Source organism: Takifugu flavidus, chromosome 17 (genome assembly GCF_003711565.1).
Source record: "Takifugu flavidus isolate HTHZ2018 chromosome 17, ASM371156v2, whole genome shotgun sequence".
Classification (NCBI taxonomy): domain Eukaryota; kingdom Metazoa; phylum Chordata; class Actinopteri; order Tetraodontiformes; family Tetraodontidae; genus Takifugu; species Takifugu flavidus.
In genome coordinates this window covers 4,977,711-5,049,594 of record NC_079536.1, presented here as the reverse complement: position 1 = coordinate 5,049,594, position 71,884 = coordinate 4,977,711, and the positions used below count along the sequence as shown (strand labels likewise).

The window sequence follows — 71,884 nt, the reverse complement described above, 5'->3', positions numbered from 1 at the left end:
ACATCATATCCTTCCTTGACAACCGCATCCTCCATCACCATCAAGCGCATCTGCAGAGCACAGATCAATTACAAGCTAGCCTGCCAAGTGATCAGGACTGTAATAACACGCTCTCTCCATCTTGTTCCGCAGCAGTGAATTACCTGGGCTGCAGGACCAGGCTCATCTTCCCCTCCCTCAGCCCAAGAGGGATCTTTATTAATTCCCGGGCTTTACATCAAATACAGTCAGGTGGCCTAGTAATGAGTTCACACACAAGTCGGACCTGATTTAAATGCTAAGTACAGGTCAAAGCCAGTCGGTGACCTAAACACAGCCCAGTGGGAAGCTGTAGGGAAGAGGGGGAATACGTGGAGAGCAAAGGAGCGATGGGCCATCAAAGACAAGCAGAGAACAGGGGGTGACGACATGGAGAAGGAGCAGAACTGCATTTTGGGTTGATTTCCGGGTGGAAGCCGTTAGGGATGCAGTAATACCCTCAGGAGGCTTCTGCTGCAGCGGTTTTTCCTTCCCTGGTCAAAAAGTGAGTCGTCTCTTTGGAGTGAGAAGAAGCAGCAACAGATGAATCAAAATAAGCAACTTGTGGTAATTAAACATCAGGGCTCCGGAGACAGGAAGAGCTAATCCGCCCGACTCGGCTGATTCCAGTGTTCCAAAAGCGTTTACACTTTCATTAAAGCGTGCAGCCGAGCAGAACAAAATCATTTAGAAGGTCCGGCATAAACAGAAAAAAATGAACCTGTGGCGGTTGGCTCGGCGCCGCTCAAATACAGTAATTAGGACTGGCGGTGGTCAGAGTATTACACTCACAGAGGGAGATTTCAGTGGGAGAGAAAAGCGTGGCGGAATAATGTTTTCAGAGAGTGGAAAAAACCACCAAATGGCACGAATGTTGCCGGCTAATTTCAGCTACCGCAAATGCAACTTTCACTCAGACGTGGCTCAAACGCTTCAGCTCTGCTACTGTAAGACCGCCCCAAACACAATGGTCTATTACTGATCTATTACCCTGTAATACACAACAACGGGGCTTAAAATATTTATCCCAACAACCAAGTGGACAATGCGCTTTTATATGAAGACCTATGTACTGCAATAAGTCAAAGATTTGTGATTTATAAACGCCGGTTATCATTTTACAGGGAGATCCTGACATTATATAGTCTTGAATTAAAACTTAACAGTGTTATAACCGCCATTTTACAGCGCCAAACAAACACATGGGCGCCTTTAGCGTGGATTTCAAGGACCTTTTGAGGCCAGAAATTAAAAATATGCTGTCCTATTTGCCATTTCCAGAGTTAATAGCCTGTTGAGAATAACATAATTAAGCTTGATTCGGTTTGTCGTAGGTGCTTGTAAGCGTCTCGGTAAAGTTTGAAGGAGCGACGGCAGACGACCGCCGCCGGCCCTGTTCCGAGGAAGCCCTGCCATCCATTAATGTAATCATAAAAGTGTTCAATTATAGATACAATAGCGAGTCACTGGAGCCCGCCACACAGGATGGGCGCGCCATCAGATAAGGGGAATTATTCCTTCTTCTCGGCACACCTCATTAGCTTTCAAAATAGGAAAATCAATTCTTGGAATCCATAAAGTCAGTAGTGGTTTTAAGTAAACGCGCCCGGTCGGTGGGAAGGAGTGAGTCAGTCTGAGTCAGATTGAGCGCTCGCTCTGCTCACACTTCCACCTACATCACTTTTATTGGCATCGTGTATTTATTTTGAAATGATTGTGTTCTTCCAGGATTTGAGAGATTAATTCCAGCCATGCGTGTGAGCTGTGGTGGAGGAGAAGAGGAAGATAAGGAGAAGCTTTAATGGCTGCAGAGGTAGCGGGGGTGAGCTCGCAACAGCGGCTCCCGCCATCACAGTTAAAACCGCCTTTGACGGAGCGGCAAAAATCGTTTGCTCAGACCTGTGGGGCCAAAATCCAGGCGCCGCATATAGTGCTACATTTCTCTTCAGCGTTGCCTCCTGTGCTGGAAAATGATGGCGGAGGGTCATTCGGAGCGTACCTGCGAATTGATCACTGCAAATAGACTTCTGACAGCAAATCTCTTTCAGACACATGTGGGTTATCACACAGGTGGAGATCCCGTCTGATTCCAATCTAAAATGGCCCGATGTGAGCCGCCGCCGGCGCTGATGGTGGAGAGCCTGGACAGAGGTCGACATCAAGGTAAAAAAAAATAAAGATTCTGATTTTTACTATTTCTACACTGCATGTTGAATTGAATCAGGTGTGTTTTGCCAAGAGTCTCCTCTTGTTCTGCTAGTCTTTAGTATTCCAGTACTCCAAGTTAAGATCAACTCCTACCAGCTCTCCAAATTCTGGCAGCTAATGCTAATTGAGTCAAACACAAAAGTTGGAAAGTGATTAACTTGTTTCAGTTTAAAGCTAATCAATTGGCATGTTTCAGGTTTACGTGTATCAACACGTGGCTTTCTGAACATCCGAGCCAGTCATTAAGTGCAGCCAATATCACCTGATAAAACACTGTATAACACAAGCACAGAAGTGACAATTCTTTTCAATTCATTTCCTCCATGTTTAAACGTGGCCTTTGCTTCCAGCCGCTAATTATCCTCGCGGTTGAACGGTCGCTCCCTTATCCTCAGTGTGCAGGTACACAAGCAAATCAATGCTTGCTGAGTGCCTGCATGCTTTTTAATTAGCCCTGCTTACTGCATTTGTGTGTACAACATCTAGCATACTGCTGAATTACACCCAATTCTTGTGGTACAGCGCGTAAACGGCGGCATCACTGAGTGCAAAAGGCCTCCTATCCATGGTTATCCAAGAGGAAACCTGTCTTCTGCCAGTGTTTAAGATCATAAACAATGCTAAGCTAAATGGATGTACAAGCTGTTGAGTCCTGATGACTACCCCTCAACACGAAAGCTGGTATACCAGCAGTGTAGCGATTGCTGCGCTAATAAAGTGGTCCGATTTGATTGGACCCGGCTCTCGGGGATTAGCAATTAGCGGAACTTCAATCATGTGGTCAATGCGTGTTGAGCACCAATATTCAATAACATGAAGACTGAACACTTTTTTCAATGCGCGTTTCTGGCTGATTAATTTGACGTAGGTTGTGCAACGCTGCACGGACGGAATCATTTCCTCGCCACACAGCGAGCAGGATGCAAAAAAAAACATCCCAAAGGCCAAATTCATGCATATCAGAATGCACGTAGGCGGTGTCACACTAGGTGACTTCATCTGTGCGTCATGAGATTAGTGCAAAGGTGGGCAAACATGGGTACCCCGACCCAACCGCCCCAATAAAAATGTAGCTACAGGTCGGAGGACGGGCATTTGATTCTTTTGACTGTTATTAGCGCTAATGGTTGTAGTTGCAGACACAAGAACGAACCTGAAACACGAACAGTCAGAGCCGTGCATCGGTACCCGAGTCCGTGCATGTACAGAGGTAAATGAGAGAGCATGTTCGGGGATGATGAAGCTCTCCAGATGGCGATCCTGCTGTGCTTTGGCAGGCTGGGAGAGGTCAGGTTTTTTTCTTTTGTTCAGCCAACAGGAGACAGGAGGACCACCAGCCTGATGAGCACAGGAGCGACAGTGCGTGGTCGCTTACAGCTGTGCCCCCGCTCTGCGGTGCTTCGTCATTTCCCGGTCCGAGGGGCTTCATTCCATCCTTCAGGTGGTCTTTCATCCACCGATGGGTTTCATTCTCTGCAATTCTGCTGGAAGCTTTAACCAACTCTTCGCTTCTCTACTTCAGTCCACGCCGGAGGACCCCCACCAGTCAGCACTCTCGCGCCGGCCGTGTGCCGGATTAGGATCACCCTCAGGCGTCGGAAGGAGCCAAGGGAAATCCTGTCGCGACCATTGACGTGAGAGGGCTCGATGCAGAGCTGCGTTGGTGGAGGTATGCAACCCGGAGGAGGGACGGAACAAGCAACGAACACGTCATCCCCGCCAAAAAAAAGGCCGCCAGCGTTCGTTTGTGCACCCTCGTCCGAGTGCTCCGTCCTTTGCCACCCCCGTGCCTTTTTTTCTTTTATTTTAAATTCATGATACAGAGTTTGATGCAGCGTGAAGAGAAACTGACAGAGGGAAAAGCAGGCAAACGCGGTTCATTCAGCACGAACGAACGCCTGAACCGGGGAACTAGTCTGGGTCGCTTCATCTGATGTTGAAGCACATCATCTTCCAGGTGCGTTTCCCTGCAGGTTGAACTCGCCGTTAGAGGAGCGGCGGCCTTGGCCCGGTCTGCTTCCACTTCACGCTCTTTCATTCAAGGTCCGTCGGCTTCCTGGACCCCCCCTCAGGCCGCGTCTGGACAAGGTGTAATCTCGCGTGTATGACACGGTCTGACAGAGTCCCGCCGAGCGGGAGAACGAATAAAAAGACCCATCAGAAACTGAAAAAAGGTGGCAATGGTGTCACCATTCCCGTTACAACGCCGGGGAAATTCAATTAAACTTTATTCACAGAGCAACGGTGACAATCGAGATTGACGCTTTAACAGGAAGACACCTTGAGCGGGCCCAGGCCAGGTAAAGAGAAGGGCGAAAGAGGAGCAGACACATTTATCTCCTTAATACAAGTTCCTTCCAGATGAGCTGGCAAGGATTCATTATTTTCCCATTTTATCGGCGTTGGCAAACGAAAAAGCGGCAGATAGCATCGCGGCTGCGCTCATCGCGAAATCGAGGAAAAAGTGCATTAAAGGGGTGAAGCAATCTAGCATTTTTGTTTTCTAGGTTATTAGTCCCATTAATCGGCCACGATCAACATCTTGACCCTGGTGAGGATTTCATCTCGGAGTGTTTTGTGAACATTTTTAATCCTTTTGAATGTGTTTTCAGTATTAGATTAGTTTAGCAGATGCAGCCGTCAATGAGCTTCTGTCTGTCAGGGAGCCACCATGCAAGGAAGTATTAGGGAAAAAGAAATGTCGTTCCGATTTCCGCGAAACTTCGGGATTATGCAGATGCCGGAGTCAGTCAGTGCAGCCATTATATTGTTAACAAGCACAATTTTGCCATTTGCTCTCCGCTCCCGTTATGAACTGGCCTTTTTCTCCGCCTGGAGGTGCCTCGGGCCTATCAGACTCACGCTGCCGCAGCCTTAAGAGGGGAGCAAATTTTTTTGCACATTCCAAAAGCATCATTTCCCATCGAAATATCCTTCCGAGTGTGTGACAAGACCGATGCTTTGCGGTGTGGAGGCTACTCGTGTCGCTGTCGACATGAGTGACCGTTGTGGCTCATTTAATCGTTGCTGGGTGACCCGGCTGGAGGGTCGAGGCCCCCAATGAAATGCGACATTAGCATCCCGTTGACCTGGGGCCATGAAGTATTTACTGAGCGCTCCCCTCTCCTGCTGCTCGCTCACACGGTCCAGGTGTGAACGACCCCAACGGGTCTCGTTTCTGAACGTCGCTCTCAATTTTTAATAACCACAGCCGCCGACTCGAGATCCCAGAGGCCCACTGGAGGAATGCGTGTCGTGTTTACATCCTGCTACTTTAATCCCGGGGGCCCTCACCTGACCCGCGGGGAACCAAAGGCCTCAATGAGGCTGACGTGTGTTTGAGGGGAAGCAATAAGGCTGAGAGTTCCCTGATTGGTAGCAGAGGGAGGGAACGCTGTTTGCCAAAGTTAACGAGAACTTTGGTCGAAAAACGGCGCCTTGACCCCGCGGGTTGACCTCAATCACTCGGTCCGGCGGCGTCTCGCCGTCCCTTTGACAGTTTCCATCGGTTACCACAGCGATGGCCTCATTTGGAGGAGGCTCTGGGAGTAGGGAGCACAGTCTCTTATTGCAGGAGCAGACCTGGGATTTCAGGACACGGCTCCGTGACCCCCCCAGAGTTCATGCGTTTGTTGGATTGCGGCGAGCAAACGACTAAATTGGTTCTTTTGTTTGGGCTCTGTATTCCCGGAAGTGCTGAAGAGGCCGGAACGCAAGTGATGCCATTTGTCCCGTCCCTTTGTTTCATGTCTCCGCCCGAGTCAGTACAACTGTGATGGTTTTCTCTTGAGCGTGCCGCAGTTTCGGACCGTCGCAGTGGGAGTCGAGCCGTTACCGTGGGAACAAAAGCATGACTTTTGCTAAATTAATTGGGTATTTTCTGCACGTATAACTTCTGTCTGTTTTTTTTCCTCCATTTATTGCTTAAAACCTATTGGACCCCTTCAAAGAAGCAGAAATGGCACAAGTTCTCGTCCGTAAAGACAGACCATCATTAGGAGATGGATGAAGGACAATAAGCCAAAGTTCAGAACAGTCCGGCCTCTTAGCAGTTTGAATATTCCAGTTTGTTTTTCACATTCTCTGAAAGCAAAGGTTTTCAGGAACATTTTGCCATCTGCCCTCACTTTTTAAGAAATGCCTCATGAATCAAACTATTCGCCTACTATAAATCACAGACGTATCGATATCACCCTTAAAACCAAACTATAAATCACCCCCCGGTAAAGGAAAAGCCTGAGTTCAGTTCACTGAGAACAACATTAAGCGAGAACGCTCAGTGGAAACTAAAACCAACTCGATGGTTGATTCAGAGTCATACTGAAAAAAAGATGGAATAATCAGTGGATTTTGAAAAGTCAGGGCAACGTGCACGCACCCAGCATGCTGGAGGTCGTTCTGAAGGACTTGTTGTGAGAGAGAGAGAAGGGCGGACGCGCTCATTCCGTGCGTTTCCTTCCCAGCCTCCGCTCCGGGCTCCCTGTCTGACGTTGAAACCTTTGTCCAGCCGCGGGGAACAATGATTTACAAAAGACTGCTGTCAACAAGACGATAAACAACATTTATTTATGGCACACGGAGCACTTAAAAGCTTTAATGGTGGAATTATTGTGATTAAAGTGCAGCAGTAATTCTCTACTTTGGTGAATAGCGGGATTATTTTGAGATGACTAAATGAGCAGCTTTACCCTCAGTCTTTATGGAAGACGTGGAAGCTTTCGCGTCCCCAGCCTCCGTCCACCCATGACGTCCCGCGCGTCCAACGCCGAGAAAGCTGTTTCCAATGATGTCACGTTTAAAATGGCCATTTTAAATTTCTTACTCGGTTATTTGAATATTTTAAAGAGCTGTGACATTTGAAACATGTTCCCGTTTTAAAAAAAATGCCTTTGGAGAAGGTCACCGATAACAAATTAAAAAGGAGTGGGAAATTAAATGAAAACTTTGACCTTTGCCCTTCAAATAGACTTATAAACCCTCAAGCTCCAGGAAAATACAACCCTTTGCAAAATATTTGACAAACTCATTAAATATCATTAAAAAAAGATATCTATCACATTTCATTCCGCAGCGCGACATAAAGAGTTTATTCGAGTAAATCTGAGGCTGAACTTGGCACGACGCTCTTGTTTGCTCTTATCCCTCAGATGTTTGATTAAGAATTTATGAATGAATATAAAGAAATGAGTCCTGAAATGGAACATTACTGGCCCATTTCTGGAGATTTGTTTCATCTACTGACCATAAGTTGAAATGAATGGTAATGAGGGATCCACAGTAAGTCACTGTCAACCATGTGAGTTATTACAGACATTAATATCTGTAGTTTTGATGTTTTTTTCAACCCCAGATCCATTAAATATACATTAATTCCTGTGGCTGGTTCCATCCAGAGTGGGGGCAATCCATAGACTATTTCACACTAAGCTACAGCTCAATCAGAATTATTTACAAAATCTGATTAATGGGGTTTCAAAATGTCCTCTGTTCTTTGATCAATTGTATACAGGATGCACCAGAACTTGAGGCCCTGACCACAACGTGCTTAGCAAGGAGATGCTATTACAAACTTGGGGTCCTTCCGTGAGGAGCAGCACCACAGCACCGATAAAGCCAATAGGAAATACTCCAGCACCGCTGAACTCTTCAGATGCCACTGAAAATATTGATACAGTAAATGTGACAGGTGGTAACCCTTTAAACAACATCATACTTGGAGCACTCACAAAAAGTTGAACAAACATTTGTGACGGGCAGTTAGGTGGCTAAAGATAAGCTAACCTTTATCATAGCATGTGTATCATGCAAGTTTTATTAATTTGGATGAGCATGAGTTCTTAATGTCTTCACAGTTGAGTTTTTACTGACGTGAAGTCTCGAGACGGTGGGAGATAAAGGGATGTATTTGATACATACATATTATTGTACCACTGTTGCACAATTGTTACAGCAAAGCCAGTTTGATATTCCAAACGAGGAAGTGCCTAAAATTCCAAAACACATTTCAAAGATCTTCGTGGAAACAGCAGAAATGGCAGCAGAACAACAGATATGGGGGACTTAACAATGTGACACAGACCAAAGGGGGGGCACTCCTTATATAGACATGGGAGGGGCCTAATCAGGCACAGGTGGGAGGGATTAGGCCAATCAGGCAGGTGAGGAGGAACAAAACAGAAGCTTGTTGAAGGAAATAGAGATGAACTCAACCTGATGATCAACAATACATAAAATCATTGTGAATCAACACAGAACTAACCAATTTAAAGGCAGCAACATACAAGGAACCACAGGAGATCAGGCCAGAAGAGGGAGGCGTCACCTGAAGGGCTGCGTCATTTAAACAATTAAAACCGAGACTAAAATCTAATTGCGTTAGAGCGCCCATCTGTCATATTGTGATTCGTTTGGAGTGAGACCTCCCCAAACACACAGCTGTTGCTGCTCTCTGTCTCCTTGTCTACATCTGCTATCGGTGGCAGAGCCTCTGTTAGGAACATGGCTTTCTTTCTCTCCTGCCCTTGATATTTGTGATGAAGCGTAGAGTGTGACGGAAAATCTCCCCCCCCCCCCCCCCCTTTCTCTCCGGTTATAATGGAAAGCAGACAGGAGGCAGAGAGAGTGGCGGGCTACAGCAGCTTCCATCACTTACCCACCACTCATACATGATTGAAAGACCTCTGCAAGCTTGGAGGACTGCATCATTTATACCCAACTCCTTCAGAAATCAGCCGGGCTGCGGCTACAGTTAATATTGACAAAATGCTGGCAAATGGAGGCAGAGGAAATTCTGTATAAAATGACTCACCATTTAATATTTGTCCTCCCTGTTTTTATCTGCCCGCTGCGGTAATCTCCGAGATGGATTTAGTTAAATTGTTGAAGGCTTCCAGGGAACATAAACGGAGAGCATCCAGGGATTTGGAGCCGCTATTAGCTTGACAAAATGATCAATCAGAGCAGCCACGGGATAAAGAATAAACAGGAAACGCTACCAAATAAGCTATTTCGATATGGATATTTAGCATTGTGGTGACATCGGCTGTTTTCTCAGGTCCTTGAGCTTGGACTTCCTCAAATTTGCATTTAGCGCAGTTAAATCGTGCAATTCGGCGGGGGCGACCTCATCGGGCCTCCACGCTGGGCTCACTGATGGACGATCACAGAAGCGTGTCTGTTCATCTCTCCTGCGTGGTTTTAGCTTAAAGCGGAGCCTCTCTGCTTGCCCACGGCTATGCCGCGCTTTGGATTGACTGGTGGGAGGAAGATTGAGGGGGTTGCTGTTCTGATTAATGACTGAAATCAGCGGAGGGTTCTGTTCTCAACAGCTAACCTATTTTAGCCTGAAACAAAGAGCAATCCCAACGTTTCATCCAGTCATCCTGATGTCAAATCCCAGCGGCGGGATTCAAATCACACAAGTCAACTGATGTTTTAGAACCTTTTTTGTTTCTTCTTCTTCATCTTCACTGCTTCCAGAGATGGAAGGCTGGCCCCTATCAGTCACAGCCTCAGCTGTGTTTTGATGCCTTTAAAGATGTGACACGGAGCCTTGATATGAAGAAGAAAAAAAAATCGGAACTTCGTGCCCTCTCCTAGGTTTCAGATGGTCAGGCGGGAAAACAAACTGCACTCTGCACTACTTGGCTTTTCACAGCCTTTTCTCACAACGAATCCCTCTGGATGTCAAAAGAAGAAAAAAAATCCTGAATCGATACCTTATTTCAAGTTGTGCAATCTGGAAGCGGCGCGTTCGCTTCATATTCCACTTTTACCGGGACAGGAGAAGCCGTCGAACTGTCAAAGCTGTCAGCTACAGCAGCGGAAGCGAGACGCGAGCGGGGGGGGGGGGGAAAGTGACATTTTAGTAACATCTTCTGCTTGCTTAGAACAGGATCTGGCGCCTTTACCATCACCATCTGTCCTGTTTGTGCAAGACATGCTGTTGCTATAAGATTTTATGGAATACATTTGAGCATTTCTGCCAGAGTAACAAGATAAGATGACACGTTGCAGCACGTTATAAAGAAAGAAACGTTATTAGCTCCTTATTAAGCATGATACATATGTGAATAGGAACTGGTTGTTGATTAATGCTTAATTAAAATGCAGCTGAAATCATCAGATGATAAATTGTGATGAAGTAGCACTCTGTAGCTAACTGCGGCCTGTAAAAAGGCCGTTATTATTTAACTTTATTTATGTTTCCTGGGTCCTCTATTCCGTTCTTCCAGACTTGAGCAATTCTCTCATGACTGGCCGGAAAACCATCAAATCAAAGGGAAAGATGCATACAGGTTCTGATGAAAAGAAGAAGGGAATCTGACAGAATATTTAAAAAATAAGGCTGAATTTAAGCTTTCCACTCACTTTTATCGTGTGTGTGTGTGTGTGTGTGTGTGTGTGTGTGTGTGTGTGTGTGTGTGTGTGTGTGTGTGGGCGCGTGCGTATTTAATTCACAAGGCGTTCAGTTCAGGCTGGAAACATTATTTTGTGGCGAAGGTAATTTTCCTGATAGGGTTCCGTTAAGCCTCCCAAACTGCCAGTCAGCCCTCGCCTGGGGAAAGTTCCACATCATACTTCCGAGCCCTTATTATGATGAAAAAGAGGCAAATGTTGTACATTATACATGCAGTATAGTGAGCTAAACAAGATGAGCCACTGCATAATTTACATCTAAGCCGGGTGGCTAATTGCTCTGGCTAGCATATGAAAAAAAAAACAACCTCAAAGGGAGTTGGAGCAGCCATATGACAGCCTCTCTGCCTTGACCTCAAGCAAGTCCCCAGCAAACTTTCTCTCATTTATACTCCCCCCACAACAAGTGGCGAATCACTCGACTTTCACAAGGGAATCGGGCGTGATTGATTGTTGTGGCGGTGCACGTCGTCAAGGGCCCACGAGAAGGATGCGCGAGGGCAGGTGTGCGTTTCGTTGACCTCCCAGGCTGCTGATTAATGCCGTGCGCGCTGTTGATTTGTACCACTCAGCCGGAGAGAGGCTGGAGAACACGCGGGGCCTCTCCGCTGTAATAAAACCAGAACAGGAGCGCCGCACTTCTCCCTGATCATCCTGGAAGCAGTGAAAAAGTGATTTAAAGGGGAGGAACACGACAAGGAGCACCAAGACCTACACCACCGACTCTGAGACGTGCCCATGGCACAACGGCTACAGCAAGCGAGGCTTTGTGGTCGTCACCCGCTGTAAGATAACAAAAATGTTCTCACCTCCAGGGATCTTTAGCTTCTCTCCTCGGTTCAAGCGCGCGTTGTGACCGGCGGAATCAAATCCGAGCCGAGCTGATTGATGCACCAGAGGGAAACCAAGCCAAGCAATCCATTTGATGTGTTTATACCCAAGGCAGAGGTGCAACACAGATCTGGGCTGTCTCCTCCTGGGCTGAGGGGCTTTTGTTTGTCACGGATCAGCTCGACACTCTTTACCATTTCCTGGAAGTTCTCTGTTCTGGTCCTCCCTCTGCGCGGCTGCAGGGCTAAACACATGTTTGCGTTGCAGAACTCGGTCGGAGGCTCAGGGTCCCAGGGTTCTGAGCCGAGACTTTTGACTGATGGGTAGGTTCCCTCAGGCCGCGACAGCCAGCCTTTATGCCTAAAACGCGCACTTGTGTTAAACAAGACGAGTCAAAGGGAGCTCAGCAGGAGGGGGTTGAGATGGAAGAGAGCTAAAAAAGGATTCTGTACCAATTCATCTTATTTAGCTCTGTTAAGCTCTTTAAGAGCATTGCTTGCATATGCCTGCCAATTTCTCCCTTTATTTCCTATATTTTCCCCTTGTCATTTTGTCATGATTTTAAAATTTGCTCCACTGTCTTGTGAAAGTGACGCTGATCTACAGTGAAACAGCGGTGAGGTTATATATATATATACTGTATATATATATATAAAGAAGACTTTTAAAATAAGTGAATGCAGAAATTCACACTCTTTAAAGCGACTTGGGTAATTCAACAGAGGACCAGACGGCAAGTGAAGTGGACGTGTCTCAAGTGGTTGGAAGGTTGAGACAAAGGAGCCCTTCAAACAACCCAGAGAGAAGGTCAATGGAAGGATCCCAGGAGTCCGTTTAAACTCGTATTACAGACAGAACTCGGCCCAGTAGGTGAGGCGGACTGGAGCTGTCGCTGTTGCTCCCTGAGTCGATTTTCTATGGGAAACCAAAAAAGAGAATGTAAATATTCCTTTTGAGGTCAAGGGTAAGGTTTCTGGGTGTGAGTTCAAAATGAGCTTTTGACCAGTAGAGTAGAGCCCTCGGTACGGTTAACTAAATCTACTGATGTACTGATCTACTACTACTCGAAGGGGGGGGGGTTCATAGACCCTTTTTTTTCATCTATTGATATCACTAGTGAGAAGTTAACTAGCGGACTCTCCTCTCAACTTTCCTCCCAAGCAGCAGCATTCCATGACCTTAACAAATGCTGCCATATTTTTTAAAACCCCTTTCCAACGTGGGGAAACGTCTGATTTCTGTTTTTACCCACGGTTTCGTCACCACGTAGGAGTAATTTAGAAGTGGGGATGGAACTGATTTGCCTACAAAAGAACAGGGACAGAGAGAACCCTGCAAAATATGTTCAATTGGATCAAACATTTAGAACGCAAGAAACATAAAACAAGACGTGTGCTTATAGAAGAAAGGATGCGCGAAGGCCCGGCAGCCCATCTGGATCTGTGAAGGTGGGGCAGGGCAGCGCTTGTGTGGCCATATGCAAACACAAAAGCAGGGCGGGGCCAACAGAAGTAACAAATGGGCCCTGAGGATGACGGATTAAAACTGCGGACCGGATGAAATGGCATCGGAGGTGGGGAGGGGATGCGCGGCACGATCCATCCCGGGCGGCGGGTGATCCATCAAACAGCACTGGGGTCCACTAAAGGGCAACTGGAGAGATGTAGTAGGAGACAAAAGCCTGTCCGCCAGATGTTGGATTCTATTCCTGGAATGATTCGATGGGGTGTAGGAGTGCGTGTTCGTGCGGGATGGGTGAGTGCAGCACCTCTGTGGGAATTCACTCAAATGGGAGAGAATGTAAAGACCGAGCCGCACCGGGGAAGGATGGGCGCCCCCGGTGGTCAATCCCAGCAACTGCACTTCTTACCGCTGCAGAAATGACCTTTACTGACCAACATGTCCGCAAGTTACTGTGAGTATCTGAACTGTACGACGTACAAAAGCTGAGCCTCGCAGTGAGGCTGAGGATGAGGATGAGGATGATGATGTAAAAGAGGGTTAAGGGATGAGTCGGGGCTGAAAGGGAGCGCGATTTGCTCCAGCGATTATGCAGACAGACAGAGGATCCACTCTGATGCGTGATCATACTGTTGATGGCTGGAAGAGAGCTCACTTATAGACCGTTTTGTATTTGCAAATGCACACTCACACACACACACACACACACACACACACAAATCTCCACAATATTTGCCCTAGATAGCAGGTAAAATGGGCTGAAATTACCAACATCAAAGTTGATCTTTCTTCACATGTCCAAGGTCATCAGGTGCTGGAAGAAGCCGTGCTGGTTTCAGCCACCGTTGCCGGAGCGACAGCTGCAAAATCCGCTGCAATTGTTTAAAGATCAAAGACGTGTCATCCGTGTTTGTGCAGCTTTGCTAAATGAGGTCAATGGAGGGCAAAAAGACGCTCATCTTTTGTCATTAAACAGTAAAGTGTCTTTTCGAGAGCGTTAGCCGTCTATGCGCTGGTTAATGGTGGCTCCAGATTGCAAAAGGCTGATTAATTGATTAGGCCCATTAGGAAAGAGGCAAAAGAAGTGCTTTTAATCCTGCAGCGCCCAGGCGGCGGCAGCGGCAGCAACACTCGGGCGCGTGCCGCTGGAGAGCAGATGGTGATGAATGATGGATTTTGTTAGAAGAGTAAATATTGACAGGTGCACCGGGGGGCTCCACCAAAGGCCCGCGTACTGTACTATGCAAAGAGAGAGCGCTCTAATTGGTATCTTCGCCGAGGAGGACTCTCAAACAGATGCGCTGACCTACTGGCCCCAAAAAATAAACTGGCAGGCGCAAGAAGGGAAAGAGGAGAGCGATCCAATTCCAAAGCTAGGGGTGGTGCACCGTTGTGGGCTCTTATCTGGGTCCACTTTAACCCAGGTTTATGGCCTCGTGTAATATCCATCAGAGAGTCAAAGAATCCAATTTCTAAGCAGCCATGACATCAATTACACCCTCTCGTTCAGTGGTCATTTTAAATCAACGCCCTCGTGAAGACGGTGAAATTTAGCCATCAAACATTCAATTCGGTGTGATAACGCGTTTCCCTCGGGGATCCGGCTGATTGTTTTACAATAGTTTGACGTCGACTCCGTTGTTGTGGCTACATCTTAGCCGGCATTGCATTAATTCTTCCGCGGAAGTTGCGACTTTCCGGCTGAAGACTCTCTCGGCCGATTGTTAAAGCAATAAACTGGCGATCCCTCCCAGAGAAATGGATTATTATTGTTAGCCGACCGGTTAGAGCCCTCCGGAGAAAAATTACGGGTGACGTTCAGATGAAGTGTCACTCCCTGAACGATGGGAGTAATAGCTTCTTCCGATCTATCTTCAGTCTCTTTTCTATTTCAGACTCCAGCAGGCCTCTTTCCTACTCATCCGCTGTCCTTCGTCCACAAAGAGATGTGAAAATTTAATTATAAAGGGTCTCCTGTGTTTCTCTGTGTGGTGGAACTGATGGAGTAAACGGAGCTTCAAAGAAAGCTTTCGCAGCAGATAATTACAGAGATTGTAAGGGGGGGATAGCATTAGCATCCCCTCAGCCACCATTAGCAAAAGCTGGCCCGCCGCAGACATGGGGCTGATTGGGTGATGGACATTTTTATTTTGATAAAAACATTTAACACGGTGTCGACTGAAGCAATCTGAAGGTGACGCCCTATAAATATTATTTCACAAAGTTCCTGCTTTCAATCCAGGCGTCTTTGCACAAATGTACACAATAATGTCCCTCCTTTACAATATGTCCCGATATGTTTAAATATGTAATGTGAAGGTCCAGCCCCATCATCTCTGTAGCTGAACGTGTGTACGCAGGCTGAACGAAGACGCTCGCAGCCATCTCACCAAAATCATTATGTTTGGATTCCGTTGCCCCACGAATGAGAAGATGATGATTCACGTGCGCTTTCATTATTGAGCCGCATAAATAAAGTCAAAGTACAGCCTCTGAGGCAGAGTTAGTGAAGGACGAGGTGAATTCAGCCGTAGACAGGAAGGTGAGTCATTCTTCTTGTGTTTCCTTCGTTTTTTAGAGGGAGAAAATTCATATTACTGATAAATTGCGGGCTGAAGAAAGGCGGCGCTATCTTTAATAAAGTCCCGTCTTTTTAAACAAAAAGTGCTGAAATAAGGTCTGTCTTTGTCAGCAGTTGGGGCATCTGTCTTCTTGCCCTTCGCTTCCCCTTCACATAAAAGAATCAGCAAAGTACAATAAAAAAAAGATCGCTAATGTGATCTTTATTAACGAAATTACTGCCTCGCCGATAATTGCTTTCTCATTGCCGTGCAACAGTTTTAAACGGTTACTGAAATATTATGGGCTGGTCATGCGTTGGACCCATTTGGACCTTAATTCTTTGGAAAGCTCGTCCATAGCTCTTAGGATTCTATTGAGAGCAGCTTCCTCGATGACAAACGGCGATGGCGATCGCACCGGATGTGCATTGTTTACAACAGATTGCGTCTATCATCTGAGTTGCAGCCTGTTTTGTCATCAAGAGAAATATTGTCCTCATCATTGTTTTGCTATTGTGAGGAAGAAGACGGAGTGAAGACAGTCGAAGATGAGCCAACGGCAGCAAAACAAATGGACTCGTCTCCCAAGGACGCTGGGTTACGTGTTGTGAAAGGAACAACCAGCAAAGGAAGCACAAAACCTGTTCTATCACCAGAAAAGATGTCAGCCTTTCAAAAAAGAGCATTTATGAGCGAATATGGTAAATCTGCCAGCTTTGCCTGTAACTTGGATGTAATGTGCTTCTGCAGAGCTTCAATTCAATTTGATATAAATGGATTTTTATATGGTCTGTTAGCGTTAGATTGTCTCTGGGAGCTTTATAGAAACCCTGAGCCCGGCCCCAAAACAAGAATGAGGAAGAACTCCTTTTTAACAGGAACAAACCTTGAGCAGGGCCATCAGGGAGGGACCCTCCCTGGTAATGGAGGAGGAGGAGAGGAACGACACACAGCATCCGTGTTAATACAGGGCACGAAAGCATCTTTTACCACACACACTTGAAAAAAAATCAATGACCACTTGATCACCAGCTGATGTGATCAGAGAGAGAGGCAGGAGAACCTGGGATCCTCCCAGTTAGCCTAGTTTCCTCCCTTTTTGGATAGACTCCATTTGCATGCTTCTTTGCATTAGCAGGCCAGAAATTCCATCTAAAATGCTGCCGTGTGGCAGGCACAAAGATGAGTTTGGCTTCTTTTTAATTAGTGCCCCTCTGGACCTAACTTCACCTCACGCGCCGCCTGAACTGAGGCCGCACCATTAATTGAGTCCTTTGAGTTGTCTGGGAACTTAATTTCCCAATGTCTGACTCCGCAACAGCTTTTGCCTGCACAAATATATTAATTTCACTGGCAGTAAGATGAAGTCAGCTCATCAGAAACAGCCTGATCATTGAGATTCTGTCACTTAGAGGTCCTGCAGTGGGGAAGAAAATCAATTTACACGTCACTTATTCATCGCTAATTACTGTTAGCTGCAGTTAAATGGGGGCTGTAATTTATGAAAACACTTCATAGACATCAAAACCTTTAGGAAACACGGTTGATGTTCTCTGGACAGTTAAAATAAGATCCATCCATCCATCCATCCTCTACCGCTTATCTGGGGTCGGGTCGCGGGGGCAGCAGCCTAAGAAGAGAAGCCCAGACTTCCCTCTCCCCAGCTACTTCTTCCAGCTCATCCGGAGGGATCCCCAGGCGTTCCCAGACCAGTCGAGAGACATAGTCCCTCCAACGTGTCCTGGGTCTTCCCGGGGGTCTCCTACCGGAGGGACATGCCCTGAACGCCTCACCAGGGAGGCGTTCAGGGTGCATCCTAACTAGATGCCCAAGCCACCTCATCTGGCTCCTCTCAACGTGGAAGAGCAGCAGCTCAACTCCAAGCTCCTCCTGGATGGCAGAGCCTCTCACCCTATCTCTAAGGGAGAGCCCAGCCACCGTACGGAGGAAGCTCATTTCAGCCGCTTGTACCCGTGATCTTGTTCTTTCGGTCATTACCCAAAGCTCATGACCATAGGTGAGGGTAGGAACGAAGATCGACCGGTAAATCGAGAGCTTCGCCTTTCGGCTCAGCTCTCTCTTCACCACTACGGACCGGTGCAGAGTCCACATTACTGCTGACGCCGCACCAATCTGCCTGTCGATCTCCCGCTCCATTCTTCCCTCACTCGTGAACAAGACCCCGAGGTACTTGAACTCCTCCACTTGGGGCAGGATCTCCTCCTTGACCCGGAGAAGGCACTCCACCCTTTTCCAGTTGAGAACCATGGCCTCGGATTTGGAGGTGCTGATTTTCATCCCAGCCGCGGCGGCGAACTGATCCAGTGATAGTTGGAGGTCACGGGCCGATGACGCCAACAGGACCACATCATCTGCAAAGAGCAGAGACCCGATCCTGAGGTCACCAAACCGGACCCCCTCAACACCATGACTGCACCTAGAAATTCTGTCCATAAAAATTATGAACAGAATCGGTGACAAAGGGCGGCCCTGGCGGAGACCAACCCGAACTCATTTCCAGTTCAAATAAGATGACGGGTAAATTCTTCATTTAATGATCAGTCGCTCAGAACAGGGAGAGGTTTGATCTGGTCCAGTGACCCCCCTCATTATCGTGTCCAATGCATCAAACCTCGACCGAAATGCAAATTTGTCTCCAAAACACAAACAAGCTCGCCATATAAGTGTGGCAGCGGACACGATTGCTGTTATTTTCTCTTCCAGAGATAATATGAGAGGATATAAACGTCTCACACATGCTTGTGATCATTTCTTAATTGTTCATCATGATCACGATAATGAAATTCCTGCTAGAGTGTGGCTTATTGGTTTGATTCGTCATTGTTTTGATGAAGAAATGTTTTATTCCATAGAGGATAGAGGCAAGGAAAAACACATTTCATAGCCTCGGAATCTTATTAGAGAAGATTGTTTGAATCTTATTAGAGAAGATTGTTTCATTTGGGAGTTTATTGTGACGCTGTAAACCGATCACCTTCTGGGGGTTTTCATGGCTAAAAGGTGACCTGTTTTAAACGACTCAGCAGAATCACAGGTCACATGGCCCCACATTCAGCCTCCACCAGCAGGCTCACAAGGGACGCCAGGGTCGCGGTGCTGCTGGATCTGGAGCGGAGCCCTGTGAGCTCAGCAAGGGGGCAACATTAACATTTCACCTCATCAGTCGTACCTGGCTGTGCGCTCGACTGCAGCTCACCGACAGCGCCTCGGCTCGTCGAGTATGATCATCTTTTCCCGTGAAGCGATTGTTCGGTACAAGCCTTTAGCAGTTAGCTCGTCTGCTGCACGCTGGGGTGGATCTCACGGTGCAGCTGCGCCTCGTTGACCTGAGAATTTGTTGATTCCATAGTGCCACAGAAGTAAAATCACTGCTTTAACCTTAGAATTCAACGCATGATTTGGAAAATTAGGATTTCAGAGGGGAAACTGGTTTGTGTACATGTTTATCAACCCTTTTGAACTCTAATTCTTTGAGAAAAAAACACAACATAATGCATCGATTGAACACCAGCTGGGTGGTGTGGTCCAAAAATGTAGCTTCTTCCCCATCACTGGACTACAAACATGGCCAGAGTCTTAAAAACAGTCACGTATTTTGTCCTTTGGCCCTGTTTTGTAAACAGAGTCTAAATTTTAAGCATCAGTTACATATAAACATGTTTTATTTTCTTTTTATAGTGGATCATTATTGGGGGTGGGCTGCAAGAGCTTAATGGCTTCAGTGTTTATGTATTAAGAAAAGGCTGAATAATAAACTAAGGCTTGTTTACATTAATATGAAAACAAGAGTGGGGTAAATATATGTTGTGTAAAAAAGAAAAGAGAAATTCTCTATTCCAAAGTGACGGCGTGGTGTAAACAGCCGTGTTCTGCTTGTACCCGCTGCTGTAAACTGTCTCGCTGCCTCCTTTTCACTGCACAGATAATTAGCGCTATAATTGTTGTCTTCTCTGTCATATATTCTAATCCGCTGTCGACTGTTGTGCAACACAGTCGCCCTCCACGTGCAGGGCGCAGAACACTGAGCACAGAACAAAGGCTGGCTGCCGTCACGGCTATTTACATATTCCTCCGTGCGATAGGCCAACGAGCATTTTTATAGCATAGCTTTTAAAGATTTTTTTTAACTTCTCAAGCTGTTGTTTTGTTTTTTTTACCTCGTAACAGTCGGCAACTGTTATTCCACAATTAGGCGCTTTTTATTTTGGCTTCTCTTGCTGAGCTCTTGGATCAGGAAATGAGCCGTTGCTCTATTTTCGTTCATTAAACAAGAGTCTGAGGCGACGGCTCATTACTGACTGTTTCGACAGTGTGTGAAACCGTCGCCCAATGATACCAAACCAGCCTTATCCCTGAAAACACTTTTATAACGTAGAACCAAGTGCTGCATAGGTTCGCAGAGACAAAGACCCACCGGGCGTAGCTCAAACACGACATTTGAAATATTTAGAAAATAATCTCCATTTTATACCTGCCTTTATTATTCTAGTTCTCCCTTCAGATGTAGATAGAAAGAAAAGATTTTTTTTCCAGGACGTCATGTTAACTTTGTACATTCAAAAGGCTTTTAGTCTAATTCATTTTCCCGCCCCCACCAGAGCTATTTCTCAAATGAATGGGTCCCTCAACGTCAAGCGAGCACATTCAGCAGCGCTCTGCTGTGCTTCAATCACTGTCAAGCCTTTTCTGTTTCATGTAGAATTCTCCTGCTGTTAACTACAGTTTAACATGGTGCTGCCTGATACTCCGCTGGTCACTGACACCAATAGAGTCTCCAGTCAAGCTGATGTTGGTGGACTGTGTGTGGGAGGAACATGGAGAACAGGCAAAGGTGCTCTTGCAGCACCGCTCGGGACTGAAAGGATATACAGGAAGTGATAACTGTAGCTCCTCCTGCGGGGCAGATCCAGTCCGATAGATTGATGGCGACTAACCAGGTGGTGCATCAATGAGTAGAAAAAGGCAACAGCCACCTACCCCCCCCCCCCCCCCCCCCCCCAAACCACACAGCAACACTCTGAATGACCGGCACTGACATGCAGAGCTGTTTGCCCAAGAAGGAAATGCAAAGAGGTTGTTTTTGTTTCTGGTTAGAGGTGGAAAAACAGACTTTTTACTCGATTTAAACCCTGGAAGAAAAGACAGGATGAGCAGAGAAAATTAAATAGAGGAAGAGGAGGAAGGAGGGGGGGTTCTTATTGAGAGAACTGCAATAGAAATCTGACCTCGAGGAGAGCGAGAAGGACTGGAAGGAACGTCAGGAAGATGGGAGGAAGGAAAAGAAAACTCACTGAAGAAAAACCGCCAGAGGACGAATGAAGGAGGTGGAGCTAAACACAAAGGCTGCGGAGGAGCTCCAATCAAAGCAATAAAGCTTGTGTGATTTTGGCCTCAGGAACTTTACCGGCTCGCTGATTTTCCGACTCACCAGCAAGTTGGAGACAAAATCAGCTGGAGGACACCGAAGAATTGAGTCCAGCTGCTTCCTTCCCAGCCGAGTGACGCCGATCCAGCTCGGGTCAGAGCAAACATGTTTTGGAAACTGTTAAAATGGCCATAAAGGCCGGTGCCCGGGCAAATTTGATTCAGCTGTCAGGTGTGAAGGGCGCGTGACTGGATGTCAGGGGCGCCGGCCTGGGCCCCTTTTGTTCCACTGTCATGCGAGGATGTCACAGATCGGCGTCTGCTGGCATCTGTCAGCACACGGAGGCAGTTGGCGACAGCTGACACGCGGCAGAAACAAGACACCTGTATTATAATACCGCCGACCCACCTGACAACAAAGTCTGCCGCAGCTACACACCTGCCCTTATGCACAAATTGCACCAGAGCCGAAACACGGGGTGAGGATTATCCGTTCTTTGCATCGCGGCTTCCTCTCATGCCGTTCCCGGCTCATTAGGCAGCTTTTAACTTGACGGAGAGAGAACAGCAAGCCTCCATCGGGATGGGAAGTAGCACAGAGCGGCAGCCTCGGTGGCCACACGGGCCTTCATTGCCTTTCAAAGGGGCTCCCGTCCAGCTGCTGCAGCCTGCCAGGATCTAGAGCAGGAGCGAGGAGGAGGGGTGTGCAGCTGAGTCCGATATGATGAACTAAACATGATTCGTCGAAAATGGAAGACACCCGAGACGGAACCATCCGAAAGGTTTCCTGCAACGAGGCAGGTGAATTTGGTCGGCGTTCCTCTGGAAAAGGGCCAGCAGTTGAGTTCGGGCCCAGATTCGGGCTGGACTCAGATTTTGCATTTCATTTGATATCTACCAAAGGCTGCGTTGAGAAAATTAAGCCAGGAATCTCCGGACAAACGTATCTCCCAAAACAAAACGCACCGCCATGCAAAAGTTATGGCGATGTCTTCCAAGATGTCTGAGCTCCTCTTTCAAATCAAAGCCTAAGCCGCCAAACTCGGGTCTTTAAAGCTCAGCACAAACGCAGACGAGTGTAATCGCTGCGCCGCTTTTGTTTTGCAGCGTTAGCCATTTTTTGCGTAATTAGCTGTCAGGGCTAGTGAAATGTGGCTAATTCCCTTTCTGTCTCCCTGAGCGGCCGCGCTCGAGTCTGACACTGACAATAATTAAAACTCTGCCTCACTGACTTTCATGTTCAGTGTTACATTTGTTTTCACCCCTGTAATGTGTTCATCTAGCTGGGTGGCACCCCAGCAGGCCCCGCCCACCTCCGCACACGCATGCACCCATTAGTCTGAGTAATTTGTTCTCTCTAAAGGGTTTGACCGTTTGACAGGACGAGGCCGCGGAAGTTAACCGAGCGATTGCTCACGAGTCTAATTAGGCGCCATCTGAAAAGCATTCTGAGCTGCCCGACAAGACTTTCTGAGAACAAAGCAGACATCTCTGTACATCAAAGCAGTATTTTGTGATGATACTTTGACTTTGGGATCCATCTATCATCCCGTATTTACATTTCCCACCCAAATTTTCCAATTGTACAAGAATTTTAAGCATGAATAATAGGATAAATTGAGCAATTCTGTAACGCAACAACATCAATGCTATTTCCTGTATGTCTTGTGTACTTCCTGTTCCAGATCAATCATCTGCCTAGGAAGCTCTCCACAATTGACAGGTAGGACTTCATCAGCTCCAGGAGGAAAAGAATACAACTAATAATAATGTTTTTCTGCCCAGTTGGACAAAGGAGTTGAACGATTTATGATCCAAACGTGGCATCTTAATTGCCTCGAGCAGGCACTTTTGTAAACCGCCTCTTTGTCACTCACTGGTGGGAACAGTGAAGGCGCTGATATTTCACCTGGATCCAGCAGCAGTCAAACAGGGTTGCGGAGTTGATCTGAAATGAATTTTCTCTCCAGCTATGGCACGAATGTAATTACAGCACGGTGAATTATACATCTGGGAGCCGACAGCTGTTATAATAATGATTATCTTTACCCCGGTTATCAACATATCATCATCATAATCATGATCATTATCGGCATCGGCGTCGTCGTTGCTTGTAGAGAAAGAATCGGAAGACGCACCCACCAACTTTCACCTGGAAAAAAGCAAACATGCTTTATTGATCTTCACACGAAGACTAGACTACAATCAGGTTAGCTTAATACAGCAATATCGTAACCACAAGATGTAGCGCACGCCCAAACAAGACATCCTGGAATAGCAACAGAGGTGTGCAGATGCTGACTAAAACCCAGCACTGGGGTTGTTTTCCCTCTCCATCTCGAGGCTACAGCATATTATGTAAATCTCACAAGTGTTTGCATATTGTGCGAGAAGGATCCGAACAAAAGATGCAAATGGCAAAAGCATCATCATATTGCATATTCATTGTCGCCGAGATTAAGATAAAAGCGAGCCAGTGTTATCATCATCTTCGGAAAAAGTTATTTACCCTCCTGATAAACACATTTATCCCTTCCGTACGCCGGTCTGACACAAACATGCGACTGCATTTAGGGAAAATTAAGGCGCGAGTCAAGTCAGAATCTTCAGAAGAGATAAAAAAAAAAAAACCCGTATTGTTCGGATGCGGATCTCCAGAGAGCTGCGTCGGGCATCTCTTTTCAATTTGCTCCATGTTCAGTATTCAGCTGCATGAATCAAAGGGACACTTAATTTTCTTCCGCACTCCTCATTATGTGCAGTAAGGAATGAGGCAGGCCCTCGCGGGAGCTGATTTGATTACTGTTTATCATTACTGCCACTCGCCATGGCGACGGAGGGGCTGATCCCGGGTCAACAAAGATGTGAGCAAACAGATTAGTAATAGAACCCTTATTTCCCGTACTTTCATGCATCGCTCGTAGTCCGAAGCTTGCTTGGGTTTTAATTGCCAAGTGGCCTGTCTCCCCTAGCAACCGCGCCGACATTCTGCAACTTTGTGCTAGTGGCTAGCGGTGGATAATTATCATGTACGCAGGAGTCTTTTCAAGCAATAGCTTGAAAACTGAAATGAAATGAATAAAGGGCTGTAGATCCTTCATGCCGACCAACCGCTTTCCAGATGCTGACATACGCTGATGATCCCCGATGTTCCGTGCAGAAGATCCTGGGCCTAATTATGTGCCCCATTCCAGTTGTTGCTGTTTTACACGTTTACCATTCTCCAGAACAATTCCGAAGATTTCCTACCGTGCTCCCCATCAGCATTCATTTCCAATTAGAAGTACAGCGCCTTCATCCCTCCTGTAAAACTACTTATTTTTTATCCGATTTGCTTCCCTCTTAAACTTTTCTTCCCCTCTCTCCTTGTGTGATATTTCGCTGTGTCTACATTAGCATAAGTGCGGCCGTGATCTGCACCAGGTTGACGTTTTTTAATGGGGCAAGATTTCCATTTCACAGAGGACACATGTGGCGGCGGGATGTCGAGGAGGGGGAGCGGAGCGGTACAAAGGGAATGGGTGAGATGCTCCTCAGCGAGCCCTGTCGTCCTCAATAATGCAGCGAGGGTGGAGGAGAAGCGGCCGACTTCACCCCCAAATGGGAGACATCGGTTTGGCGTCGCGGTGTCTCGGTGTCTGATCCTCGCTCACTTGACCAGCGAATCCCAAACGCCCGGCGGGAGGCGTGGCCACGGCCGACGAGGTGCACGGGTGATGCACGGTTGCAGGGGCGACGGGGACGGTGGTGCGGCCCTCACGTGGGGGAGCTTGTCAGGTGAGGGTGGAAGGACCCGACCCAGATGTTGGGTTTAGGGCCGGAAGCTGTCCTTCCAACAGAGCATCTGTCACTGCTGGCCAACTCCATACTTGAAAATGAACAGGGGAATAAAAACTGCAGCTCATTTTATAGCTGAATTTCTAATAACAAATGTATCAAATATATTCATATCAGACAAATATGAACCACTTCAAGCCAATCAAGTGGCTTTTTTGCTACATACACACATGATGCTCTTACTCTGTTTCTGTTGGATTTGATACTCCAGGACATTCCTGAAAATATGACTTTTTCCTTCAGATTTCCCTTAATAGTCACAAACCTGTTGCCAGAACCTCTATTACCCTCCCCAAACATGATATTTGATCAAAAAGCATGTTACCGCCAATGGATCTGACTAATAATGCTGTAAATACTGTTTTTTCCCATCTCACACTCAAGGATTTGCACGTTTAAGCGTCGTAGTTTACATCTCGGTGTCCTTTCAAGTTTCCTGACGCCTCATAAGACGCGTCGCTCACGCTGAGTGACACGTTTCATCGCGGGTTGTCTTCTCTTGCTTTGCTTTGCTTTGCCCGTTTCCCCGCAATGCATCCTGACATATTTTGGCATCTTGCAAACACCGACAAGCCGTAGGGTTTGGGAGGAACTCAAGGGAAGGAAAGTGTGAGGGTAAATAATAAATTACGCACCAGCGGCAGAAGACTTAGAAGACTGCAAAGGCTAATGTGCAGGTGCAAGCAGTAAAAAAAAGACCTACAGAACAGGGTGCTCGCGTTACCTTCAAATTAAAGCCTAAAATAGGCAACCAGGTGGTTTTATGCTGGCATTTGCTCATAAAATCCCATCAGTTTGTACATGTTTTACTTGTCGTCTATAAGAAAAACCTCCCACATCACTGCTGGCTTCTTCTCACCAATTCTAATAGTAACAATAATATGCACCGATTCCAGCACTCCAATATCCATTTTGAGGACTTTACTTGGGTTTTTTGCTTTTGTTTCCACTCTCCATTCTACTGGGTTCTTGAAACCAGCTCTCTTGTTCTTCCATTCACTGGCTTTCTGGAAAAAGGGGTCAGCACGAGCACAGCGGATAATCAAAGGACTGCGCCACAATGCAGAAGTACAATCAACGCCGCACAATGACGCACACTTACTGTTAGAGGATCTAATTGGGAGGAATTCCATTATACCAACAATCAGTTCATATCGACCTTGAAGCTTTCATTCAGTTAAAAGTCATGCCATTTGTTTTCCTGCTCTAATTTCACCATCACCATATTCCAAATTGGTTCCCTGATTTAAATGCAGATCGTCAACGATGGCAGGTTCATTGATAAATTAGCCATTAAATCCAAACGCAGACCAAATAAAGTGAAATTGCCATTACAAGTGTTGTCAAAGAGCTTTCTTTCCATTAGCACCCTTCCAAATAATCACTGAAATCCAACATTTAGGCTTAATGAGTCCACAAAACAGATACATAATGCAGAAAGTAGTTGTAAGGGGTGCGTTTACTTTAACTTGGCCCCAGCAGCATCGAGGTTAAGGAAACAAAATACAATCTTTAAAACTCTGCGGTTAGCTAAAGAACAAACGCTGCAGTGATCACAAGCCATATCTTTTGAAAATATTTTCAGAAATATCTACGAAAATAGTTTCAAATTCAGGAAGAATCTTGCCATTTTATTATCTGTGCTCTCTGCTGCCCCGGCAACTTAATGTTTTACAGCACACAAAACATCTTGAGAAGATAACACTTTTTAGCATATAGCAAAAACAATATGCCTACAGCAGTTTTTTTTAAAGAGTATAGAACACATCCAGGAAAAGGCTACTTTATAGTAGTTACCCAGACTGCACTTTTCCAGCAATGTCTGAAGTTGTGTGATGCTAACTCAGTTCCGAGTACATATCTGGCAAATTTTGTCATCAAGGCTAACGCTAACAGTGTAGTGGTGCTGGCCAGATGGCACTTTATGAATTCATAACTGTGCAAACACTGTAAGAGCTCCTCAGTATTTGGATCCAGAGCACACTAATTAGCCTGATGGATGGAAATAAAGAGCTTAAAATTCAGCGGGTGGTGTGAACCACGTGCCAGCACATGTGTCAGCGTTGCCAAGACTTAATACTTATATGGACCCTGCTTGTAAATGAGCACTTCGAGAGCCGACGACAGGACGAAACGCACGATCAAGTGGTGTCCTCTTTGTTTTAAAACAGGTAATCCTTTAAACATTTTAATCACTGATATAAATATCCTTGATGAACTGCATGAAAATCTCGGCATCTCTGGCAAACGGACCTTAGCATTTTCTGGATTCCTCCTTGTAGACGAGTGTGTGTGTGGGGGGGGCGGAGAGGGGGGATTGGGGGGCACCTATCAGGTGAATGCCTGAGGCTGGATATTATAGTACGGCTCCATGCTGCGGAAATGAGTAATTTACGGATGTCAGTAATGCAACACCGGCTGCTGCGCGGCGAGATTAAGACAATACGAACCCACCCCTGGAGACTGACACATCCCACTGAGATAGGATGATTCTGCAGACCTCGACTACCTCATAAAACAGCGGCCCTTTTATGCCGCCACAAACCCTCGAATATTTGGATAAAGAGCTCAGGCTCCAACACAGACGAAACCTACAGACATGAAAAGGCCTCACTCGGCTGGTAATTTGACACATTTCCTCATTTTTACGACTTTCTAGTCATTAAAAGGTTCTAATCTCATACTGAGAAGGCCTCTGTTCCCCACCATAGTGCCCCATGAAATGGTTTAAGCATATAATACCGCTGTAATCCCTGCAATTTGCGAGGAGATGAGTTACAAATTGTTACTCGGGAGCTGTGGAGGTCCTGGAAAAACAGGATGATTGGTAAGCACAGGATTCCAGGATTCAATAACATTCCTCTGCCGGGGCGTCCAAACGGCTCCCAGTTCTGACAGCCATTTCCTCCTGGGGCAGAAGATCCCGTATCATCGTGGCCATTGCTTGTCTGCGCAATTATGCTAGCACACTGCTCTAATTTATGGAATTTATTCAGACTGGGAGAAGATTACGAAGCTCCCAAGGCCTTTTGACACTGATTCCTGCAGGAGTACACAAAAACATTCACCAGGTCTGAATCAACACCGCAGTGCCGGGGAAGTGATTACAGCGAGCGCGCACGTGTCAGGAGCACGTCGCCTGTCCTCGTTTCTCCAACATTTGCCCGAAGACACAAGAGCCCTGTTATGTGATTTGAGATATGCAAAAATATGAGAGACACTGTACCAGGATGTCATTTAAATGTAAAGAGGGTGCATTCATATGGAGAAATCGCGTCCGGAACGCCGCACAGCAACGGCTGACTCACAATCCAAATGGAGGGGGGGCTGTTTGAAAAGACTTCCTATCAAATAATTGCGGGATAAATTGAAATATCCGACACGAGAGCGACATTAACGATTCGCCACTTTTAATCAGAACCTTCTCTTTCAATGCTCTCTTATTAAAAACACGGGGGGGGGGATTCAATTTAGGATGGAATTATTGCCAGAGGACGTTCCCGATTTATCAGGAAAAACCCGGAGCCAAAGAAATGTTGGCCGGGACCAGGCGAGCGCCTCCAATTACCTGGTTGGGGGGAATAATGCAGCTTTTCAAGGCTGCGCCTCGACCGGCGCCGCGCTTGTTTTCCTCCGCTAACTTTAGCACAGCGTCGGTTTGTGCGCATTTGTGGGCGCTCCTTTGCGTTTACTTCGTTATTTATCCGCAAATAAGCGGCGGGGTCGAAAATACAGTATGAAAGCGTGTAAGGAAACGTTAGAAAGTGCGATTAGAAGGCGCAGATGAAGGTTGTTAGAACTGCAGCGCGCGTGGACGGGGCGATATAAAGCAGCAGTCAGAAGCCAATTATCTTAGCTTGGGATAAAGCCTGGAATTCAGCGAGGACTCGGCTGGCTCCGTCTGATCGGCGCCTGTGAAGTTTACTAATAAGCGCATCAGACCTTGTTTGCTTAAACAGCACCAAAGACCAAAAAGGACACGCTGTGGTTCTACGGTTATCACAGCGCCGGCCTATTTCCTGTTCCCTGTCAGCGGCGCCGTCGTGTCACGTGACCCGGCCGCTGCTGCAGGTTACGCGGATTTAAAGGCCGCCGGACAGAGCAGCTGAGCAGAGCAGCACCTTTTATTCGTTCATACAGTAACGCAGTACCACGGTTGACATTAGGCTGTATCTATTTTGTTTTAGGACACTTTAACTTCACTGCTCCTCTTTTTCCTGTTTGCACACCTTCTGTATCCCTACATGACGTTTACACTCCTGGCACAGTTGCTCCTGGTACCTCTCCAGGTCTCTTCCCCGCTCCCAGTATTCCTGACTCTCTCTCCATTCATCTGTCATCTCGTTCGGATCAAAGGACCAAAGCAAAAGAAAGAAGGACCCCTGGTTTCTGCCGCGAAGCCCAAAGTCTTGTTTTACTTATCGTTGCCTTTGAAATCTGAAACTAATAATCCGACCCACCTGTGGAGCGGCAAGAAAAAGGTGGAATGGAAACACACGGAACAAACTCGGGACCGGATTTTTGTTTCGTACAGAAGCACTCGCCGCGCATCAGGAGCCTCGGATGAGCAAATACCAGCAAATGCCACCAAGATCCAGGCTGAGTCACATATTTCTACCACCTTCTGTCACACACGTCTGTGTGAACCCTTAAATATCCCTCAAATAAGCTCCAGAAAGGTTCCTCCACTCGAGCGAGTCTTTCCACTCGCCAGAATCGATGGCACTTATGGCAAACAACCAGGTTCCCGGTAAGCCCCGTTGGCCGAATCACCTTTACTGGAGCTGTTTTTCCACCGCGATGACGCAGTCCCATGGTTTAAAGCCTTGTTTATGAGCGATTTGAGCTGTGATACGAGGCCAAAACAACCTCTTTGCGTCACACGGATGAATGCGCGTGGCGGTCTGAAGCCCGTGATTGTGCCGATTGTGCGCGCGTCGCCCGGAATGGCGGCATTGTTGCACGGAGCCGCTGCTGCAATCTTCTTAGTCACGTCTGCGGCTCATCATCCCGTCTCGGTTTTTCTTTTTTTGTCTTTATCTGGGAGCAGCCGTCTTATCGCGCTTCGCCTCTTCCCTTTCTTCCCCGGCTTTAATGCATCTCAGTCGGATTCGGTGTATCTGAGACTCATTTTTGGATCACAGAGCCCTCGAGGGTTTGTTTTTGCCTCCCCAGCCCCATCCTCCACTCTTCCTCCTCAACTTTTCTTCATTTTTTCCCCCTTCCTGTGATAGCGGGTTGGTATTCCCAATAAGCCTCTTAGCCCAAACCCTCACCTCCAATTTTCACAGCGTCCTTGTGGTTCCGGAATAAGAGTTCAGGTGGGAAGGAGGGGTGCCTTATGTCAGTCAGCCAGTTATTATGCTCCCTCGGATCATTTTGGGAAGCGTCGAGGCCTTTGCCGCCTCTGGGGTTCATATGACTGCTTATCAGCGGCCATATTTGGCATTCAGGGTCCAGCCTTGCCAAGTGGAAGCACATCAATCTCGAGATCTCCGGCCAAACCGGCGCGTGTGAGGCCAAAAAGGGAGCAGCCACAACGCAATGGGAAGCAGCTCGATGAATCAGCTGCGTCTGTTTGACCGATTTCAAGGCCGCAGTTTGGAGAGAAAGTGCTTTTTAAATCCAAATCATGAACGGAGGCTTCACTGACGATAAGGCTACGGCGGATATTCACCCTACTGCTAGCATCGCGGGAATGTTAAAAATGTGGATATTCACCCTACTGCTAGCATCGCAGGAATGTTAAAAATGCGGATATTCACCCTACTGCTAGCATCACAGGAATGTTAAAAATGCGGATATTCACCCTACTGCTAGCATCGCAGGATTGTTACCAATGCGGATATTCACCCTACTGCTAGCATCGCAGGATTGTTACCAATGCGGATATTCACCCTACTGCTAGCATCGCAGGAATGTTAAAAATGCGGATATTCATCCTACTGCTAGCATCGCAGGATTGTTACCAATGCGGATATTCACCTACTGCTAGCATCGCGGATTGTTACCAATGCGGATATTCATCCTACTGCTAGCATCGCGGGTTTGTTACCAATGCGGATATTCACCCTACTGCTAGCATCGCGGGATTGTTACCAATGCGGCCCAGACTCGGTTGCTTGTTTTGTCGTCTCGGTGGACCTTCGCCACAGAAGGCAGCGTCTGTTAATATCGCTCAGCCAGGATGAAAAAGGAAACACTGTCACGCCGCCCATTCTCCCCGCGCTCGGCACCCCCCGCGGCGCGGCGCAGCCCAGCAGACGGCCGTCCAGACTCCCGAGATCATTATACAGCAGTCACACTGGGAGGAGTGTGTGGGTAGCGGCTGCAGCGCGGCATTGGCAGGATGCGCTCGCTGACATTTATCTCATAACCCCAGACAATCAGAAACACGGCTCGGGTTTTGTAACTGGGAATAAAGTCGCGCGTTTGCCCGCGGCAGATGCATATTCCAGGTTTATCTCATCAGATAAGATGGTATCACGGCGGCTACATTTGCATGCCCTGAGCTAATACAGGCAGGAAAAACACACATGTTTAGAGGGAAATTTTCAAAAAAATAAATAAAGTGGAACTCAAACCACAAATGAACACCCTCAAATCTCCAATGGAAACGACCGGCTCTTGTACAGACTCCAATTACATTTTGGCATATCAGTATGAGAATACACACTCCAGAGCAAATTAAAGCCCTTGCTTAGCCAACCTCCCCCAGCAATTCGATTCTGCGCGGCACCAAAATCACTTCCCTGACTGCACTGCCAATCTCCCCATATGAGAGCAGAGATTCACTCCAGTCTATTTCTGAGAGTCTAATAAGATGAACCCTCACACTCGCCACGCTTAGATAAGGACTCGCTTGAGCGTGTTGAAGTGTTAAACATGGACGAGGCACGTGCACACATGCGCCCCCGCCCTCCGCCTTAACCGTTTCATAGCCTTCCAAATGGTTCTGGAACACATTCACAATGAAAACATTATAAATTTATGGTGTCTGTTTTATTTTTGATTTATTTTTTGCCTACCCTAGTTCTAGTGGCAGTAGAAGGCGTCTTTTCCAATCTGCTAGCGTTAGCAGTGGCCGTCCCTATAGGTTCAGGCTGGCTACCGTCACTCTTCAACAATGACCTACAGGGGAGTCGTTCCTATGATGAGGAAATAGGAAGGGGAGAGGCTGTTCAAATGGCTTCCCAACTTGTTATTAACCTTGTTATCAGCCTGGAGACACGCGGCTCCTCTCTGTTTATGCAGCCCGTGTAATTCTGAGCGCCCACAGACCTCACGGCCAGATCATCATAGCCTCTGAGCGCGCAGTCGATAAACAGCCTCTAAACTATATTCAGGGGCGATCTGAAGATGTCATCCTCAGTAGATAGCCATGATCCACCCCCACCTCCTCCCTCAGAGAGGCCAGATCCTCCCATTACTTTCAGATGCATCAAAACATGCCACCTTTTCTGAGGATGGTGCAAGGCTGAAGAACAACCTGTTAGGCACTCGAGCTATTGCTATTCTTCATGCTTCTAAAGCAGTTTCCGTCACCTTTCACCTTAACAGTGTGCTAGCAAAGAAAAAGAAACTGTGTCCTTTCAACATTCAACACATTATTAGCTAAACAATGGTTCTCATACACAGTAGGAGACCTTTGACACCGAAAAATGTGAATACATTACAGTAAGGCGTAATGTTGGACCATTTTGCAAGATATCAACAGGAATTTTACAAAATATATTTTTTTTAAAAACTAATGCAGTCTAAATAATTCTCATCCCCCTTAATTATGCTGGTTTTGGGACCAGTTCGTTGCTGTTTTTTTATTTCACCTGATAGATGTTGTATTTTGGAACATTACAAGGGGCCATGATTTATTGTGTCTCCGGTATTTTAGTACCACATTCCCAGTGGGTCGAGGGTTTCCATACACTCATTTAGACGTTGCTTTCTATTGCGTTAGTTGTGTCGGCCGATCTTCCAGCATCGTCTCTCGGCCATTTTTGTTACACATATTTCTACAGGCCTGTGATGTTATACAGGCTTCCGCTCCGATACCTCGATTATTAGCGTCTCGGAGCCTCTGTTGTAGGTCCCAACGTGTTTGAAAGACCCGTTTGTGACTCGGCTGATGTGCTTTGATGCTGCTTTCATGTTTCGACAGGAAGCAGTCCCCCCGACCACCGCACCCATAACGATGCGCTGTTTGATGTTTCCTCTCAAATCCTTGTCATATTCATTTGTAAAGTGAAGTCGTTTTATTTTATGGGGGTGTAGGAGCCTCCGGCAGCACGTATATATGATAGCTTTCATTTATTTTCATGCTTTGTGAATTTTCTAAACTATTTAAGGCACAATTTGTGCTGTCAGCGCAATCTTTAATATTATCCTAATTACGGCATTATCATTGCGTAATTAAAAGTGTTACAGGGAATTAAATGAAAGATTAACTGGAATACGTTAAGAGGCCATAACTGATCTGTCATTATTTAAAACCATTATAAAACACAACACATTAAACACATATATCCTGATTAAAATGCTTGCTGTTATACTCAATTCTATTTCACAGCATATTGTAGCACTTAAGCCCCCTCCTAGCAAACTAGCTAGTTCCCAATGAGCCGCAGAAACGGCGTAGGAATCTGCATCACCCCCACAAACTTGGAACCTGCTGCTCGGAGGAAGGAGCAAGTTGAAGCTGAGTACAGTGGAGTCGGCCGCTGTCTAATCTCCCTGGTTCCTAGATTGTAATCCTCTTTTTTATATCCTAGCCTGCGGGGGTTTAGGAGACTAAACACAGCAGAATTATTTAGCTTATACGAGGTAAGGAGCGTGGTCTCGGGCCGGTGCCCTAGCCTCCGCCAATATTTGATTAAAATCCTCGCTTTCTTTTCGTAACACGATATCATCGCCAGCGCAAACAGTCAAAGTCAAATCAGCTGGTGGGAGGGGTGTCCGGATTGGGAAATGGAAGGTAGCGGCGTCTGTCTGATGAAGATCTAGGTCACCGGGCTTCCTGTGCGCCACATTGATCCCCTCTGATAAGGCGGAGGTCACGTCGGAGGGCACTTCCTGTTCCGACGCCCTATCAGGTCTCCAGCTACGCATTACTTGAGGAAAATGTGTGTCTGAGACCGCCGTGGAGGCCACGTCGGAGTAATTACCGCCCTATGATATCATCAACCCCAACTTATCCTGTAATGACAGCTGAAGCTGGATCCTAGCTCGCGCCCTCCTTCATCTCCAAACGCGCACGGACGCACCCCCTCTAATAATCTTACATGACACTTAGATCTGTTTCGTGCCAAGAGGTTAACAAGAAGCTTAATGGTGTAATCCCCATTGGCTGCCCGTCTGGTAGACTGGCATCTTACTGACTTATCCCCTCCGGGCCAAGGGTCAAAGGTCGCAGCCCAGGGAAAGCTCCACAGTCAGGGAAGTGTGAAAACATATCCATGCGTGTCTTTCCTCATAAAAGTCACGCGACCCTGACCGACGCCGTGCGCCTCTCACCTTCCCCCTGGCCTCATGCGACCCTCGCCATCCACAGCAGAGGCCCGGCGGCCTCGGGGCAGGCTGGTTTCACCCTCCGCCGGCTGTGACCCACATCTCTCGCTGCCGCTAATCCTTTTGTTCCTGTGATCTCTGACTACCTAACCACAGCTAATCCTGCACGGCGCTTTATTTCAGCATTAGATGTTATCACGCCAGCGTCTTCCTCACGATACCCTTCATTCCCCCCATCAATTGGCTACAGATGTGCTGTTGTCTTAGTTGACTTTCATTTTATTTTTTCTGCAGTTCGATCAAAGGGGAGCTGATTTCACCCCAGTTTATCAAATAAAGTGCGGATTAGCAAGCAGGGAATGTCTCGGGCAGCCATCCGATCCATCTTCACCCTAAAAGTCTCTGCTTTGTTCGATACATCATTCGATTGCGTCTCCATCAGTGCGGATAGCAACCTTTTCCTTCCTGCTCGCACTTTTCAAATCAAACTCCCGCAATCTCCAGGCCCCATCAGCGGAGCCGCGCTACAACCGTCCGTATCTATTGATCGATCAGCTCGACAGAACAGTTCATCCAGTGCAAAGCATCGATTTCACCTCATGCAAGTTCAGGTTTGGGCTCCAGGCTCGGCTACAGAGATCCAGACCCCGACCCGAATGATGAAAAACGTGCCTGGTCCACCTGGGGCACTCACTTCCACAAACTTTCCGAAGCCTCTCGGCTCACCCACCAACCTCAAATAAAGCCGGCATCTGTCTTAATAAATAAATGAGTTTTCTTCATCTATTATACATGAGTGTGTCCAATAAAGACATGCAGAGGAGATAAGGCCGCGTAGAAGACTAATGCCGCCCGCCACTGTGCTGGAGGACCGTGCGCACGCAGACTAATGCAACAGCAAAAAGTCAGACTAATGTCTCTAATTACGCGCGCCATCCTTGCTAATACACAGTTGTTTTCCACTAGAGCCCCAAAGATAAAACACTTAAGTGACATTTTTCACGTTTATATTGTCTCATGATGCCGCCGTGCGGAACATTCTGCCTGGGTTACATATTCGGAAAAGTCGTAACTCTCCCTGTTTTATGACCTTTCCCGACCAGAGGAAGAGAAGACTTTGATTAAAGTTAAATTGAATCAAGCGTGGGAAGCACTTTCCGCACATGGACCTTCACCGATTAGCGGTCGCGCCATTTCTCCAGTCGTCAAAACGGACGGGAGATGAAAAGGGAGCCCATTTTTCCACGTGAAGCCTAATACAAAGACTCCCGAGATGTTCGGCTCTGATCTCCTTTTTCTTCGAATTTCAATTGAATTTCATCCGCAGAGGCGCTAAAATCAGACTTGAGCTAAAGGTTAATGGAACCTGAAATGACTGCTAGCGTTTGAATCACGAGCGTGTTTTTGAATCAAAATGATATTGATGATAATTGTGGGGAGTTCTCAGGAAAACAGCTCGGCTTTGTTGCCGTGGTTCCTTTCAAAAGCTGGAAGATCAGGATTGCACCCGGGCACCTTTGCAAGATCTGCACTTTAAAGGACTCTTACGGCGCGCTAACGAGGGCTGCAAATGCCAAACAAATGGCAGAAGGGATGTAAATTTTAGCAGGATGCCACCTAGCATGGGCCTAATTATTCCGTTTGCACTTCCCGCTCGCACCTCCGGCGTTCCCGTCTGCGTGTGACCGAGCGAGGGCAAACTTCGGCATTCTGCTCCTCTGCACTTTAGGATATGGCAGCAGTTTTGTCACCAACGTCCTCGATAAATTGAACGCGTCGGCCATTTTCAGGGGAATACAAAGGTCATTTTTCATCTCAGCGTGTTGATGCACGCCCCGGAAAACAATTACTTAAATCTCAACAGCGGAGACGCGGCCGGTACTCAACAAATCGCCGCTCAGGCCGCCGTAGGCCCACGCGCCCGTCACGTCGTGGCGTTTGAGCGATGGCTTCGAGTTGCTTATTATGCCGTTTCGGCGGAGCGCTCCTGCTGCAGCTGACTCGGGAAACGGCGGATATAATTGTCTGTCATTTCTCGTTGGCTGCTGTGACATGCTGCGAATCCCTTTGCGGCGCGCTAACAGAGTTGTCTGAAGTCCTTGTCAGCGCGGTCGCCGCTGGTGTACCGCCGCGTGTTTGCACACGTCTGCGGCACATTCCGTGATCCATGAACTGTCTGGCCAGTCGATGAGAAAGAGCCTGGAAAAATAAGGCCGGGCTGCGGGTCTAACCCTGACAAATGGACCAAACCTCTTCTGAATCCCGATTTCTCTCTTCTGCAGATATCATCTTAATCAGGGGGCGTTTAGAGGATGGTTTGCTGCTATTTTACGATCTGTATTTTTGGTGTCAAACTACCTGAAGTGCAATTCGAAACTTTAGAGGGTAAAAACGCTTCCCTGCCCGCCAGCTACGTAATCAATTCCAGCGTCGATAGTTTATTTAAGTGCTCCTTAAGTACCAATTTCTAATCAAATGTGCGTTAGCGTGTGAGAGGAAAATCAATGTTCATTTAATAGTAGCAGCAACAGACAATACAGGAAGAAAGAATGTTTTTGAACGGATCTAACGCTCATTTGTTGGCGTTTCAGATTCCACCCTCCACCACACAGTATCACCGTAGCCTCTTTTCCACCAATATTCCCAGGAAATAAATTTGCGGAAGCTTGCCGCCTGTTCTTCCAGACTCGGCTGTTCCTGAGAGCCACGGTGCATTTCTTCCTGGTCTTTATGGTCTTGACTGCTTCACATAGTTCCCTGGTTTTTTTTCTCCATTTTGGAATTGATGTGTAAATGAAATAAAGAGGTATTGCGACATCACGACGTTCGGAGCGCTGCAGGTGTGTTCTACCAATCAGCAGTCTTCAGCCACGCCCCTCAAGAAATTCAGGAAATCTGACAAGTCCCTCCCACCAACTGGGTCTTATATTCAGTTTGAGGTGGGGAACTCATGCCCAGGGATCAAAAGGGGCTCAGGTCAGGGTCATGGGGGTGGCAGTCCTGCTATTTGATCCACAAACCACCAGACCCAGGGGTGGCTCACTGGGGCACCATTTGGTGGGGGAGGAGGAGGAGTGGTTATTTAATGCGTATTTTATAGGTAGATGTGTTTGAATTCAGATTAACATTCTAAATCGAACCTCAATCCCTCCCCCATCCAGTTGCTTCTAACTGCGTTATTTAATTCCATCGGAGAAAATGTTCACTATTTCTCGCTCAAGTGTCAGTGAGGAACGTCTCCTGCTCGAGCCGCCACCGCAGCCCTATCTGCGGGCCAAATGTGAGAAGCCATTTTAGCGCGGCGTTTTCACAGCCGTGGTAGAACCGGCCGAGGTCACGCAGAGGTAAACACAGCCCCAAGAGGGTGTTAAATGCCTCGGTCCTGGTCCAGGCTCATGTCAAAGGCAAAGTCCCTTTTATACGTTCGAGGGCAGGGAGAGCGGGCGTACTGTTAGCTTGCAGGAAGATGAAGAAAGGTGGGACAAATGAAGGGCAAGTGACAGTTCTGATGCTAGTGGGTAAAAGTAATTCAATCTGTTCGTACAGACGTGCCTGATTTATCTCGCCAGTCTGTGTGTGTGTGTGTGGGGGGGGGGGGGGCAACCATCAGTGTACCCTCCGAGGTGGAAGCATGAACAGTCAAGATAATCAGCGCAAATGCCACATAGTATCATCCCGACTTGCTAAATGCTAATTGCATCTTGTCAGAGCCGCAGCGTCCCAGATGGCAAGTGGTAAGATTTGAGAATTTTAAAAAAAAATCTTATCTTGCCTTCAGAGCCGACGCCTTACTAAACACAGACGTGAGCGCCGGAGCGCGATTCGGTGCGTGCTCGGGCGTCCTCTGCTGCGGAAGAGGCCGCTCCGATGGGGATGAACACAAGGCCGGATAAGTGACGCTTATAATCACAGCCCCGAGTGTGTGCTAATGTGGACGGGACGTGGGCGGCAGATTGGGGGTGAAGGGGAGACGAGGAGCTCCGAGTAGTAGCGGGAAGAGGGTGGTCTGAGAAATGGAAGAGAAGATTGTTTAAATACAAAGGGAAAATATCCTGATATGATGAATCAACGGCGGCGATTTTCATCCCTGAGCTTCAATGAATTCCAACCAAAAAGACATCCAGCTCCAGCAGAACCGTCCTCGCCGACTTATCAGCACGCAGATTAAAGTTGGAGAAGACGGCACTCGGCGTAGCAGTTCCGATTCATCAGCTTGCACAATTAGCTCTCTTCCACCCGCTTCCATCTGGGCCATCTGTTTGAAAACACGCCTGCTTGATTGACGCCGCTGGAGGGAGCTCGCCTTTGTGCGCGGCGAGATTTGAAGTCGTACCGTGAGATAAGAGGGGACACTTCAGGCAGATGACGAGGACAGACGGGCAGAGGGGCTAAAGTAAAACCTCACTCTGGATACATTTTGAACTCGCATTGAGTAAATTCCCGGCAAATCTAAAGAAAAGCAAATTAGCTTTGATCTTTTAACTTGGGGTTAAAGGTCAAAGCTAAATGATACATATTTCTTTACAATCTCAATGTCATCGTTCTATTTAACTTGACCGTTGTTTCTCTTTCTAATTGCTGTTGAGGTAATATTTCCGTTCCTCTTAACTTAATGAAGCAATGACCCTGACTCATCCTCGTTGGAGCTCTGCTAAATGCCAGAGCGCTCCGTCTTCAAATATATTTTGTCTCCCAGGATGATTTATTCTGACATTTTTCCTGATTAATTATAAAGCGAGCTCCAGATGTTTCCTTTTTCTCTTCTCCACTCAACTCTGATAACTTGAGCTTCCACCATTAAACCTTCCGAGCTACAGTTAGCCAAATACCTTTAGCGCACATCACACAAAGAGAGGCAAATTTAACAGCTTAAATCTTTTATTCCGCCTCCTCCAACACCCTCGGTTTGTTCTAGATGGCTGAAATGCCACTTTTTTTTCCTTTTCATCCTCTACACAAACGCACATTTGTCAAGACTCAGAACTGGACTCCCACAATGCACCCTTCTGGTCCTCCCCAGGCCCCATTGTTGTGTTTTCCAACATCGGAAAAGCACCGATTTTCATGTCAGCCCGTGATAGTTCCCCAAGGCCAAAGATAAATAAAAAAATAATAATAAAATAAAAGGTTTGGTAGCAGAGTGCGTTCTGAATGAGCCATAATAGATGTGAGAGTGGCATAACCACGTGGACGGTTGTGTGTGTGTGTGTGTGTGGGGGGGGGGGGGGTGTCTAAGCAGCCTGACAGGAACATCGCTTCGAGCAACTCCTGTGTTGCATTAGTGATGATTTACCAGGAGGTGCTCGCAGCATCTACAGAGCGCTCGCACAAGCCAGCCAGACCCCCTCAAAACGCTGGCGAGCGGCACACGCCGTTATTCATAAGCCCGCCATCGACAGGGGCCAAATCCCCCCCCCAACTGGACCACATCTAAAAAAAATATATTTAGGTCATGTTGGTTCTAAAAATGGCGGCCTCTCCCCCCGGCCTGCCAGAGCATGAAATAGACTTTACATCACGTTGGCCAAGCAACAGCCACAGAGAAACTTCGGTTTCCGACCCCCCCCCCCCCATTCCCCTCTCCAGTCGCTCATTTTTCATCCCCCTTTTGTTGCTGTAATCTAACATACGGCAGCCCCCCCCCGTCCCCGCCATCGCCCCCTCCTCTCTGTGCATTTATGACCTGAATAAGATATCAGGGGGTTGCCAGGTTTGGAACGTGACGGATGCGGCTGCAGCCGTGGACGTTCCGATAACGCGATTGCGGAGACCGTTTGCCTGTTCAGAGTCCCGGCACGCCGATAAAGCAGCAGTTTGGGGGAGGATATTTATCAGGAACTCTTTTTAACGCCTCGGACCTGCAAAGGCCCCGTGCAACAGTAGCGGGCAGATAGCACGGCGACCTGAGGCCTACCATGTTTCCGACAAGAGGAAATTCCTGCTTTGTGAAACGACCATTTCCTGCTCAGTTTTCACGCATGTGGGCATGTGTTTAAACATTCCCACCTCCTTCCTCTGCAATTCCAATGTCTAAACCCACCCCCGGAATGGCCTCATGTTTATTTAACGTGGGAGTACCCGGCTCATTTTCCACAGGGGGTCCATTATAGGTGGCGGTCCCGGGAGAAGTCGGACTGCGTCCGCAGCAACCAGCGGGTGTGTCACAGAGAGGTGCAATTAGAGAGGAGGCGGTGGGGAGGGGGGGGGGCGATGGAAAAACGAGGGTGGAAAGAGACTAAGGGTTCTAATTTTGGTTCTGGCTCGGGGACTTCTTTGTTTTGACGATGGGTTGGATCCATTCAAACAGACAGGCTATTGAATTAGCCCAAACCACACTCCAGGGTCCAAATAAACACACACACACACACACACACACAGCCTTGTACCATCACCCAGCTCGCTACCCAACCCTCCTCACTAATCCAAACCCAATTCCAAACCCAACCCTAAACCATGCCCCGACCCTCAGTCCTTTGAACCCGACCAGCCAAAATGTCCCCACTTTGCTAGTAGAATCAGTCACTTGGCAGCCAGTCAGCGTGTGTGTATCAGGACGTAGCCATTTCTGTCCCTCCGCTATCACAGCCGTCCAATCGGAATCATAAATAAGAGTGAGCAACAAAGGGAAACGACGGGCCGGGCTCCAAATCAGAGGCAAGATGAAGACATGCGAGATCAAACCCGGCGAGGAGCGACGAGGGGGAAAGAAAAGAGGAAGAGGATTTGGCAGACGCCGGCATCCAGCTGTGCCGCAGTGAATCAAATTTTAGAGGCAACGTGAAGCAGAGCCAGCCCAGCAACATGGGAGAATAATAATAATAATAATAATAATAAGATAATAATAAGAGTCCACACACAGGCGCAGTGTATATATCTATATATACTTTCTTTTATTTTAATATTTAAACCCACTAAAAGTTGTCAATACAACTTTTGAATGAAAGGCACAGGAAAAAATCAGACGATGCTGATATAATACTCCAAAGGAAAATGACAGTACAAAAGTGAACAGTTAGTTACGCACGTACAAATCCCTGCAGCTCCCGTGTCCTCCAGACAGGGAAACTGAAATATATCTGACAACAAAGAGAGAGATGGGGGCGGGGGGGCAGGGATCCTATTCACCAAAAGTTCTTCTTTATTGCTTGTCGTGGGCGACGCGGGCAAGGTCAGGCCGGCTCCCCTGGTCCGGCAGGAGGCTGTAAAGCTGCTGCTGCTGCTGTGCTTTCTCCTGTTTCCGAGCTGCACAGCCAACAATACGGTACCAGAAGATCTTTATATTTTTAAACGCGCCAGTCTCTATATTAACATCGACCTGATCTCGGACTCGGCTCTTTAGATATCCCACCGAAACGCTTGAGCCACCCAGAGGAATTATGGGTCCACTGTTCCCCAATAGATCTTCTAGGTTTTAGCAATTTTGGCGCTGCAGACGGCTGCTGCGCTGCTTTCTGCTCTTCCTTCTGAGAATTATGTCGGTTTCCTGGTTTATTTCAGTCCTCATTGTTTTGTTCTGAACAGGGACATCAAACATGGTTTTATAATTGACCCGCATACCTCTGGATTAGGATCCTACTGAAAAACAGAGCTCAGAAACAGAAGGAAAGCTGCTGTCACCGAGTTCTCCGTGGGGTTCCTGATCTAATACACATCCTCTTTGGTGTGGGCACGTGTCCATCTCCACCTGCTCTTTAATCCCTACCTTCCTTTTCCTATGTGCTGCGGTCATAATTTGCTATTAAGGATATAAAAATACCAGGAAAAAAGCAAATTGTTTGCCGCAGTCTGACCAAAGCGGCAATTAAATGATTGATTGGGGCAGCGGGACATGGAATAATTGTCACCGTTTCCTCCCTGCAGGAAAAGCCTCCTTTCCCGCCTTAGATTCATGCATCTGTGTCTTCTCGACATCTTACAGAGCGAGCGGAGAAACGGGAAAAGCGATGGCACAGCGGAAATGTAAACGCGCCAATCTGCCTAACGTCAGCCCGGGGGAGGAGAGAAATGAAACCAGTGTTGATTTAATGTCACGAAACAACAGTTCTGACGGGCTGAGCGGACGGGGGGGGGGGGGGACGGAGTGGACGTTGCTGCCGTCGTTGTGAGGATGCTCCGGTTCGCGTTAGCCTGCGTCCGCTGTGCTAGCCAGAGCTCTTTAAGCCTCTTCCCTGTGCCCTGAGGACGGCGGCCCACCCTGGGAGAAAAGTTGGTTTATCCCCTCTCTATCCTGGTTCTAGCCAGAATCTCTCAGTGCCACAGTCCTCTTCCACCCAGGAGCAAAGTCATGTAAAAGCCGCAGCTTTAACAAAGCTGCTTTGAAATTGGATTCCTCCTTTCTCTGAATCGAGACTTCCGAACACTTGCCGGCTGGAGCGAACAGGGCAAAATGGATGACATCATGTACAAGAACCGGGACCTCGGGAGTCTGGGGATAAAGAGGACGAGATCCATTCTGTCAGTGCATCGGGCTGACGCCGAGTCCGTTCATTACCTGGCCGACACCAGAGAAGAAGAAGAGGCAGCTAGCTGCGTGAGGTAATCGCGCAGTTCCTTAGCCGCCTGGAAGCGGCCGAAGCGCTTTTTGGGTTTGGTGCACTCGTCCAAGAGGGCTTCAAGTTGTCCGTCTTTGGCTATGTGAGCGGGGGGGTCGTGGAGGAGGCCTCCAGTGGTGCCCCGCCACGTGGCGTAGCGCGACAGCAGGTTCTGGCACACGGCGTAGTAGTTGTGGTCCACGGTTACCCTGGAACAGAGCGAGTCCTTGGAGAAAGACAGGCAGGCTTCCCTGTCGCACTCCTCGAAGCGGCTCTCGTACCACACGTCGTAGTTCTCCGGCTTATCTGTGGAGGGACGCATGGAAAGCGGCGTTAAAAACAGCCTCCGCTGCGACATGGATGTTGTTTCTTCTTCTTCCCTTTCATAACACAAGCAATAGCTGTTTAACCCGCACAAGGTCGTTTTATTAAATGATACATTTTCACTCAGGAAGTGAAGTGGACCGCAATATAACGGTTGCCACTCCGAGGCCCTGCGTGCACCGACGGGGAAGAAAACCGCCATCGAAAGCGTCGAAGCCGCATACAAACGATTAATCCGCCATTTCATTTCGCGGAAAACGAACCGCTTTCTAGATTTATTGAGCAAATAAGTCCCTTCTGCAGCTCATTTCGCGTTGCTTTGGCTCTTTCGGGGATTGAGCTCAGAAAGAGGCGGGTAAATTACCCAGAATGATGAGAGGGCTATTGGTTTGCGCATTAAAAGCAGATCGATAAGATTGTTGGGAGGTGGGCTGCAGGGTTGGGGTGGGGGGGTAGGATGCAAACACAATCAGTGTATTGGTGCTGTAACGCACTTCTGCTCCTCATCAGTACAACTTAATCAAATGTCTAACGGTACCACGGTAGCGAGGGGGCTCCTGTGGCCCCCTGAAGAGGAGGAGCGCATCAACCTCAATCAGGGCGGGTGATGAAGATGGGTCTGTTTGTGTCTACACACTCGTGCAGCTTGAGGTGAAACCAATTAACGCCTCCGATGATTGACAGGTGGCATCAGGAGACCGTCCCCGTCCCTCTCTCTCACACACACACACACACTCACAAAGAGCCACAAAGAAGAAAAAACATGAATATTCATGGGGAAAGCTAAACGGTTTCCTCAGACTTGTGTTCTCCTCTCACTGCAGGCCTGGCTCCAACAAAGTTCCGAACATTTCCAAAGCAAACGACTTCATTTCCAAGTCAAATGGGCAGAAGCGCTCCCCCTCCCCCTCCCCCCTCGGCGGTCCTTTCCTGGTATCTCCTGCCTTGAAGAACCCGGGACGGACTTGTGTGCATTCACCTCGCTCCCCTGCTCTCCCACAGCCGGAGCGCTTGTTAGCGCCGTCTCGCTGGTGGCATCCAGGAGAACTGGCCGGGTTTAACGAGCGCGTTATCGAACGCGAGACGAAACGAGGGGCTGTTACAATGTTTCGAGTGCCGCCGCGGTTGTGCATATTTGTGCGGGCCGGCGGTCCGCCTGTGTGGGGGAGAGAGTGCGTGAAGTGTGCATGACATTATAGAGCACGCAATTTCAACAACCATTAAGAACGAAACAATCTCAGGACCCCATTAAAACAATGGCGGGGAGTGGTTGCCACGGCACTGCTGGGGATGGCGGTATGTGGCAGCAACGTGGGCCGCGCTAACGAAAGGGCGCGACTGTGGGCTACCGTTTGGATCTGTCTCCAGGTTACGCTCCACACAGGCAACAAGCTTGTTGGCCGTTTCTGAATGTGTGTACCCTATTTTCCGGACTATAAGTCGCACTTTTTTTCCATAGTTTGTCAGGGGGTGCGACTTATATGTTAAATAAATACATTACAGAATTTCACATGTTTGTAATTTTCACACTGACAACCACAAGAGGGCGCTCTAGGCGTGTGTACCTGAGGAAGGAGTACCTTTAGCGACGCAGAAGAAGAAGCGGTGCGTCGTCTATGGAGTCAGACTTGATTGTTTGGTAAACTTGCTCGGATGTTCTTTATGCTATAGTTATCTGAATAACTGTTAATATGTTACGCTAACAAAGCAGACACGTACTCAGTTCGTTGTGGGTCATGTAGCTGAATTTGTTACGTTAGCATACTGTAACCCTATTGCTAATCCATGCTAATGGATTGCTAATTGCCTTTCAAGATGATATGTATGTTCTTGGTCTTGGATTTTATCAAATAAATTTTCCCCCCAGTAAGACTTATAGTCCAGTGCGACTTATATATCTATTTTTCTTCTTTATTATGCATTTTTTGGCTAGTGCGAATTAAACTCCGGAGCAACATATAGTCCACAAATTACGGTACTTGTGTTCTTGCTTACTTCATCAACGCTGCCAAGTACGCTCCAGGGTTCCCCGAAGTGTACTTGCCCATTTTAAGTACACATTATCCTCATGACCTGTGTGGACTTGGGACAGATCAGTTTCCCACAGTGCACTTCACCTTGGAGAGCCAAAATCCGGAAGTACGGACTTCTAAGTGTGTACTACACAAATCTGTGGTTGCGTACACAGTATTGAAAATGACTGCTGACATTAGGGATCGCCAGAGGTGACCATTCCGGCTCTAGACTGTCCGTCACACGACCGTGACCTCTTCATTCATTACCGATGTCACTCTTTGAGCACACGGGGAGGGGGGGAGGCGGAAATTAGTGCAACACTCAAATACATAAACATTCTCAAGGCTTAAAGTCTTAATGGCCACGTAAGCAGCTTAGCATGGTCGGACTGATAACGCTGGAGCTAAACAATGAGGTGAACAGACACTTAACACGGCACCGGCGTGTATTTGGACACGCTGGCAATATTCCGGGGGTCTGAGGTGGTAATTTGGCAACAGCAGAATGAAATGAATCACAGTATTTACGCCACAATCCTGTCTCGTGCAGGGAATCCATCCACCAGAAAGCTCAATCGTGAGACCCCACCACCTAACAACCCAACAATCGAACGTTTTAACAGGATTTCTGCAGTTAAGGATGAATATACGAGGCCTCTCTGGGTGGTCTTCCCTCTCTTTGAAGTAGCCCCTAAAAGGCGGACAGAGAGGCGGGAACCTGCCACCCTGAGTGGAACTTTCTCTGTCCTTGTTAGGAGGTTTATTCCAAGATGGAGAGAAAAAAGTAGGGCAGGGAAGATGGCTTGTTATCCAGAAGATCTTCGCTTTGATGGGGATGAGCATGTCGAAGGCAGAAGGGGTGCAGCAGGAAGTGTATTCTTAGAAGAGCAGAGGCTTTAGGCGTGCAGATTTGCCCACAGCCGTCGGTCCCATGAGACCAGTCCTTGAACCGCAATCTCTGCATCACAGGCTAAAGTTGGCAGTTGTACCTGTGACATAAATTGCCACGTTTGCGAGACAATAGAAGCTGCGGCTGGTGTTTGAATTGCAGGGGTGTGTTGTTGTTTTTTTTATATATATATATATATATAGTGCTCAAAAAAGGGCTGGAAATTGGACATTTACTTCAAAAGAAAATGAACAGTTAGCGTAGAGTGCTACGTAAGAGAGGCAGCAACTGCAAAGGTATTAAGAGCACTGAGGAAATGCAGCCAGTATAGTGGAATAAATCTAATAAGAGGAGGAGCCGGTTAGTCTTCGAACACATTTGCTAATGACTGCTGCGTAATTTGATTTCCAAGCAAATATTAATCCAACTCTTATTCATCAGGAAACCACGGGGCATTTTTTTCTTCTTTTAATGAATGAACGGTGCATTTTTGGAGCAAAGGCCATTTTTAGCGCAGCGAGACCAGACGTGCCAAAAGAAAACTAAAAATGACCAAAACGCCGCTGGGTAAAGGCGATTAATTCTAATAAAAGAATAGAGCGATCCTCTTTTCCAAAGCGCTGGCGTCTTAATGGCAACTTGGGGAGGTTTGTAATGATGGACGGTACGACTCACTCTGCTTGATCAGCCGTTTGTCCGCCACCAGAACATTCTCTGCATCCACAATGATGACTTTCCCGTCACGGGGCCCCACCGCGAAGTTGTCGAAGCTCACGTCCAGCAGGTAGAGGGCGAACTCAAAGTCGTTGTTGGTGAGCTGCTCGGCGATGTCCATCAGCTGGCGCGCCAGGTCCACCCGCTTCTCCCAGGGCGCGTTGTAGAAGCTCCACAGCTCCTCGCCCACGTAGTTGACGGCCACCACGCGCCCGCAGGCTCCCAGGTACTTCGCGAACGGCCACCCTTCGTCTGAGGGGAAGCTCTGGGAAAGAGAAACAGGGAATTTTAGAAGCTTTGGGATGGTGGGACTGCAGCAGAGCACTCCGTTGGATCTTGGAAGCCTGTTTCTTTAAAAAACAAAAACAAATACAGGAGTAGCTAAAACAATCTTTGAAGCATAATAGTTACAAGCTGCCAAAAAGGTCCTGTGAACGAGGGCCAGTTCTAGGGAACAGGACTCAATTTTTGAAATAAAATGCAACACTGCAACTGTGAGCAGCTATTTTATTCTTCTTTTTCCCCTCATAAAAACTGCAAAGCTCTCCAGAACAACGCAGAGCGATAATCCCAAACCACACCTGTCGGCGCCTGCGTCCGTTTGGGATGATAACTGGTGCATCGGCGTCCCATATAACCGAGCACGGTTCCGACGGCCAGGACACCTACGGCCCTGCTGTGAGCCAACACTGGGAATCTCGCCGGACCGCCTAAGCTCCGTTTGCATCTGCCGCCAGGTTTTGATTCCCTATAATCTCATCCAAACAAACCTTTACATGCAGACGACGCCTCTATAGCTTCTGGTAGCTGTTGCGCCGCAGGCCGCCACAACGGGTGGACATATTAGTAAAACATCATGGAATTAAACACCTTTTTATGCAGGGCAGACATATTTTTGTGAAGATCCAATCTGTTCCAAACGCCCCTTCTGGCATCTTGTAAAATAAGCACAGCCTTATGCTTAATGCTAGCTCACAACTGCGGCGTTAGCGATCGTTCCTAAGGCTGCTGGTTCTGGAAGGCTTGCTGTCTCAAACATGACTGTTTTAAACTGCAGACAGACCCCCCCCCCCCCTCCAAAAAACCTGCACGTCACTGCAGGTGGACTGCAAAGTACAACTACTGCGTTTCATGTTACACTTGCGGCGGTTTAATAATTCAGCGCTTCTTTGCTTTAGCAGTCTATAATGTGAGTGTGTGTGTGTGTGGGGGGGGGGGGGGGGGTTAATTATGCATGGTCGCCTTGTAGCCAGTTAAATTTTCATAAAATACAAATTATTTAAAATGGGATGTTTTAATGTTTCAAAAGCAGCAGCTGGACCCGTGTCCTGCCGAGACTGTGGCGTCGCTGTTCAAATGTGACAGAGAAACACAGGCCGGGTGAGGGGTTACCAACACGTGCACGTTTGCTCCAGCAGCAGAATCCAGAATCTAAAGAGCAGCCTCAACCCTGTTTTCCGAAACCCTTCCGATCTCCCTCCCCCCTAGTTTTCCAGCCTCCGATTAGGCATCTATTTATTTATTCATAAGGTGACTGTTCACGCTGGGAATTAATGCCCAACCGATGCATTATGACTACTTTTCTTGCAAATCCAAGATCTCTAGATTCTCAGACTGATCCAGATCCCATTAATTTTTAAAAAAACATCCCGTGTCACAAGGGGAGGACATTGATAAGTTGCATGCGATGCAGCCAAAGTTGAGCTGATTTCCCTGAGGTGCCCCCAATCAATTGTGGGCCAGACAAAAGTCTGTCCTAAAAGCACTATTGACTTGCACCAGCCCGTCTGTCTGTCTGTCTGTCCAAACGCTTCCTCTTCATTTCCCTATCCAACATCTTTATTGCACGTAGGACCCCCCCGACGTCACGGCTGAACCTGCTTCATAACGGTGGCGGCAGGAGGAAGGAAGAGCAGGAGACAAACAGTGTCTCCGCTCCAGTGGACGGATGGAACAACGCAGCAAAGTCCTGCCTGCCCAGCAACACTCCCGCTTTGTTGTCAGGAATGAGAGCAAGAGTGATGGCAGATGGGGGGGGGTGGGGGGGTGGAAGAACACCCTGAGGCTACTCTCACATATGAGAAAGCCTTGGTGTGTATCTGGCCGTCATCGCCCAGCTCCTTTAGCTTACACCCTGGTGGGCGCTTTACATTCACAGATGTACCGCGAGCAGCGACATGGCGGCCGCTGGCCCGCTCCGGCCTCACCTGCTGCACAAGGTGATGAATACTCCACGTCTCCCTAATCATCAGCCCTTACCGCACTTTAAGCCGGCGCTCTGCAGAAGTCGTTAAAGTCGGCAATGAGGCGTTGAAGAGGATGTAGGCGAAATAAATTGGAAAGTCCAGGTTGACGTTAACGCCACGGAGTTCTGCGGGAAGGAAAAAGGTGCCGCGAGCGTGCGCACGCGCCTGGTAGCGGGTTCCGCCTTGCTACCAAGATCAGCTGAAGGGGCAGCAGGCAGCGATGGATCCTGGGGAGTTTTGTGGCTTCATAAAAAGGTCTGATGACGTTTTTAAGACTATCTGCCACCCGTCTGATGGGGGGGGGGTGTCTGGGGTATCGGGGGAAAGCAGGATTGTGTTGTTGGAATAAACAATGCCAGAGTGTCTGAAACACAACAGACCCGCTGCTGTCCTCTGGGGCGTTGGTTGGCGGGGGGAGAGAGACTGGAGTGGGATGAAATGAAACGGGGCCACAGACAAATGGGCAGCCTCTGGAGAAGGAGATGAAACGAACGGAGCGAGAGGCACAGGAACACACACCTGCGTCCTGACATCTGCTGACAAAGGCATGCCCTTCTACTGGGCCGCGTGGGGGGGCGGGGGGGCTGCAAGTTCAAAAGAGCCTCTTTGTGCATGCACATGTGTGTCCGTGCAAATCGGTATCCAAGTGTGAATGAGAACATGCAACGTGACCGAGGCTGATAACGACCTCTTTTCAGAGGCCAAGTAAACACGAGCGGCTCCCGTGATATCGCCTTGGCTGGCCTGCAAACACACCACAACACAACACAACACAACACGCACACAAACACGGCGGCCGCGCAGTCGCCTTAAAGTTAAATATAAAACGGGCCCGGTTTCCTTCATCCCGACACCGCAGCCACAGCTACAAGGAAGGAAAATTAGTAGTCTGCCACAGCGGCCTTTCATGTGTGCAGCTTGTTAAAGCCCCAAAAATGGGTGTGGTCTAAATTCTCTACATTTTCTGCTCTAGCAAACGCCACCGTTTCGTAGTAAACAAGCCGGGACAGGTCCCGTCAGGAGTCTGCCACTGATAAGGTGCAGTTGAGGAAGGAATCCATAAAAAAAAAGAAAATGTTGCCAGATGCAAAGAGCTGGAAAAGACGCACGTCTGTGCTTTTCTGTTGATCTAATCCGCCTGGAGGATGCGGCGAGCCCCGTCTGGCACCTGTGCTGGCCATTTAGGCTTCAACTCCAGTCTGCAGCGAGAGCTGTGGCCCACTGGGGCGAACTCTGCTACGCTCCCGCGGCGCTAGCGTTAGCGCTGTGCTCTTTAGCGATCACCTGCCGCTCCATCGTTGCAAATCAGGTTCTTCGTCATCTTTACGAGAGCAACCAGGAAATACTGCGGCTTTCATCCTGGAAAGGAGCGACGAGAACATGGCAGCAGTCATCGGAACCACTCATGGAGAGACCACAAAAGATGCTTAAAGTCAATATGAAGTAAGCGGCCAACAAATAACAAATAAGGTACAAATAAGGAGCCAACCGGAGGGGAAAGCATTAATGACTCGGTGTGTGAGGTGGGTGAAGCAAGCCTGAGAAATGAGAGCAGCTCCACGCTCCGACTATATACAACTGAATCCCTTCCTTGACCTGAACTTGAGCCCCAGTGTGGAGAACCGCTTCATAACCCCCACCCGTCTGAGCGCCACTCAGTCGCAGGCAACGATGTTGACTCGGTTTAGGTGGCATTGCCGCCCACGTGGCGAGGCAGAAACCCGACTGAGACTTGGCCCCGGACCTGAGGGATGTGGGTTTGAGGCCTTTGTCGAGGGCGAAGGATTTCAGCGCAGGCGCCAATTATTTCAGGGGTGACCACGTCGCGTTGCGGGCAGAGGTGGGCGCTCTAACCCCGCACGCAAATGCGGACGGGACTTAACGTACGAACGCCAATTAACCGTTCCAGATGTCGAAAAAATAGTTAAACATCAGGTTTTGGGTCGTGTACGTTTCTTGCGGCTGTCCAATTGTTTTCTCTATGAAGCCGGTGCTGGTGACCTTTTGTTAGCCTGTTACCGGCGGCGAGGTGGAGAAGCACACTCTTGCTCCGACTGTGAGACCTAGCCTCTTCCAGGGACGTGACACAGCGAAGAGACGTTCTACTAATCAATACTGGCCAGCTTACGGGGCCCAAAGAGAGCAGCGAATGGGGTCAGACCGACTAGGGTTGCACAGCCGCATCTACAGGAGCGGGATGTAAGAGAAGCAAGCCTGGGCGGGCCGGTGGGGGGTATTCCTAAAATAGGCCCTGGCGGTGGGTTGGGGGGGACGGGGGATCGATTCGGCCACAGGCATTTACCTAACCAAACACAGCTGTCGTGCATGTGTGTATGTAAAGCGAGAGGAGGGGGGAGAGAAAGGATTATGGTAACAAGCGCTCGGGCTCATTCAAAACACCGAGGCTGGAGCTCGTACAACACACAGTCATTCACACACGGCCTCCGCTTCTCTCCTCCTCCTCCTCCTCCTTTCCACTGGGGCCTTCATCCAGGGAGGGCAGCCAAAAGAGGGGAGCTGTGCCCAGATAACTCCCCGTCTTATCCTAACAGGATTCAGTCTGTACACAAAGGCCTATAAGAATAATGAAATGGGGTTTGGGAGCACTTGAAGCAGGGTTAAGCGGCGTACACAGCCTCCGCTCTTATGTTCTAAGAGCGTCGCAATCCCCCAGACTCAAAGACAAAAAGGTTCTAATCAGACCAGCAACTTAAACACTATTCACTGGTGGACCTTGGCCACTGAGTGGGCCTCAAAAACAGACGGCTTACGCTGGGCTAGAAGCAGCGTCTGTGATTACACTAAACTAAATAAACCTAGGAACAAAACAGGCTCTGATCCGTTCCGTAAAGAGGCGCGACCTAAAAAGACGGATCGCGACATCACAGTTGTTGCTGGCATGGGACGTTATTGCGACCCGCGACGCGTCTCTTCATATAGCGATCGCGCCCTGCGACCAGAGGGTGTCCCCCTCACTTCTTTATTTTAACATTTCACTCAAATTCAACCAACCCTTCTGACAAAAATATGGAGCTTTAATTTGGTTTCCATTTCCAAAGTGGATGTGCAACATAATACTTTATGCGTAGCCTCATTAAATCAACAGCATTCTAAAGAGGCATTGCCCCCATTTAACTAAATTTCAAAAAGAGCTGCCAGCGTGTTTGCTCGATGCTGTGAATGTTTGCTCTCACGTCGGCGTCGGAATGCCGCTGTCAAAACTCCTCAGAGGAAAAGAGATCGGGTCGTCCCTCTCTTCCGACTCCAATTAGCATCGGAGCGAGACGCGGGTGGAAGTGGCGTTGCGTTTGTGAGCGCGGGAAGACCCGACCGTGTGGGTTTGCGTGTCAGGTGGGGAAACGGGGAGGTGAAAAAACGGGAACGGGTCGATCTGGGACACAGCGGAGGAGATGACCGAGTTAACCCCAGAGGCCTGTCACATCCTATTCTCAGCTCCAATGAGCCCAAGACTGCAGTCACATGCTTCTGGCGAACTTACCGACTTAATTACTTAGAAAGGAGGACTGCGCTGAATCCGACTCATTTAAAACTTCTCCAAATATGAGAGCGCGCTGCTGATTTCAAAAGATATCTGTTTAAATATTGAACCACAATCAATCAACTTTCATTAGCAGGCAGCGTTCATAGCTATTACAGTTAGCAACATCCAGTTACTTATTAATTCTACTTTACTACACTCTGACGGTTAAAAAAAAACATCATTACATTACCTGTAGGAGGCTGTGGAATTTATATACACCGCAGTATGTGTGTTGTATTTATTTCAGAGTTGTGTTTGATAAGCTCCTAACAGGCAAAACACTGCTTTAGAAGCCCTGAAGCGGAATCTGTGAGGCGGAAATAAGCCGGGAAAACCAATAATGATGCATCACGCGCCTCTCCGCAATAAAGATCGCGCTGTTTGCCTGTCATTGTTTTCCAAAAATACGCGTTTCCCAAAGCCAAACTGTCTTCTACATGACAGAGGAGCCTGTGTGTGTGCGCGTGTGCGCCCGCGTACTGCAAAGCACACAGAAAGCGGATTGTTGGCCGGATCCGAAACAACACGGCGGATTGTTTCCCACTGACAAAGGAGGTCTGGTTTCTCATAGTGAAATGGGGCCGATTTACTGCCTGTGGCATCAAAAGCCTGGAAACAGGAACCGAAGAGAGTGCGGCTCACTGAGCCGACAGCATAAAACATCATCGGGGAACAAAAGTGGCCACTAATGACAGTGGAAAATTATTTACAGTGAATACAACAAACATGCAGGAAGCATGAGCGGGCAAAAGGAACCACATAACTCAACAATCCCCAAATCTCTGTAAACAACTGAGGAGCTTTGGACACCCGTCACGGGTTTGTGTGACGTCTGTGAACGGGCCGAGATAAGAATTATCGCATCGGCGGGGGAATCCAATCCCATAAACTGGGGCGTGACCGAAAAAAAAAAAAAAAAAAAAATCACGGGTGGAATTGTGAGTTTACAGAGCACGAGAGAAGAGGAAAAAACAGGGGAGGATGACACACATACCGCCGATGACGCGGTAAAAGAGATAAAGAGCAGAGAGGAAGGAAGCGGCGGAGCTGGCGACCATCCGCGGCTAATTAGATTTTATAGATCGACTGCACTTGAATGCAGATCTCCGCTTTGGTCCTGGGACGCCTGGAGGTGCAGCCTTGTGTCCATCAGAGGGGGTTGGAGGTCACGCAACTCACTTACACAGGCAACACCATTGTTGTGCGCTGTGGTCATGAGGTAGAATCAATGCCAGGTTGAAATTGAAATTGATTGGATTACTAATTAACAGGGAGCCAAAGGATCCAGATTGTTCATATGATGAAGCAGAATCGCTTCTTCCAAGCTGCAGCCGAATGTGGTTCGATTACGGCGGCGGCGGTTTCGACGTTGAATTCATTTTGAAAGACTTACGAAGAGCCGGGAAAATTAATGCTGAGCAGCTGCGCGAGCCGTCTCACCAGATGCCGCCTCCCACAAACGACAGGAATCTGGTGGTCACGGATTTCTGTTAAAATTAAGAACAACTCGGGGGCCCTCGCTGCAGACGCGTCCGTGAATAATTCAGAGCTGCCCTACATATACTGCCACCAGCCAAAATCTCATCGTCTGGGAGGTCAGGGCTCTGAAACATAGCATAGGCGGAGTGTAATGGCACGTCTCAGGTCTAGGGACCAGGGAGGAGGAGCTCCCACCCTGTTATTTACTCGGGGTTCCTGGGCCAACACCCTAGCTTGAGCCGCACTGAGGCTCCTCTTTATAGCACGTAATCCAGGAAGCTCAGCTTATCAGAACACCTGGCACCATAGATCAGCTCTTTAGTATCTCTGAACTTATTATCATAAGCAAAACATCTCCATGTGGAATCTCACACACTCCTCAGTGTAAATCACCCCCCCCCCCCCCCAAACAGAGACGGTACCTGCAGGACGAGTGGCTCTGGATTGAAGGCCAAGGTCATGAGCAGCTGCATTCTCTCGGTATCCTTGAGGTTCTTCAGCAAGAAGCTGCCCGAGTCTTTGGTCTCAGCGTACCTCCGCACCACGCGGTCCAGCAACCTCTGGGAGGGGCAGTGCACCAGGTCCGACCAGCCCTCCACCACCTCCGGAGTGAGGAGACGAACGTCCCCGTTGATCCTGGCGAACTCGGTCTTGTACATGGCCTGAATGAGGTCGCAGCGCGGTCTGCCGGTGGCCCGTTTGCAGATTTTCTGGTCGATATCTGCCAGCTCCTGGTTGGAGCCCAGCCGCTTCAGCACCACGCGCCGGGTGCCCTCCCTGGGCTCGCCGTACTGGGCGAAGTAGACGTTCTTGACATTGAAGACATCCAAGAACCGCAGACGGCCCCACGTCTCGAAGGACACCTGGCCGTTCATGAATTTGCGGCACCAGCTGGTGCCGAAACAGGCGGGGCACTTGTTGAGGTTGATGAAGCGTCTGTCGGTGAGCTCGTTCTTCTGGAAGGAGGCGAACAGGTTGTGGGTGTTCATCAGCAAAATGACAAACAGTCCCACCACCAGCAGGAGCTTCAGACAGCGGTACAGGCGGCCCAGCTTGAGGGGCAGGAATCGCAGCATGGTGGGGACGGAGCGGAGTTCTTCGGGGGGGCGGGGAGGCAGCGGTGTCGAGAAGATCGTCTGGGTGCTAACCGCGGTACCTGGCCGTCATGGCGTGCTGCAGCGGCCTCTAAAGCGGCAGGTGGGAGCGGGTGCGGAGCGGCCGCCCCGCGCCGGTCCCCGGCAGGGGTCGATGAGTCATGTTCCCGGGGTTTGCGCGACGGCGGCTCTGAACGCAAAGACAAAAGAGAAGGAGGCAGATGAAATCGCTGCATTTCGCAACACCGAAACGTCTGATCACAGATAGCAAATGAAAAGAGGTAATTAAATTTCTCTGCCGACGCCCGAGGCCCGACACCCGATACCCTCAATAAAACAAAGACCTGCTTTTTTTCTTTTCCCCTGCAATATTAAATTGTCTCAAATGCGAACTGCTTGGGTCATTTGAGAGACTTCATTACTTTTCAGGCGTAAATGAAATGGCCCAACGCCAGCAAAATAAACCTGGTTGAGATTTTTCGCTTTGGGAAATAATTCCCCCCCAAAGATGAACACATGGAAAAAGAGGAACTGCCCCAAAATGGACATCAAAGGCGAGATCCTCAGAACCCTCCCGCTCCTCCAAAGCATCCATCCCTTTCTCCTCCGAACATTTAAATGACGCACACATGGCCTCGCAGCCCTCGCCGCGTGGTGAGAAGAGCTGCTCCGAGCAGTTTAACCTTTGATCAAAGTCGTCTTGCTTCGTTCAAATCGAGCTTTGAAGACGCGTCTTTGAAAATGGCTGGTGTCGCTGAAATAAGGCCCGGGGTTGGAGGGTGGGGGGGGGGGATCTGTCAAATCCTCAATTACGAATATCGACATCGGCGGAGGAGGGAAACGCTTAGAACCAGGCCGGGAAGAAAGAGATAATCTGCATGTGAACAAAGATCTCCAAAGATTCCTGCACCTCCCAGTGGTCCTACCCGTGGCAGAAGCTCTGAGACCCCCCCCCCCCCCCCCCCCCATAAGCTTTCAGGCGATGAATCTCACAAGTCTTAAAAGTCCTCTAACAAAGACAGAGAGCCAGGCAACGCAAATTAGCCGTTCTCAATTAGCACTCATTAGGACATGGCGATTAGGGCAGCTGACTTGAGAGGGCAAGGCCGACGAGCGGGCAATTTGGAGCGCCTAGCGCGTCGTTGTCGTTTTTTCGGCTCGAAAGAGGGCCGACATCTGGAGACACCCAGAGACCGGAGCCGACAGGGAACGCCGCGAGAAACGCGCAGCTGTGGCGTGTCAGATAAGACGCGGAACGCATCTGGTTCTTACCTCACGCCCCGGTCTGACAACACCCCGGGCACATCAAACGCCTCTCAGCCACTGGAGTGTTGTGACTTAACGGCAGCCAGCGCGCCATAAATAAGATGCTAATCTGACAGTGACAGACAGGGGTTGCATCATTTTGAGTGAATCAACCTTACATAATTTCCAGATTTCATTAAAACCGATGGCCACAGTCCATCTTTATGATAATGTAGCCCAATTTTCAGCATCCATCATCCAATCTATTTTGATTACCATTACCTGGAACACAAATGTCAGCTCAAGTAGCTACTTACCATGTAAAAAGAATCTCTAGACGACAAATTGCGATGCAAGAAGTTACGGATCGGCATTTTTAAGTCCTAAATATGAGACAAAGCGACGAGCGCTTCCGGCTTCTCTCTCCCAGGGAGATGAAAACTGGATATGAGGCTGCAATGAGATATTGATGTAGAAGTCATTTAGCATTTAATGACGATAGCAGCGGCACAGCTGTAGCTGCCAGATCTCGGGAGCAGGTATTAAATTTAACAGTGTCAGCAACAACCCCAGAAGAAGCTGATGATCAACCCTTCACCTCAAATAGAAATAGACGGAGAGACGCCGCCGGCTAACGCGGGAGGGCCCCGGTGCCGCTTCCTGTTCACCTGGTGTGGAATATTTCCTGGATCGCCTCAGCGACTGCGCTAATTGCCAGAGTTGAGGCGATATATATACGCCGAATTTCCTACCCGATAATGAGAGCAACAGAGCGACATTAACCGCTAAAGGGTGACAATGAAATGCGCCGAAACCGAGCGGTGACGGTTCATCCAGCATCCTGCGAAGAGCACACGCAAACGAGTGAGAACGCGCCGCATAATCACGCGGGTGAAGGGAAAGTGTTCGAGTTCGCCGACACGTTGAACTTCCTCATTATCCTACTTGACTTGGCTTTTATTTATCGAGGACAGCTCGGCTCGGGATCTCCGGCGGGGGGAAAGTTAGCTTGAAGCCCTGAATTAGCACCAGATGCTTTCCATCCAAACGCGTCACTGACCACAAGAGTGAAACTTAAAGCAGCGTTTTCCTTTGGTCGAACCTTGTGCCCACAGACAAGCACGTGTTTCATGTTAGCCCGTGCAGTGGCTCTGAAAGAGAAGAATACACGACTCTGGGAGGGAAGCGCTGTTTCTAATAAGTGCCAAGATCTCGTCATACAAAGCTGCTTCCAAATCTGGGGTTAGGAAAAGTTTTCCAGTTTTTTTTTGGGGGGGGGGGGGGGGGGGCGGAGTCTAGAGACAGCCAGAGAAAGGAGGGCAATTCAAAAGCTGTCCGACTCCTCATGCATGGGTGATGAGTCTTATTCAGAATGCTCCAAGTCTGGCGCAAAATAGCTCATTATGCAAGAGGGAGCCGCTAGCCTCCGCTGGTTTCGAAGGGTACGACAAAGGTCGACACCGAGAAAGATGACATTTAAGTATCTTAATATTTCCGCTTTTATCGGGTTAGATTTGGGCAGAATAATTGAGATAAGGGAGCGGGCTGAAAGGAAAATGTCAGTCTTGACTAATCTTTCTCCACAGCCGACTGTGTAAAACCGGTTGGTGATAATGATAAAGGAGAACAAGGCTAACTTATTTCCCTCGCTGCACCTGAGGCTAAACTTCATTGTGATATAATGAAGTTGAGCCACACGCGAACGATCCTGATGACTGCCGCAAAAAAAAAAAATCAAAAAAAAAAATCGCAGAGGAGAGTGAATAAAGCCGCCGACGAGCTAATGGACGGTGGGGTGAGGACGATTTTGAGTTATCGCTCTTGTAATACAACTCAGGGAGATCATTTAAAGTGGCGCTCTTCATTTCTTAATGGACTCACAAATGCACACATGAAGGGACATTACCACAAAAGGCCTCCGCTCGAAGCTAGAGGGGGGAGGAAGCCTCCACCGAAACCACACTGCCCCATCCGCCATCCTTTTTCCACTGCATTGCACAGGGAAGAGAAACTACCGTTGCCAGGGTTATTGACTGGGGGTGTCGATAAGGTTTGATCACAAAAACGTTCAGCCACGTACGGATGGCCTTAGCACAGCCGACACGTTGACCGGGGCGAATAGATACACACCGCAACAACATTTGCATGCGGAACGGAAAGCAGAGGCCTCGGAGTACAAGCACCAATTAGCCAAAATCCCAAAAGAGCATTAGTCTATTCATCTCTGCTCCAAATCAAATCCCGGAGGCCGTAATGGGAATATCAATGGCATCTGCTCCGCTCCGCATTATGGAGCAGGTCGGGACGGGGGAGAACTACATTTATCACCCGGAAATATTCAAACCATCCATGACAGAGTGTTTGGGAAAAGTTAGCATGCATTTAAACTGCCTTTGAAACACTTAGGGGGGGGGGGGGGGAAGGCTCCGGAAATGTGTTCAACATCTGCTGATGTCAAAACATTTCTGTTCCTCCCCCTTTGCTTGATCTGCTGACAAAAATATGTTCATCCTGCAGGGATTTTTAAGCCACAGTTGCGACATCCCCCCCCACAATGCGGAAAGAGAACCATTCAAATCAACCACCTTTGTCAACTAAACTTGCAGAAAGGCTCCACAATTAGATCTCCTGTTATTTGAAATACCACGTTAAGTTAAATAACCTGTAAAGAAATAACTCTTTGGGAGTCATCTTGAGTGTTTCCCTTCTCCAAGTGCACCCAGGTTTCTGTAACTTTGATTTCCTTGCAGAAATCAAGGACAAACATCTGCAATAGCCTTGAGCGATGAAGGAAACCTCAGGGAAATTAGGAGATTATTGCAAATTACAGCTTTTCAATTCGTGTTTGATGTTTTCATTACTTCTGATTGATCAGAAAGAGCTCAATAAGAGGGGAATTACACGGCAAAGCCACCAGGTAGAGACCTGTTGAGGCGAAACACGGGTTTGGTTTGAGATGTTTGACAGTAGAGATTGAGAAATCCTACTATAACTTATGCAAAGTCAACCTGATCTCCACATCTACCTCGCATCTACCATCAGATAACAGTGTTGCACCATTTGCACGACGGGGTCTCCAATTCTATTCATTTAAACATCAAAAAATAGACAGTTTTAGTGTTAATTTGGGCCAGAAACCTCAGTGCTGGCAGGCTTATTTCCAATTCCTAAACTTCTTGATATCGTGATGCGGATCAAATTATGAAGCTTTATGTTTATAAAAAAAAAAGAAAGAAAGAAAGAAAGAAAACACCATTTTGATCTCATCACCGCATCTTCTGAGTGGAAGTAGCGCCTATGTTCGCGATAAATGTCATCGTTTGCGACCGAAATGGCGATTAATGTGATAAACCTGCAAATTGCATTGCGGCTGTGCAGGCGGCGATCTTTAGGGACGCGTTTATTGTGGCTCGGAAGGACAACAACAAGGAGGAAACTGAGAAACAAACCTGGGCGACTTTCCCTCTGTGCAGAAGTGATATGTGTTCAGCGGTTCCTCAGTCTCATAGTCCAAAGTTGCCGCAACCTACGAGGCGATTTGCGGCTGCTGGAAGTCGGTGTCGATCGCGTCTGAAATCGAGTTCGGCCGCTTCAAAGCTCGACGGAGATCTCTATCAGGCAAACTCACTCGGGCTCCCCATGTCTAGCTCCCAGGTATGTAGCCAGCTAGCCTGTTAGCCGCCGGAATAAACAGTTGGGATGGCGAGTCTCAACTCTTCAGCGTACCGGCTGGTTCCGACCGGACCGCTCGGTCCTCTTCGCGGGAGAAAGCGGCGACCGCGTTGCGCATCGACATCCACGGAGGTCCGCTTAACGGGAGAGTGGCGGCAGTCACAGAATCGGCTCTTTTCTGCTCTCTGGCAGCGGCTCACTCCTCTCTGACACCACAATGGGTTCTGTTTCCACTCTTTTCAACACCAGCTACCCTGCGCTTCGCGACACCCACCGGCGGTTTGCGGCTGCGGCTGCTAGGCAACCATTCTAACGTTACTCCGTCAGAAACACGCCCCCAATTCGTGCAAAATGTCCTATATTTTTTCTGTAGCCTTTGACCTAAATGCAATTATCTCAATAGATAGTATATTGTAATACGCAATAGCCAAAGGAAAAACATCACGGGTGAAATCAGGTTTTCGTAGACATTAAAGGAATACAATTGTTTCAGTCCTCAATGAGTACGAATGTAGACATTCACGATACGGTATTCGAGCGCGTTCAATCTAAGAGCATAGAAACGCCAGTTAATGACAATTTTGTGCAAAATCACCAAGGTTCCGGCGTCAAAGTTAAATTTCGTGGAGGCGCGCTGTTTAGACGTTAGTGTGGACATACCGCCACCTGCTGGACCTTTCTCGAAACGCAGCTGGTGGTGCGTTTAAGTTGAAGTTGAAGGGCTTATATAGGAAACTAATATTTCTGTTCCGTACCGTTAACGGTGTAATGTGGACGCTGTAACCACTTTTTATTTACAATCATCAAAACAATTGATGAAACTAGAGGGCTAGTATGTGACAGTATAATTAAATTAGGCAGCCAAGGCATGAAATGACACACGGGCTACACGCTTACAGACATAACCTGAACGCATCAGTGTTCATCAGTCCAAACGTCCTTCTTCCGGGAGATTTAAACGGTAAGAGTTTTTTTGTTTTTGTTTTTAATCTAGTATACATTCTGGTCGTTTGGTTGCATTTTTCAAAAGTTTTCAAATCATGTTGATGTCAACCTTAAACCACTCTACATTATTTAAACACGTTTTGCTTCCTCGGCATAACAGCTAACATGTAATAGTCCACGCTGACCCTGCGTTCAGTGTTTTATGATCTGAATTCTCTTATATAATTTGTGAATTTGTCTTTCAATTATTTTAATTTCCCTCCCTCCTTGCAGCAGTGGCTATGATGTTGGGCCCATCTTGCCCAGGTTGCAATTTATCCAGTTTTGTAAATATGCACTTATTGTTTTACTTGCCTGACACAAAGCTTATATGTTTGCGCCACGTTTGCTGGGTATTAACGGACACAGTCTGGTGCCTGGTTCTTAGATTTCCTCTTCAATTGCTTCTGCGGCCTGAATGTTACTGGCTGAGAGAAAAGGGGGCAATCGAACCATATTAGAGATTTATTAAAGAAGCAATTACACTGTCAAGTGTGCTGAACGGAGGGAATAAGAAGACACAACCAAGAAATCCCCAAATTATTCTGCTAGAAAAAGTGGTCAATAAAAAATTTATAGGGCTGTTAAATGGGGGGAATGTGCAGAAACTACAAATTGTGTGATTAAAGGAAACAGTTTAACGTCATAAAGCAGTATGAGTTGGTAGAGAGATGTCAAATGCAACCGCATCTGTAAGCATCACATTGAGGAATAGTGCACAAACATGCTCTCCATGTTCAGATGCTCATTATTCCTTTCAACAGAAACGCAGTTGGAATCTTAATTTTACTCACTAAACTAGCTGCCAGTATGTCTTTGTTCATCCCCTTTTAGATTAAAAAAAGACTAAGTCTGGAGCTCAACCTCTGGTTTTCATTAGTATCTCCTCTATTTTCCCTGGACGTTCTTTCATATTCTTGCAGCCTTATCAGGGAGATTTGTCACATCAAAAGAAAGGAACAAAGCTGTGGATTTGGCCTGTGATCACCAGGAAGGGGACGCGAGATTGTGTTTCTTGATCTGGGAACAATATTTCAGCCCGGCTTGAGACGTGGCGAGCGAATTATCCAGGCCGAGCGCGATTCTCCGCTGAGGGCGTGAACTTGTTTCTAATGTCGAGCTCTCATTAACCACGAGGCTGCACCACAAAGGCTATTCCATCTGTCCCGGCCGCTCCGTGTGGCCCCTGAGCCATTTCACTCTGATACATGTGGGGGAGGGGGGAGGCCGCGATGTCATTGCATTACTGAGTCCATTATGTTCCACAGAGGAGTCGGGGCATTAAAGTTTGTGGTCTGATTAAATTTACTGCTGTTCGCCTGAAGAGGCAATTGGTTTGTCCAGCGCACCTCGTCCCTCATGTGCAGTGCAGGTGGCACTGAAAGAAACCAGCCGCACGTGCGTCATGTATTGATAACAGCGTCTCTGTTATGCAGCTTTGTGTCTGCAAAAGGGGGAAATGGAGCCATATTTCACCACGCTGGGTAATTAGTGTTCAGGCCGCGTCCACCTTGTTTCTCGGACTGAGAATCATCTAAAATCAGGATTTTAATTGGATTTAAACTCGCTTCTCGGAAAGGCGCCGAGGGCCCCTCCGGGACGCGGGTTGATCCAGGAAAAGGTGGTTTTATTCGAACTGCCTCTGCTTGATCCACTGGATGTGTCCACAGTAGAAATGAAAGGGACTCAAGGATGAAGCGCCTGAAAGGGGGCCTTTTTCTGCGCAGCTGCTGAGATGAGAAGGACATGCACGTCGGGATGAAACATGAAAAACGTTAGACCGCCGCTGTCTGGGTTCTGGATGCCTGAAAGGTGCTGCGGTTTGCTTGAATTAGAGACTTGGAATTGAACCCCCCCACCACCGGCTGTCAAGTCTATCCAGAGGATCCTCCAGTTGGAGATGGCTGACTTTGGACGGTGTGTTTAGCGCCTTTGCAACAGTTTCCCACGTGTGTGTGTGGGCGCCCCGGACTGGCGACCTTTACAGGCCTCCTGTGACCCTGATTAGGAAGAAGTGTTGGAGATGAAGATGGATGGAGGGAGGGAGGGAGGGAGGGACAGAAGGGAGCCGCTAAAGTGAGTGATGTGTGTGTTAGCATGTCTGCCTGTCACGACCGGTGAAAGGAGCCACCCCACCGTCCCCAGAGAGCAGTCAGTCACAACTCCTGTGTCTCCCACAGGTGACCTTTGAACCTGCTCTCCCTCCCTCACCTGTCATCTCCGGCGCAGCTCGAACACGTGACCTTGTCAGACGGTCTGAGACGCCTGCGGCAAACAAGTCGAGTGTAAAGTAACCACAGTTTAGGGTTAGGGTTAGAGCAAAGCAAGAGTGGGTTTGATGATCTTTCAGGGTAAGTTTAAAGACAGTGGCGCCTCTCTTTGAAATTGTCTTTATGCGCACGGTGCTGCTGTGTTGAAGCGCAGGTGAGACTAATGGCAGACACTGGCTGCAGGGGGGGCGCCTAGCAACAGTGGCACGGGTGCAGGAACATTTTTGGTTGGGGAGCCGAAGTGTGCGTGTTTGAATGATTACAAAGGAGTGCCCCAATTACTGTAAGAAAAGGGGGGGGGGGGCACACAAACAAGTCCTCTGTCAGAGTCTTTAAACCCAAATCCATCCATATCAACAAAGCGTAATCCGGTATTGTACTGGTATTGTTCCAGGCCCATTTAAATCATTCACATTTTTGTCATTTTTATCTCAGGACAGTATTCACACACAGCCAGAGAAGGTGTGCACCAATTAAGAATATTGATACAGCTCCTTGATAGTTGCTTCTTTCTGTTTTCCTGTTTATTTAAATTTTAAGATCTAACATGAGCGCCATTACTGAGCGCCAGCCTTGTTCTTACCTCCCACCGCTAGAGGGCGCGCTCGGTCTTTGGAAAGAGATGCATATAACATAAGACAATGAATATTGCTGTTTATTGATTTACATATATATATTTATGTGTGTGTGTGTGTAGATGTTACTTCCTACAAATATCCAGCTACCATCCCTTTTGCACAAAATAATAATTTTCATTTGTCATTTAAGTTGTCATTCAATTTATCAGGCTCAAAATCAGATAAGACATAATTGTAAAAACTAATGAAAGTTATTAGACATCTGATGCTACCCTGATGCTGGGAGTGATGTGGATTGATTCAAAAGAGCTCCGGACGGGAAGATTGAACCGAAACAATCTCATCAGGAAGTGGAGCTGGGACCCCCAGCGTTCACACGTACCCCAGCGCTCATAGTTCCACCTTCATCTCGCTGTTTAGCGTGCAGGAATAAGATATTTTGGTGACATAAGTGCAACGATTTTAGCACTAATTTTACAATTATGGGAGCTCGACCCACCCCCAGTACAGCTCTCACTTTAGTTTTAGATGTGATTGTTATGTAGTCCTTTAGCATTTTAATGAAAAAAGCAAATTTAGATTACACTTTATTATCAATGTGTGGGTAGTAAAACAATAGCTGCAAAATAATCATTCCCTTCGCCCTCCTTCTGCCATTTCACATGTTCCGCTCCAGCAGTGTTGTGTCACCCATCAGTCACCCTGCAGCCAGAGGCGCGCTGCCACACGTTTGGTCACGTGCGCATTCTTTGATGCTAGATAGACTCAGGCCTGACCACTCCTGTTGCTTGTTAGCAAGTCTCCCTTATCCTCTGGAGAGAACGCAGGCTCTCGGAGGTGCTGACAGCGTACGTCTCCTGTTGTTCCCCTCGCTCACACACACGTGCACGTGCACACACATACACAGAGTCACATGCATCATTACTGTAAACTTAAATCTCTCTTTAAGCTAAATGAATGAGATGACTTGTCATAGTTGGTGTGCCTGGGGGTGGCCTCGGGCAAAGGTCATGTGCCGTTACCATGGTGATGTAATTACACTGCTCTGTGAAAACAAGCTACCCAGAGGTGAAGCTGTCACACCGAGGAAGATGGGATGGCTCGGAATAAGAGGATATAATGCTGAGCAGCTGCGGGATCGGCAGGTTGGCAGCTAAAGAACGTTAAATTCACCTTTTGTCCCTGTTCATTTCTTCCTGTTGCTGTGTCGGCTATTTCTGGTCTGAAATTGGACACATGCTGAGCCAATTGAGTTTTGTTTGTGTGTGTATGAGCGCAACATGCAGGTTTGTGTTGATCCATCCACACACGCACGCGCCAGCTAATGTGGACGGTATTTAACGTTAGCCGCTGCTCTCCGCGTCCTCCTGCCTGGAAGCGGGTTGGCTCATCTTCCCGCCCCATCACCGAGGCCACTCTGGGGAAGCCCCCCCCCCGCCGCCGCGGTTAGGACTGAGGGATGGCCTCGGCTCAGCTGGAGCTCCCAGGCGGCCTCGCTGTGCGTCCTTCTGTCTGTTTGTCCTCGTTCCCAGGGTTGACTGATTGTGTTGTTAGGCTTGGCAGCAGATGGAGACTCACAATTTGGAGTCATCATATCAGTCACTGACACTTTTCACTGCTCTTATTTCAGGCCAATATCAACCTGTTCTCAGCAGCGTTGCAGGATTTTAGTGGTTTAACTATCCCGCCCTCACAGTCCGGGTTAGCACCTTCATTACCGTTACGTCAGGCGGTTGAACACGTGTGTGTGTGTCCACCCATTGAGACTGAGGACAATACCATTCATATTCAAGTCACATTGTGCTCCCCGAAGATGAAGCTGATTTGAATGTGCTACCCAAGTGCAGCCCCAGTGTAATCAGTGTTCTTTAAGAGCAGTCAAGTAGAATATGGCGTCCTGCTGCTCCAGCAGTGGGAATGTTAATGTCCTCATGTGGTAATGAATTATGTATAGCAGTAAGTGGCTGATCTGGGTGCGAGTCAAAGAGGAGCCGTAGATCACAGTGCAGCTGTCACTCCGACTGCATTATTCCTCCGGCTCCATCCTCCTGTCCCCGGCACCCTCCTCGGCCGCTCTGCGTGAGGCGCGCTCCTCGTATCCCTACGCCGTTACTGTTCATCCGCTTACACACGGGGATGAAAACCCCCAGGTTCTGGGACAGGTTTGTACAAATAATGAGGCTTTTGATCCAGTCTGGTCCTGCTCGAGGTTTCTTCCTGTTAAAGGGAGTTTTTCCAGCCACCGTTCCAGTCTGGATTGATTAGCGTATAAATATTGACTTGAACTTCACACGATTCATTCCAGGCTTTGAGCAAACATTCATTTTCTTTGTTTGAATGTTTTCAGTGAAACTCTAAGCTAGTTATAATAACTGCAATGATCCAGCGCTGGGTATCCAGGATTGTTTCCATGTTCCCCACTTTATACATGCCGAAACAAAAAATAACTGAGATTTATATAAAAAGTGGAACAGAAACAGTTCAAAGTGAACTTGGTCAGTTTTCCTATCATAACAGAGTTTATTGCTGCTCTTTAACTTCTCTCCATTTTCATTAGAAACAGAGACAGAACGTGTGAAGATGGGGGGGGGGGTCTTTTTCAAAAGATATCAAATTCAACCTAAAAATAACATTTATTGTGTGCTAAGAGTGCCTCTTCTTGGCCCCTCTTCCAGTCAGACCGTTGATTTTGTGTAACTTTGCCTGAGAAGACGGCCAAAAAGTCTCATCTAACCCCGAAGCCTCGGCAGCCTCGGGGTTCGTTTCAAAAAGATCAGTGAAGCTTTTGCGGTTATTGATTCATCTCACATTTTCCTTTAATTTCCAGAACCTGCACGGCTCCATTTCTGCGGATCTGCGAGTGACGCCAGAGCTGGAAATGTCTGCCCGTATCGCACACGTTCGGCGTGCACGGCGGGGACGGCTGCATGACTCAACGCGGCAGCAATGTGGCAAATTTACACGCAACTTTTGTCCGTCGCCGCAGTGGTGACAGAGCAACAAAACCAGTGGCAGATCCCGAGTCAGCACAAGTAAACAGCAGCTTTTCTTTGCCCTCTTTTGTCCCCCCCCCTTCCCCTTTGTTCATTTGTCGCTCCCGGTTTTGTTGCTGTGGAGATTGTGGTAATTTCCTGTTATCTTTCTCCTAATGCGCGGCGTTCGCCTGCTATCTGCCTAATTTGGTGACTCGGCGAGGCGACCGGGCGCTCTGTGACCGGGGAGGCCGTGAGTCCTGCCTCGGTCGGCCTCTGCAGCGTGATAATTTGACCTATTAAGGCCTCCATTTGACCCTTTCAACCACATTATGTCTGGAATAATTGTCTGGTCTCGCCAGCATACAGTGTTGCTGTGGAAACTGATGAGCACTTGACAGTTGTAGGACGGGGTTGCCATGACAACGCAGCCAATCCGCACCCTTGTGTGTGGCCCGAGCAGCCCTCATTTTTTTTATTCAATAGTGTTTTATTTATTTCTTTTTCCGCCCATCTTGCCTTGTGCCGCAGCCTTATCAGCCAGGCATGATGGGAGCAGGAAGATGGAGCCGTTCTGACTCCAGGGCCTCCCTCACCGTGTCCTGATAAGGGATTTGGTTTTTCCCTGGACCAGGAAGAGCTTTAAACCTGTCAGAGAGCAAAAAGGCAGTTCCATCAAAGCATTCGGCTAATTAGCACATTTGCGATTGTAGTTTTTTGGCCGAACGCTCACTCGATATTATCTCTAATACATCAGTGGTGATATAGCATAATCTTATCTATAGCATCAGGAGGGATGTGGCCACTGCTGATATTTTTGTAAAGTAATAAGTTGTCATTGGTTTAGGATTTTCATCGCCGTGATGGATTTCGCCACGACCGAGCTGAATGGAATTAGAGCGTAGCGCTTCGCTGTAGGAAGCTGAGATGGGATCTTCATTAAGGGAAGAAAAGGGGAGTGAGCAGCATCTTTTGTTAATGCAGCGAGTGATTCTAATTGATTGTGAAATTCATTTTGCTGGTTCACATCAAACACTGCTGTTGGGGGGGGGGGGGAGTCTTTATTATACTGTGAAACAGCGGCATTGAGGGGCTTATTAATGTCAAGCTTCAGCAGTAAAAATGATTCATTTATATGTACATTTACTACTCTTTTCACCATAATGGGAGTTCTGTTCCTACCAAAATGTCTATTGTGCCGCGCGGAGGCCACAATGAGTTGGAAAGAGACGTGAAGGTGATGTTAGAGTGGATGAGGGCAATTTGTTTCGGTCTAAAATAAAGTTTTAGGGGACTCGAAGCTAAAGTTAGCAGTTAGCAACCCCATCACCACCACCACCACCAGTGTACTCCACTGTTGTTCACGAGTGAGGGGGGGTTTTTGCTAAACCGTGCCATTTCTGCTCCCTTGTGTGTGTTTTTCTGAACAAGTCTCTGCTTTGTTTAGTAACTCCCGCTGCTAAAAATGTCAAAGCCGCCCCGTCGATGATGTCAGAGCAGTGACATTTTCTCTCATCTCATTGTTTCAAGTATCCTTAATTCCTCCGCTCCTTCCTGTTTGCAGCAGCAGAGGTTTCGCTCCTCCTTTCTGCCGCGGAGTGATACGTCCTGCGCCTTTGTTGAGTTCCAGCATGGGTGTTTCAACTGAGCTGCAGTGGAAACGGGCCTGGGTCGTCCTCACACATCCAGATTAGTTTCAGACGGAGTGTGAGTGAGGACGGCTGATGCCAAATTTATGGACACGCTGTTGGGAAGCGGCCCACAGTTGCTTCTGATGATGGGGGGCGCAGCGGACTGTAGCGTGGCCTCCGGCTGTGTCCGCGTCTCATTAAGGTGGCGGACCAGGATGCATAGGCGTTCCCAACAAACAGACCGGGCCAAGACAGCTGCTGTCAAATCCAAACGCGGCACAATCCCCCCCCCACCCCCGAAAGCCTCGTCACATTTGATGCTCCCGCACCCCCGCTGGTGCGTTTGGGTCTCGCCGCTCATTTATTAATTTATTTATTCCCCTTTTCTCCACCAGTGCACTAAAATATTCATGTTTGCCTGCGCTCACTTACAGTGCCGGCATCCTCTGCTCTATTTACACATCGCCCGGCGAACAGCCCTGCTCAAGGAGCCTTGTTAGCAGCCTGCACGGCGAGGAACAGGAGGCGGGAGTGGAGACTGGGGATGGTATATATTTTTTGCCTGACCGGGCAGGAAAGTCAAAGGAGGAATAGAGATGATACAGAGAGGATAGCTGCGCATTGACTCATTCTCCAGTTGCGTAAACAGGCCCAGGAAAAGAGGGCAGGCGAGAGAGCGGTCTGGTGTGTTTGTTGTTGTCTCTCCTTTCAACAGAGAATTGATTCTGTTTGTTTTGGACTGGCGTGACTGGCCTCCGTGCCGTCTCCCATCACTCGAGTGGCTGCCACAGCCTGCCGGTCACTCGGGGTGTGTACACAAAGCCGGCCCTTATTAGTTAGCCATGCGGGGTCCTGGCATTGGAATTTTAACAAGCTCCTGGAGCAGCTCAGCCTTACGCTGATGGGCCTCCTTGGACAGCCAGTAAGCTTTCCTCAGACCTCTGCCGGGTTCATTTCCCAACTAGCTGTCCTCTCTGGAGAGCTAACGCTTCTATGTCTCCCAATGACCCCGGGTCGCCTCTACAACCGGACTATTTCTCTTCCGAGATGATAATGATAACGGGCTGATTTACTGAGGCGCGCTCTGGTGTGTGTTGGTGCATTTTTGACACCTTTTTGGGGTCCTGTGAGGATCTTTAAGGCCCCATTACCGCTGCTTTTATCAAATAAGTCCTGCTTTACAAGTTGGGGGCTGCAACATTGACATTCATGCTAAAGATACAATGCTAAGCCGAGGGGGGGACAATGATGAATGTGTGGTGCGGTCATTCGGGGCCTGTCAGCTGCTCACATGGCCACTTGTCTCCAACCCGCTGCAGGCCCTCATTCTTCCCCCCATCAAATTCCTTCTTTCTCCTTCCTGCAAGGCCTGTTTTGCACCCCGTGATGCATCAGTCCCACCCCACCACCTCCCCCCAAAGCAAATATTTACGTCCCGATACTGTGTCTTTGTTGCATTCCTTACTAACTGCCAGAGGATATCTCAGAGGCAAAGAATTCCTTTTTTTTCTTTTCTTCTTCTTTAGAGAGGGATTTAGCTGCTAAAACAGCCACATCGTTTTAGGATTGACTCCAATAAATTGCACTTGAAAGCTAAGCTCTGCATAATCACCAGGCTCATTATTCCAGACTGGTTCGCACCAAGTGGGCCACATTCCTGACAGCTGCATTTATTCCGGAGCTATAAACCGTCTTGTTGCTTTATTGTGTCAGCGTCTATGACAGTCCTTTCTGCTTCTGTCTTAATTAGCTGCGGGTTTGTTTTCGTGAGGCTCCTTTCGTGTGCTCATTGTTTTTGGTGCAGGATGCAGCAGTGGACAGAGGACACGCTCCCCTGACTTCCTTGTCTCCGTTCATTTCAGTCATTTCAACCTCCGGTTTTTCATATCCAGCTTATCCTACCCTTTCACTCGCTCCCTTTTCTCCGCAATTATCACCTCGTCCTCCGCAGCAACACATCCTCTTCCTCGCCGTTGTAATTGCCTCGCTCATAAACCCCTCCTGTACCACCTTTATCAGCGGGAAAAAAAAACCATCTGGTTATTAGCATAAAGTGCTCCTGCGACGTTTACATTCGCAGAGAGGTCGTCAATCAAGCCGATAGCGTGGGATGAATTTTCAATCCCAGCGGTTGTTCGGGATTGCAGTAATATGCCTTTAGCATGAAAAATGAGGTTTTTACCGCGCCTCAGCTCTTATTTAAAGCTACTGATCTCTGGGTGGAAACAGTGCCGCTACTCTTTAGTCCCTGTCTTTTATGTTTAAGATCATGAGAAGGGGATTTAACCCCCAAACACCTTTATAGTGAGACCAGCATGTCGTCAGCAAAGATCATAAATTTGCCCTGCATTTATTAGTGTGAATGTGTCATAATGCCCTTGCATATCCGCCACTTTGTGAAATGAATCCGCCGCGCAGCGATGCAGTGGGACTGCCGCCACCCCTTAGCTGATGCCGCTCAGCCCGTCAGGTGAGAGGTGGCTGGCTGACACGCGCTCCGTGTGCACACGGATCTGTGAGCCGTGTTGAGGTCAGGCGCCGTGCAACTCCTGTCAGCAAAGCGCTGCCATTTTCACCTCAGCCGAACAGCATGATCACTGTCGGCGATCCCGGGAATGTCCTAGCTCAGGTTTCCATGTCATCCACTGCATACCAGCGGTCAATGGAGGTCTCCCTATAGTTTCCTCTATACAGGGAAGTGCAGATAAGGATCCCGCTGTGGACACAACCCCATGTTTTATTCAAAAACATGTTTGCCTTTCTTTGCCTGAGCTTGTCCGTGGCTTTAGGTCAGAGTTGATGCAACAGATAACAGCTACCCACATTTTTAGTGGTGCGCTCAGCACTCTGGAGCTTGTGTGAAATATACCTGGAAGTCTTTGGATCCGTTTCCTCCCTGGTCGTTCACATCACAGTCCCGAAGTATGAATAAGGGTGATAATACACTTCTAGCTGTTGTTCTTCTCCCCCTTCTGTCTGTATCCGAGGAACTGCTTTCTGTGGGCTGATGGTTAGGTAGGTACAGAGGTCTCTCTAACTCACTTGGCACTGTTCCCTGCAGCCTGCGGTGCGGAAAAGTACAATTTAAATCGATGCGATTTAGACCAAGATGCCCTCAGCAATCTGCTGCTTGATTGAAATTAAGTTTTGATGCCAAACTTATGTCTCATCCTTCAAAGAAGTCAGTAGAATTCTTACATAATAAGGCACAATGTGGGTTAAGTTGGCTATAGAATATGCTTTAGGTCCATAACCGTTGACCTGTTGACCAGTGGACGTCCTCACTGACATCCTGTGCTAATTTAGGGGTTTAGACACATTTTGCGTAGCAGTCCTGGGTTTTGCAGAAGCGCTGTTGGCATTAATCCTGACCGGTGGACGGAGGATGATGCGTTGCCTCTGTCGCTGTTGCTTAAACCACAGAGGATGCTGAAACCAAATGGAGCCAAAATGAGATCTGGAAAACTGTATTAGAC

General features: G+C 48.1%; 1 protein-coding gene across 2 annotated transcripts; it reads right to left on the bottom strand.

Moving 5' to 3' along the window:
* Positions 1-41,085: 41,085 nt before the first annotated feature.
* On the bottom strand, positions 41,086-60,234 carry dipk2ab (divergent protein kinase domain 2Ab). 2 transcript variants are annotated; one of them, XM_057012405.1, is made up of 5 exons: positions 56,900-56,916; positions 56,619-56,754; positions 54,385-55,246; positions 46,658-46,961; positions 41,086-43,060 (listed from the first exon to the last, which is right to left on the bottom strand). In XM_057012405.1, exons 3-5 carry the CDS (start codon positions 55,036-55,038, stop codon positions 42,711-42,713), a joined length of 1,308 nt encoding a protein of 435 aa, XP_056868385.1. In that variant the 5' UTR covers positions 55,039-55,246; positions 56,619-56,754; positions 56,900-56,916; the 3' UTR covers positions 41,086-42,710. The 2 variants fall into 2 exon arrangements, with proteins under 2 accessions (XP_056868385.1, XP_056868384.1); XM_057012404.1 differs by lacking the exons at positions 56,619-56,754; positions 56,900-56,916 and adding an exon at positions 59,751-60,234.
* Between the last annotated feature and the right edge of the window lie 11,650 nt (positions 60,235-71,884).

Coding starts and splice junctions, on each gene's coding strand:
- dipk2ab (XM_057012404.1), bottom strand. CDS start 55,038: ATGCTGCGATTCCTGCCCCTCAAGCTGGGCCGCCTGTACCGCTGTCTG. Junction 46,962..54,384: donor CAGAGCCACTCGTCCTGCAG/GTACCGTCTCTG, acceptor TCTCTTTCCCAG/AGCTTCCCCTCAGACGAAGG. Junction 43,061..46,657: donor CAAACGGCTGATCAAGCAGA/GTGAGTCGTACC, acceptor GTCCCTCCACAG/ATAAGCCGGAGAACTACGAC.